The sequence below is a fragment of the Paramormyrops kingsleyae genome, chromosome 18 (assembly GCF_048594095.1).
Source record: "Paramormyrops kingsleyae isolate MSU_618 chromosome 18, PKINGS_0.4, whole genome shotgun sequence".
In the NCBI taxonomy this organism is placed as follows: domain Eukaryota; kingdom Metazoa; phylum Chordata; class Actinopteri; order Osteoglossiformes; family Mormyridae; genus Paramormyrops; species Paramormyrops kingsleyae.
The window spans coordinates 18898708-18970796 of record NC_132814.1 but is presented as its reverse complement, the minus strand read 5'-3'; the positions used below and the strand labels follow the sequence as shown (position 1 = coordinate 18970796).

The 72089-nt window shown below is 51.3% G+C and overlaps 1 long non-coding RNA gene across 2 annotated transcripts; it reads right to left on the bottom strand.

Annotated features, from left to right (window-relative positions):
* Nucleotides 1-41607: 41607 nt before the first annotated feature.
* Nucleotides 41608-70429, bottom strand: LOC111837031 (uncharacterized). 2 transcript variants are annotated; one of them, XR_002836552.1, is made up of 4 exons: nucleotides 70405-70429; nucleotides 69948-70021; nucleotides 65032-65105; nucleotides 41608-41919 (listed from the first exon to the last, which is right to left on the bottom strand). It is a non-coding gene; the product is annotated as an uncharacterized lncRNA (long non-coding RNA). The 2 variants fall into 2 exon arrangements; XR_002836551.1 differs by having other exon boundaries at nucleotides 70214-70411.
* Nucleotides 70430-72089: the final 1660 nt, after the last annotated feature.

Genomic DNA, 72089 nt, shown 5'->3' with positions numbered 1-72089 from the left:
ACCTGGGGGTGGGGGGGACGAGGTGCGTGGAAAGATGAGATAAACCCTTATTAGATCACGGGCTCCCCCCATCCCCCCTGCGCTCTGAATCGGCCCAAATGAGCCCCACAGTCACTTAAAGAAGATGGGGGGGGGCCCTTCACGTCGTTCCTAATTTGGTTTCACGGTCGTAAATCGCGTCAATGTCACTTTCAATCCAGGGGGTGTGACAAGGAGTAAATAACTGCGAGGATGATTGGAGAGGCAGTGGGGCGGGGGCACACCAGCCGCCCCCCCTGGATGGCTGCCTCCCTCTCTTAAGCTTATATATATATATATATATATATATATATATATATAGTGGCTATCGATTCCGCTCTTTGCAATCATATTCTAAGAGCACAGCCAGGAAAAACAAATATAATGTATAAAACGAGGGACAGGGGACTAGCCAGTCAAGTACGATCAGTACCATCTGTCCTGGGGGGGAAAACTCAGCCCCGTTCCAATGTCGATTCTGATGAAGTTCACTGTAGTGGGAACCAGAGACAATTGTAGGATTTTCTGAGGTAGACAGAGTCATAAGGGGCCATAATTCATGCAGAGAGGTCATGTTATCGTTACCCAATGATATGTTTTGAGTGGGTGAGTGACAGGCAAGGGAGCACTCCAAAAGCCAATCAGCATTCAGCTTGGGGTTAGTGTTCCTGTGGCCCCGCCCCCCTATATACATGCCCCCCACCCCATTGGGTAATGGGGAAAAAATTTGGCAAAAAGTGCGATTATAAGCTCTACTTGGAATTTCACGCAGCATATTGTGAAAATGAGGTTTTTCAAGACAACAGGGGTTAGTCACCATTTAAGATACGAGCGATTGGGGCTTTTGTTACAGAGCCAAGTGGGTCACCTGCTAACCTGCTAACCCTCAGTGTCAGCAGAGGCTTATACGAGGCACGAGGGCCTCGCTGCTCGTAAATATGGCAGGCGAGTCCCCCAGACCTCGGCATCGGACGCGGCGTCTGTCCCAGACCGAAAGCATCATGGCTTCACCGAGCGATGGTCCGTGTGACGTTTTCCAAACTTGCGCAATGTCGCACCCAGGCCTTCTCGAAGACACACAAACTCCTGTTTAGGATTTTTTGGTTTCGTTTTCTTCCGTTTCCCACCAGGTTGTGGCGGGGGGGGGGCACAGGGTGCTGACCACAGGTCTTGCAGGCCAGCCCGTCCCTGGGAGCCTGTCTGCTCCCCCCCCCCCCAAAGGGGCGGGCTGGCGGGCTAGCCTGCAAGACCTGTGGTCAGCACCCTGTGCCCCCCCCCCCGCCACAACCTGGTGGGAAACGGAAGAAACAGCAGCTTTTCTCACCACAGCAATCTGGTAAACATCGCTGTCTTCCACCACCCTGCTGGGATCGGCAAGATTCAGTTCCGACTTTTTGGCCTACATTCTGGTGCGGTGGTGGGGGGAGGGTGGTGCTGGGGGGGGTGAGCAGTATGACCAGAATGTTTTCCTCACCATCCCAACACAGGAGCATCGACCTCACGACTCATGCAGTTATTTGCAGGGTGTGAAACGTGCAAATTTTGCAGGAGGGACATGCAAATTACCGAAACGTTAATGTCTGACCACAAAACGGCTCCAGGTCACTCGACCACATGCCTGCCTTCTCACCACCTTGAATTATATACTTGCAAGTGTTTTGAGGTGCAAATTTTTTGCAAAGGTGTCATACTTGGGCCACTAGGGGGCTTCCTACTTAAGGCGCTGCACCGATCTAGGTATTAATCAGCAAAATCCACCAGACGAGCTTCCTCTGTACCCCTGAGTGAAGAAAACAAAAGAAAGCATTAGAATTAAACACCCTGATCTACAAACAGATGGTGAGTAAAGCCTGATCTCTATACCCGACCCCTCCACAGCCCCCACCCCCCCAAGCCAGGTGAAGGTGCCCAAAAAGGACAGAAATAAGAATACAAGACTGCAGCAAGCCTGTACGCTTTCATTACAGAGGCTTCCGCTCCTGACACGCGTAACAGGAAACTGAGAAAATGCAACTGGATAAAAGCCAACAGGCTTTTCGAACCCACAACCGGTGAAAAAAGGACGCACAGAAATCCCCAGCACCCCTCCCCCCCCCCCCCCAAGACAGGAAGACATGCATCTCTGGGTAAACTTTAGCCAGGAAACCAGGGGTGTTTATCAGTACCAAGAACATTCTTGGCAAGAACGTTCTTGCTAATATTCCTCCCCAAGAACAAACTTGGGACGCAATGAGCCATGGGATTGTTCTCGCTGGCAAGGATGCAACCTGTGCATCCTTGATATTTGGAGCTGAGCAAGAAAGACATCTGGTGACTTGTACCGTCTTCCGCGCTTCTGTTCTTGAGTATTGGAGCTGTACTTCAGTAATGTCAAAATGGTACACAAGAACACAAGAACGGCCAAGTAAACATATTGATAAACCCCCCAGGCCCTTTTAAGGAAGTGACCTCCAAGAATCAGCCAATCAGGGAACAGAGGTTCACGGTGGCCTTACAAATGGTGGAATGCTTTAAACAGGTTAACACTTACAGAGTGTAACTCCCATCCTGCATTTATTCAGCGGGCTCTTTTATCCAAAGCAACATAAAATTGAGAGAGTTGGGTCAGCAGTCCCAGGGGTGACTGGGGGTTAAAGGCCGTGCTCAAGGAGCCAAAGGCAAAGTGACTTTGACGACCCTGGGATTTAAACCAGTGAAGCATCCTGACCCACAGAGCCATAGAGCAGCCAGGTTGAATTCCTCGCTGTGGAGCACAGGCCCCTCCCTTCCATCCGCCACTATGCCACTGACTAGGGTTAGGGTTAGGGTTAGGGTTAGGGTTAGGGACCCTCCAGTGGCCTTTTTGGCCTCCAGTGTAACAGTCCATCCTTCCGTTTTATCAAGACTTCAAGACTTTTTATTGTCATTGTACAGTTGTCTGGACAACGAAATTAGCTTTTTTAGAAATTAATTTCTCCTTCTCTATATTTAAATCCATACACTTTTACACTTTTACAATCCATTACACATATAGACGTGACAGTCCACTGGCAGGCCGACTCGCCCCGACCCCCAGACCTGGTCTCCTGTCATCCTGCAGAGGGATGGACTTGTGGGTGTTGGGGGGGGGGGGGGGGCGTCATTGGGATGCTATTTCTGTCCTTCATGGCGGGAATCTGCCAGCTGGGCCAAAAGCAGATCAGGTCAGTTGATGTCCAGTTCGGGAGCCACGCCCACCAAGATTTAAGAAAGTGTCTAGAAAGTTCCAGAAGGAGTCTGCGGGCCGTACTGGGTTTGTGTAGGAGCTGCGATGCTCCAGTGAGCCAGGACATCATGGCTGGATCTGGCCCAGTTTGCTGGCCCGTTTCCTTATGGTTGTTCTAAGGGAATTGCCTTCCCTTCATTACGGCTGGATCTGGGTCCTGGGGGGGGCACCCAGCAATTTTACTTTCTACCTCTTTCCTTTTTTTCCCTTTTCGGACCATTTCATCCCCCCGCAACCCCCCCACCTCCCCATTCCACTCTAAATCAAACGCTGTCCGGCCTAATGCATGGATCCATACCGGCCTGAGTGAATTAGCATCAGTAATAAGATATCTGGCTGCTGATTGATCTCCACCATCCGCACTATAAACCGTCTCATTCCCGGGATGGACAAGGCCATTATTTTCAAACATTGATTCTAGTCCGGACCATCGGACGAGACTGAGGGATGCTGCGTGGTTAAACCCTCCCCCACCCCAGCGGCAGTGGGACCTGACCTGGTATCTGACCACCAGTGGTGGTGGGGACAAGCACTGATATCCGCAAGGGTGTCGGACCCCCTCCGATCACCATGATCGCTGGAAAACGAAATCGGAATCGGCGACAGCGGCTTTGCGGCAACCCACAAAATCTGTGGCAGGTGGAACATGCAGACGGTCAGTGGGGTTCCCATACCATGAAAGGCGCTATATAAAAATAAAAAATAAACACTGGGGCAAGATGCTGATGAAAAACAAGCTTGTCAGTCACAGACACGGTCAGACGGATTCAGAAGTTTCCGGCTCTGGTCAGCTGCGTTGTGCATTATGGGTCTCTGGTTAATGACCATTAACAGTCAAACTCACGGTAACGTGGGGCACACACAGAGACCAACAGGCACTCGGATGTCACCACACACAATGCACACAACCCCTTGGTTGTGATTGGTCAGAATACTCTAGTGTTTTGTGTGGCTCAGTGGGTTAGGACCCTGTGGTTCTGATCAGAAGGTCATTGGTGTAAATCCCAATGCCAGAAAGCCCTTAGCCTCAGAGTACTCTAGTGACTGACTGACCCCAGTCAAAAATTAGTTGCTTTAAATTAGAGATGCTCCGATCAGCATTTTTGGGGCCGATCACCGATTACCGATCACCAAGATCATGATCTGCCGATTGCCGATCACTGCCGATCACAGAATGGCAGGGGAATGGGAATCTTTTATCTATAATCTAGCAGAGTTTGCACCATTTGTAGAAATGAAACTAACTCTAAATTAACTATATTGAAAAAAAAAAAACTGTAGAAATAGGCTACAGTCAAAATCTTCAAGAATCAAGCGCTTGACACTTGGCGCCCCACACTGAAGGAGGGGCAGTGACACTTTGGTCAGCACTGTTGCCTGACATCTCCAGGGTCAACACATGAAATGTTCCCCGAGAGTAGAGTGGTTTAGTTTCTCATACTCGGCATATTCAGTTGTATGGCGTGTTCTAAGATGCCTAATCATGTTAGTGGTGTTAAAATGCCGTTGCTTGCTTCCACCTCGAGGGATTTCATCACGACATACATTCCAAACGGCTAACTTTACGTCTTTATCGGACACTTTGAAAAACTTCCAGACGGGAGAACTCATGTTGCCACTAGTAAGCTCCGCTCCGCTGTTGTTTACCTGTGTGCCGTGCATGCCCGTGTGAAAGAGACGCGCGAGTAATTTACGTCATGTGATCGGCTTTTTTGATCGGTGCTTTTGGGGTTCACCGATCAAGCTATTTTTAGCCAATATCGGCCGATCATGATCGGTGGCCGATCAATCGGAGCATCACTACTTTAAATATAAGTTTCTGCTACATAAGTGATATGTAGCATAATGTAATATAGTGGAGTTTTTGAGGCAATGCCGGCTAGTATACACACACACACACAAAATATTCATGTATAATAACTGCCCTTTGGTGGTACACAATTGGGGGGGGCGCCATTGAGCTGGTAAAAGGGTACAAGGGCTGTCTGGGAACCAGTCGACCTTCTCCGATGAAATACAAGCAAATTCGTCTTTCAATAATACCTCACTTCAAATAAATGCCTAAATCCATGCCATTGGCTCATCCACTCACACTGTACTGCTTTAACCCCCCCCCCTCTTGAAGATGAGAAATCCCTGGGGGAGCACGGTGGGGGGGGGGCTTTATTTTTGCGCATGCCATTGATCTCCCCCCTAATTGATATCCAGAATGCTAATCTCCGCTTATAAATCTCGCACACTATTGATCGGGGGGGGGAGCATAATAAACCTCTTTTTTTTCCACCACACCCCCCCCCCCACCCAAAGTACAAAATAAGCGTTATTGCAATGTTAGGAAAACATAATTTAATACCAATATTGTAGTGGTAATTATATTAACGGCATCGAGCGAGAGGAGCTGGGAGGCTTAATCAGAGTTATAAGTACGGCTGATGGTATTACGGAGGCCCCAGGGGGTGCTGGGGGGGCGGGGGGGGGACGGTGGCACACTGCCCAGAAAGGACAGCCGCAGATTCAGGCCAGGGAGCGGGGGGGGGGGGGGGGGGGGGTTTGGCTAAAACACCATTTCCATACATTCCCTGCTGGTCAGTTTCCTTCTGGGGGAGGAGGACTGTGATGTCAGCAGCTAAAGTTTAATCCCGTGTATGTAGTGTGTGAGAGTGAGCCACCCCTCTAGGGGTGAGAGGGGACGTGTGAGCAAGTGGGCGAGTGGGAGAAAGGCCCGTGGGGGTGGGTGGGCACAGCTGTGATGTGGGTTAATGTGACTAATAGAGGAGGCAGAATTAAACGAGCCCAGAGCCATCAGCCACTTAACGAGAAACAGACGAGGGTCAGGCGGGCTTGTAAAACACCCCACATCCTGCCTGTCTCGCAGGTCTCAGGCGAGCAGGCGAGCCCAGAGCCACGCTCAGTTCCGCCTCCACCTTGTTGATTTTCACCCCTTTTCGCCCCGCACGTTTACTCAGGTGATTACAGCTTCTGGTGCTTTCCATGGCAGCTAAACGCGGCTCCATGTGCGCGGTGTGAACTCTCAATCCCTGGTCACCGGTCCAGGTCCCAGAGCACCGCCTTCCCCACCCACCTCGGCAGCCACTCGCCTGCTTCCCTGTGGCCTCCGCACCACAGCCCCAGTTCCTGCCAGAGCCCCCTGGTACTGCTGCCCCCCCTTTGAGGTGAGTGCCTCTGTAGGAGGTCTGCCCGTGTTACGGTAAGTGCACAGTCATAGATCCACACCCCCATCCGAATCCCACACCCAACCCCCAGGACCTAGAAGGACTAAGAACTTCCACATGCGTGCACATATACACGGGAATACATGTGTTTTAACACGGGTTGCTCTGTGTGAAAATGTCGAGCTGAATGCCTCATGCTTGGATAAGAACATCAGTCAGGACAGGAGCGAGAAATCCGGTCAGGTGAGACAGGCAGGTACCGCCCTGTCCCTAGTTTAGCTTTACTGTCTTATTTCCCACAATGCACTGCCCTCTCAACAAGCCCCAGTCCTTTCCTCTGAATTACTCCTGTCCAATTTAGCATTTAGCGGGCTGTTCTGTACAGCTTAAGGTGGCCCCAAGTTCTTTGCCACATGCCAGCCATGAACACCAATGTGTCCTTTTAACTTGTCACTTTGTCCTTGACCCCCCCCCCATGGCCTTAAACTCTGCCAGCCTGATCACAAGCAAGCCCCACACAGGGCTGGGGAGGGACACAGCATGCGTGGGAACCCCCCCACCGAGAGCAGGCCAGCAAGACCCGTGCAGGGGTCTATCCTTGAATGCCCAATTAAGCCCGGACCCAGCACCCTCTCCAGGCAGGGGGGGGGGGGCAATGAAGGGACTCTGAGGGCAACAGCTGCTGGACTGTGGGACACCGAGCCGCCCGCCTAGAAAAGGTGCGGGGGTCTGTGGCGGAGGGTCGGGGGCCAAGGTTGGGTCCTAGCAAGAATAACATCGGAGCAAAGCTATTCCCGTTCTGCCTGCGTCTCCACAGCATCTATTCCAGAAAATACTCCCCTGACAATTCACCTTCAATTTACCACATTATTAACACTATTCTTCCACTCAGTGGACCGGCGTATCCAAGGCAACAGCCACAGCTTTACAAATTGAATTAAATTCACCGGCGTTTGAACCCACAACCTTCAGGGCTGCTGTTTAGATCCTCAATTGCAAAGCCTTTTTTTTATCGTTACACTTGCGGCATCTCTTCTAAGAATATATTTTAATATTTCCTTTTTCAGTCCTGTTAATGCTTCGCACACGTCTCTTCCTCAAGAATGTGCCGGAAGGTGACGGGGTAAAGGAAGCTGAGGAATTTTAAAGGGAAAAAGGGATGTATGCAAGGCTGAAGGGGTAAAGAAAGACGGAAAGTCAGAGATTCGGGGGGGGGGGGGGGGGGGCTGTGGTACGGAGGAGGACAGGCCCTGGGAGGAGGTGCAGCTGAGGCTCTTGGCCTCGATTCCCGACATTTCTGGGAAAACAACAAAAATAAAAACACGGAGGGTTCGCGTCCCCGAGCGTTGGAGTCAGTCTGCGTGCCTGGCACCCCCCCATCCCCCCTCCCCCCAGAATTCGGTCACTCACTCCCCATGCAATCTAACATCTGGCCCACTCTGCTCCTGTGAGGTGGAGGCGGGGGGGGGGTCAGAAATGGCTAAAAATAGCCGCTGTGTTTTTGCAGATGGCTGAGGTAACGGGGCCCCGTGCATGCGTGTGATGTGGTGATGTGGAGATGTGGAGATGAACCATCCACTTTGACATATCGCGCCGCACTCCTACCTCCCACCCCCACCCCCCACCCCCCTGCACTCCAGCACCCTCTGACATGAGGACAAGGGCACCATAAATACCATTTCTCTCTAGATCATCACTTTCTGTCCCTCCTGACCTGAGTGAGACCTCCACTTGTAATCGCTGAACTGTTCCTGCCCCCCCCCACCCCCTCCATCCCAAATAAAAAATACTAGCCAGTTTCAAGCAGAGCGGCATAGAGAGGGATTTTATATTCATTCCCATTTTGGGACTTTCCAGGCTGGGATCGCTTCCAGCAGGAGTCAGCTGATGTGGGGTTACGTTACGTTGTTTATATGTGGTGGTGGGGGTGGGTCAAGGGAGCGATCGCACGCGGGCGCCAGGAAGCCAACGGTCAGCCAACAAGACCACAACCGTATCCAACATCAAACGGCGGTGCAGACGGACCGGGTCGCCTCGAGAGAGACGCGTGAAATTACTCATTTCAGTCAGAAAAGAGAAAGAGGGAAGACAAGCAATCAGAGGCATCCGAGCGTCAGACATGACCTCGGAGACGGAGCGAGGGATTAGCGGGGAAATAACATGCCAATGACTCGGCGCGAGAGCAAAACATGGGCGACTCATGCTTACTGTGCAATTACACTGCCATGTTGCTGTTTTTTAATCACCCCCCCCCCCCCCCAGAAAAACAAAACAGATTAATGTGTCCCTAAATAGCCAGTTTGCTACAAACAAAGAGCCACAAACCACGCTTTTCCCGCTCAGGGGAGATGATTCCGTGAAGCCCAGGGAGAGGGGATTCACCGTGGGGGCCGAGCCCCCCCCCCCCCACACACACACAACTCCCAATTAACTACCAATGGGTCAGGGGCAGTGAGTAGCGTCCAGACCCCAGAGCTGGGGGCCACACTTTCTCATTTTTACCGTCAGCTTGGACATTGATGATTCCTCCTCCTGAGGAGAAAATTACCCACCAGACAAAGACCAAACAAACAAACAAACAAACAAACAATGCAGCAATATTTATTCAACATACACCACATACAAACATCATCATGCCAACTGATGCACCAATATTTCGGTTTTAAATGTTATCCAGACATCAAGGACAACAGAGAAGGTCCTCAACTGCCTGACCTCTTGTCCAAATATAACTATTAACCCACAAGTTAATAATCTGGCTCTAATATAAGCTGCTACTGGAGCACTGTAGTGAGAACACAAGCTAAAGCCCTAAACAGACGCATAATATATATATTTATATATATGAGGAAGTTCATAACTGCATACCCTCGGGGAGAGAGAGCGGTACAGCGACTGCCAGGCGAAAAACAAAAACAAAGCTGAGAGATGCAGGGAAGGAGGCCAGCTGGATGGTAATTAGAATAAGATGGGGAGACTGAGGGCACCCCCTTTAATATAGGGAGTCGCCCCCCGCCCCCCCCCCAGCTGGGAGATGTCGGCTCCCCTTCATTTTCCAATAAATCTTTGGCCCCGAGTTATTTTCCCCATGCCGACCGGCCACATGGACGGATGGAGGGAATGTGGTTTAGGGTTATCAACGGCGGATTCCGCCGCTGCCACGGCAACAAGGCGGCGGTGCATCCCTGCCAATCTCACTGCATAAGTGAGCCCGGGGGAGGGGGGGGGGGCACTGGACAGGACAGGTGGGGTGTGGAGGGGCTACACAGGGGTGCAGAAAATCAGGGGGAGCTTAAACTGTTACATTTATAAACTGATTGTACATCAGGTGACAACTATGTGTGGGTGGACGATGGATGGATGGATGGATGGATGGATGGATGGATGGCATCAGTTTAAGTTTGTTACCCAACCCTCACAGCAAAGACCTGTGTCCTTAACCTCTGCAGAATGTTCCAGGCCTCTTCTGGCGATCCAGCCTGATAGCTGTGTGCATTTACAGGTGTAACTCTAGTTATATACCCGCTGCTCCTGCCTGAACCCTTTAGAATTGGTTTTCAATCAATCAATCAGTGAATCAATCAATTAATAAATAATTAATAAATCAATTAGAACCTGAGAAACAAGTATTCTTAGTCATCAGTTCCTAAACACAATGTTGAGGTAAGATATATGCACATTTGTATGTTTTCAGTGTCCTGCATGCCCTGCTTTTCTCTGGGGTGTGCATAAAGAAGGAGGAGGGTGTGGTTGTCCTGGGGGCGGGGGGGGGCGAGGCCATAGGATAAGCCCCTTCATCCGCCTGTACTGGCTTTAACGTCTCTAAGCCCTGACAGACCAGAGCACACAGCCAGACCTAGTGGCCCCTTTGTTGATTCTGTCTGCTTTTCCCGGCCTCTTGCCATCCACCCCCTCCCAGATTGTTCTGTTTCTTCTTATCTGTCTCCTAATCCTTAAAATCCCAGAAGGCCCCCATTTCGTACCCCACATTCCCATGGCACGCGCCGAGCGATGCTGTGTGATCCTGAACACGGGCCCGGTATTTATCGACACTTTAGTGTGTAGCAAGACACACACGCAGCGAGTGATCTGTGAATGAGCCGCTGGGAGCTGTTTGAGAGAGAAAAACAACAAGTTTGTTTGTGGGGGACAGGAGGCTTGTTTATGCGTGGGCTAACTACAGAGGGCGCCGTCCCAGTAAAGAGTCATGACAGGGTTTTTAATTAACAACAATACCAATCTCACACTCAGAAAACAGTGTATGTACTCCAGTACCAATCCTACACCCATCCAGATAGTGTGTGTGCTTCTATACCAATCCTACACTGATACAGACACTGTATGTACTCCTATACTGATCATACACCCATACAGACAGTGTATGTACTCCTATACTGATCCCACACAGACAGTGTATGTACTCCAGTACCAATCCTACACCCATCCAGATAGTGTGTGTGCTTCTATACCAGTCCTACAGTGATACACAAACTCTGTATGTACTCTTATACTGATCATACACCCATACAGACAGTGTATGTACTCCTATACTGATCCCACACAGACAGTGTATGTGCTTCTATACCAATCCTACACCCATACAGGCACTGAATGTACTCCTATACCAATCCCACACGCATACAGACAGTATATGTGCTTCTATACCAATCCTACACACATATAGACAGTGTATGTGCTTCTATACCAATCCTACACCCACATGGTGGGTTCATCAAGGCAGAAAAGGAAAGAACATGTGGAGGGGAAGGAAGAAAAAAAGAAGGAAACACGAGGAGGAGAAGAAAAGAGCAGGTGTTCCAAATAGGACATGAAACGCAGTGAGTCTGTAAAGAGGCCCTTCCAAAGATGACCAAGTGGATGAGAGGGTGACGTGGTGTTTTCACTGCAGAACATGCTGATGCTGCTGGTGATGTGTCTCTGTTCCTCAGCTGAGCATCCTGTACTGTCACGCACACACACTCCTACGCACACACACACACACACGTGCTCAGCCTGTTTTTTCTTCCCCTATCGTAAACGGGAATGCTGAGATGTAACCCGGCACATTTTCTCGACTCCAGGAACTCACACCTCATTCCGATTTCCCTGGATCTGGCCGCCATCCCATCGACGTCCACGCCTCGTTCCCGTGTACAAGGGCCCTCCCCACTCGGCGACTGGCCTGGGGGGCGCGAAGTACAAAAACAGGCCAGGCTCACAAACTGAAAACTTCCATGAGAAAACCAAAAAATGCAAAATAAGTGTGTCTCAGGGCGGTGAAGCAGCATAAGACAGACACATGTAGTGCATTTTTGTGACGCATCACAGTTCCGTAACGGCGCTGTTGGTCCCGGAAGTCCGGCGCACTGACACAGAACGGCATATTCTCTCATTTACGGAGGGAAAACACAATAATAGCCAGAATATCTCCATGTGCTTCTAATCAAGTCACAACAACAAGCAGGATGACTCCCAGCCTCCCAGCCTCACTGGCGTTGAGCTCCGTTAAGTCCCCCCAGAAACATGTCTGCTTGGCAGACGCCAGTCTGACCTCAGTGAGACCCCACCCCCAGCCCCACACCCGCGCCAAACCACGGAGCAAACGCTCCCTTCTAACCTCTGTAAGGCCTCCCTCTGTGCTCCAAAACCCGCCCGGTGACCCGTGTTACTTCCTGCGGGAGTTTAGGCCTCAGACTTACCTGTGAAGACCAAGGTCATAACGTAGGATAACTTCGAGTTACCATGGAGAGACTTACGCTTTTACAATATTTATACAGCTGAATATCATCATAAAATAGGCTCAGGTTCAGTATCACACCAGCCCACTTTTCATCAGGAAGTCCTTGGCTGAGAAGTCCTTAACCACAATGCCACCTGCTGGCCTGCAGCAGTCCCACATCATCACATTTTTAGGATGTAGATATTAAAACAGATACAGGCCTGTAAAACCCCCTGAAGTCATGTAGATGTCATCATAAGTGACATTGGGGGCAGGTTTATTGTTTTAGGGGGGTCAGCTAGCAGGTTAGCTAAGAGATGCCTTTGGGGTCAGCCGGGGCCTCAGGGGCCACACGCCTGCGCGTGGTTTGCGTGGCGCTAAACACGATCAGCCCCCATCGTGGTGCAAGGTGCGTGTTTGTGACCGATTCTCTGTCCAAACAAACAAAACTGTCGCAGTTCTGTGTTCATGGCGGCACTCAGACAATTAAAGGCAGATTAAATCTCACGATCCGCCTCCCATTCGCTCTGTACCCATTAACAATGGTCACAGGCACCCTGCAACATCAAATCGACACTAATTCAAAAGGGCCGGTCCTGACTATGCCCCTCCCCCGACTCCTCCATCAGCACACGTGCCCCCCTGTTCACCTCCTTACAGAGGTTCCAGCAAGTGTGACCTGAACTGTCTGTAAAATCCCCCATCCTGCCCTTCCATCGCACGCGTCCGAGGTAAAGGCCGCATTGGTCTCCGCGCAATGCCCAAGAGGATCATGGGATTCCTGCATGACTGACAACATGTCATGCGTTTGATTAGATGTCACTGTTCTGTTTTTAAACAGTTACTGTGTGTACAGCCCACATCTGCAAACATGCAACTTTATCTGAGGAGACAGGGGCAATAATCCGGAAAGACCGAGTCTCTTTGCTTACTGGATGAAATGTTTTGAACATGACTTCATTAAGCACTGCCCCCCCCCCCCCCCCCCCATCCATCCATCCATGCTACAGACACCTGCACCCTCTTCTGCGAGGCAGTCTTTCAGTTTTTCCTGCCTTCATAAAACAGATGGAAAAACAGAGTGAATGCGGAGACCTTCAAACACGGGGGAAAATTGTAAGAAACGGCGAAGTGAGGTGGCCCCCCGGGCAGAAATACAGGGGAGGAGGGGGAGACACAAGAGAGAAACATGCCACGGGCAAAGGGGGGGGGCAGAAGAGGTAGAAGTGGGGAGAGAGGGAGACGCGTGTGAAGTGTTTCTGATGTGAGTGGCTGGTGTCTTCATTGCAGACAGTTCCGGGCCCCCATGCCTGTTACCGCGCTTCTCTTTACACGCCCTCACTGAACAGCGCTGCAGGTCTTTGCTGCCCATTTGATCTCACTCTCTCCCTCCGGATCAGGTCTTTATCTCGCCTGCCATTCACATCAGGTGGTTCCTTCCCGTCTTACACCAATGGTGTAAAGGCACTGGACCAAGCCTGTAGCCCTGATTATAGATCAGCCTCGACACAGGATCGAACTGGGCCATGGTCCCGTAAAACTGTAGCCAAATGTAGCTAGTAAAGACACGATTCTGTTGCCATGGAAACACAATTACCACCACCCCCCCCCCCCATTGTCATCATCATCAGACCTTTATCTGGCTGTATAAGCAGTGATTATGGCAGTTGAGGTTCCCCTGCACATTAAGCACAACCTGAAAGTAAGGTGATTGCACGTTAAGAAGGGGGGTACTTAGGGGACACAGACCACCCCCCCCCCATTCACTGCATTCTCCCTTGTGCCCCCCTGCACATCCCCACACCTTTCATGTGCAAAGCAGATGTAGCCAATCGACATGCTAATGGAACACGGCCTGGTTATGAGGTGGCCAGTAACCAGAAACCCCCCACCCACCTCCTCAACTCATCCCACACACACCCCCCCCCCCCCCCATGCTCTTTAAGTGGAAACGATTGGAATTGAGTTGAGCCCACTCCCCAGGGACCCGTCGAACCTGGCTGCCTGCCGGCCGCTCACACGGAGGAATGTGGAGACCTCCTTTCTGTCTGCACACACAGATCACATGATGGGGGGTGGGGGGGTGAGGACCGTGCGTGCCGGAGTGTGAGTCATGTGACTGTCTCTGTTTTTGATTGTGTTTTAATAAGTAAAACCAGCATTACCATATCATTCCCTAAATATTCAGAAAACACCATGGTTCTTACATATCAAAGTATCACCAGAATTTACCCTTTTAGTTTGTTATACTTGTTTCATTTGGTAACTTTTGATCAGTTTGTATCATTCAAGTATGCTTCCCTTGCTGGTATTTGCTTCTGTTAAGAAAAGAAAAGAATGGACCAGTCTATGTCTTTGTTAAGTAAATCAGAGACCAGTCTATGTCTCCGTTATGCACTGCAGGGATCAGTCAATGTCTGTTACGCTCTGCAGGGATCAGTCAATGTCTCTGTTACGCTCTGCAGAGATCAGTCTATGTCTCTGTTACACTCTACAGGGATCAGTCAATGTCTGTGTTACATTGTGCAGGGATCAGTCTACGTCTCCGTCAGGCACTGCAGGGATCAGTTTATGTCACTGTTACACTCTGCAGGGTTCAGTCTATGTCTCTGTCTGGCACTGCAGGGATCAGTATATGTCTCTGTCAGGTACTGCAGGGATCAGCTTATGGCACTGTCACGCTGTACAGGGATCAGTGTATGTCTCTGTCTGGCACTGCAGGGACCAGTCTATACCTCTGTCAGGCATGGCAGGGATCAGTTTATGCCACTATAACGCTCTGTAGGATCAGGGTATGTTTCTGTTGCACATTGTAGAGATCAGTCTATGTCTCCATTATCCACTGTACACACTAGTCTACACCATCGTTAGCTGTCAGACGGAGCGGTCCAAGACCCGTCAGTCTGCAGAGGAGACCAGATGGTCCCGTCCTCCGGTGGCTGCGCGTAATTCAAACAGCAGCTGAGAGCTTAAACACACAGCGTTAAGGAGCGTGCCTGACAGCAGCCCGAGTGCAGAGTCCCGCACGTGGCAGATAAGGGAAGTTTGGGTCAAGTTGACGAGGGCGCCTGCCGCATTCAGCTCCCGCCACACTAACAATCTCCCCAAACCCCATCCAACTTTTTACAGCGCTCTGCCAGTGACAAAGGATTCCTAAGAATCCATCTTTTATTTTTAATTACCTCTCCGTATCTCCAGTGAGGATCATGATTATTTTCCGGAAGCTTCTTTTTCCGGAGGAGCAGATGAAGATGAAGACAAAGGGAAGTAACACCGGCGCACCTCCACTAATCTGCCGAGCAGCACGGCCCTATCTCTCCATCCGGGCGCGGTGGTAATTATGGCCGTTTTAATAATGGGACCCGAGGAGCTGAGAGCCGCACTTGGAGGGAGGATAATTAAACGTGTCGTGCTCTTATCTCTGATGTATCTCCCTGTCGCGCCCCCCCCCCCACCCTGTACCTCCCCCCGCTTATCACCTCCCGATGCGGCCCGACTGACAGTGCGTTTTTTGCAGTTTCTGAGGAGCCCCCACCCACCCATCCCGCTCAGCTGCTGACTTTTAACCGGAGAATTACTGAAGGCTGCATTCATCTGGCGTCAGATGGATGGGGAGGCCGCGCGAGGGCATAGGGCAAAGGTCAAAGAGAATGCCACGTTAAACGGTAATTCGGACACTTTGAGTCTGAACCAAGCGGGAGAATTCGGATGGGTGCAAAAGTTCCAGATCTATATACAGAATTCCGCTGCAGTCCATCCACCACTAGAGGGTGCCGTACAGGAACATCTATCTGTGCGCGTGTCTGCAGTATGGGAGCCCAGCACCAGGCTGACTGGCTTTCCGCCGGTGCTTCTGCGGCTGCGTGCCGATGGTAGGCGAAGCCGTAACTCCATCACAGCCCCGGCATCGACTGGCGCGGCGAGATCGATACAGGAATGATGGGCCCCCTGCATCTTCAACCTCCCCCCTCCCCCTCACCGCTAGGGCCAGCGAGCACACGTTAATATTATGAATTATTGAGAGAACAGTTTCTATTGATTGGCTGGGAGATTATTGGCATGGTGAATTGCAAAGGGGGGGGGGGGTGATAGGAAGGCTATGTAGAAAGACAGCTTATAATCCTCAAGCAAGGTGTAAGTATCTAGTAAGACACCTGCCCTCTTAAACAGCTGGGGTCAGAGGTCACACGGAGGTCACAGGCAGGTTGGCCTTTACAGGACCTTATTTCTGCCCTTTCTGTGTGGAGTTCTTTCCATTTTCAGCCATCGAACTGGCTTTATGTTTCCATTTATTCATTCGATAATGGCTTACGTATGTTGGCCGAGACGGGGGCCTGGTGTTGGGGGTGGCAGAGGGGTTCTGTGGTCTGGCATGTTTTTCTGACCCACGAGTGACCACGGCGGCCATCTTGGTGCCGCGTACACCTGACACCACTCAGACAGCCGCTGTTTTGTCTGAATGGCCCCTCGCAGCCAAAACAAGCCCCATTCCTCACGCCGGGCTTTCAGGCGGCCGCCGCGTTCTCATGGATAAACTGGGGGGAGGGGTTTTCCCAGGATTTTCAGTTTTTCCAGCTGGGAAGGGACGAGAAGTCAGAGAGGGTGTGTCCTTGAGGGATGGACGGAAAAGTCCTCAGCCGGGCTCATCGCCTCCACAATCCCCCAACTTTAGGGCCCAACAGCGATATTGCTGTCCTGCCGAGCACGGGATTCAAACTGGCACCCTTCTGATCACAAGCACTGAGGTCTAACCCACTCAGCTACACATACAGCATGCAACTCTCTTCACCAGGGTTTATGGTGTGCCTCGACTTCAGTAAAACTCCGAGGGTCAGGGGTCAGGTGGCCAGGTGCTTCTGGAACCTTCTACCTCAGGGTGGGGCTTCTCTGTGCTGCATGTGAATATCCTCGCTGATGGCTTGATCACGGAGGAGGGGAGTCAATAAATAAATAAACCAGTAAATAAATAAACAGTCCTCCCTTGTGGTAATGGGTCTGAGAATAACGCACAGAGCTACGAGGGCGTCCGCAGCCACAGCGATTAGCTTAGCAATTACCTCATCCTCAACCCGCACTGCAGTCAGAGTGCGTAAGCGAGGGTCGGGACCCTATTAACCCACCGATTCCCAGAAAGGGCTTAAAGGGCGAGCCAGGGCTCTTTAATATTTCAGGGCCCCTCACTTCCTCGACCCCTCAGCACAGGAAGAGGTCAGATACCACCCCCCCCCCCAGCAATCACTTGGAGTGACAAAGAGAGTAGCCATGAGCAAAACTGAGGTGCTGCAGAAACATTCAGGATTAATGCCTTTTACATGATGACCGTGATTACCGCCGCCCTGCTGGTGGAGTATGGCAGGGGCAATAAAATGTACCTAAGCATCAAATAGTAGACAGCTATTATGTACACACAACTCTTTTGTGTCACTGAGTGGGATCAGTTGACTCCTGTCCCAGTGATGTTCGGCAAGGCCCCCCCCCCCCCCATGCCACTCGGGAGTTTCATCTGTGCACGTTCATAAATGTCAGGGTTAAATCTCCAACATAGTACCTTTGGCTGTCCTCCTTCTCTGCGACAGGGAGGGATCTGACCCTACACACCTATGAAGCCCACTGATGAGGTGGAAAGCAAAATATCATGGACCCCAGATGGCAGAGGTCAAACCCATTACCACGCCGGTGTGATTCTTTCAGAAGAATTTGTGCCATTGAAGCACTTTAACAAATAAAAGTTAACCCTTTCATTACTTGGGGCACATCGGTCCTAATTACACACCTCCTGAATACCGCAGGTCGTCCTGACAACGGTTTGTCTGGTTGCAAACACAACAAATAAACGAGTCCCACATTTCTCGCCCTGGACATCCTCAGCCTGTGTCACAAAATTCCCCTCCCGTCCTCTTCTGGGGTCTGCGTCCCTGGCTCCGAACTGGCAGGAATGAGGGGGGGGGGATTGAAATGTGGACTTGCGTAATGGACCTCTAAATTAACTCCTCGTAAACCCAGCTTAAAAAATCGCCATAATTAGCATATAATAGGGTGGCGTGGGTAGGGGGGTGCAGGAAGGGCCAGGCCCCGGGGCAGCGGCGTACATCAACTGTCTGCCGTCTAATAGCGCAGCAAAGTTCAGCCTTATAAACATGTCAGCCGGCGTGTAATTAAGCGGGGCGGCCGCGGCGTGGCAGATATGGCGGATACGGATACGGATACGGCGGGCTCTGACGGATGCCCTTCCCATAATGACTGGTCGCCCCCATCCCCCCCGTAAATTCCTTTTACTTATTTAAACTGTTTGCTTTAAGCGGCAGAGAGGCCAATTAGAAGGCACATAATTCAAAAGGTGGGGGGTGGGGGGGGTTGGGAAGGTTGTGAGGGGACCATTTCCATACCAACCTCAGCATCCCGCCCCCCCTTAGCATTTCTGACCAGCCACCACCGATATCCCTCCCCCCATTCCCCCACCCCTAGGGATTCATCCATCTTACTGGGATCTGATTCCTGGGTCTGTTGCCCCAGTGTGACTGGGTAGTGTCCGCTGGGAACATTGTGACCATCGCCCACATCCCTTGTGGCAAAGAAGGCTCCCCCTTCCTCATGATTACGTGACCTTTACCTTGAAACCCCCCTCACCCCCCGTGACGATGGCCTTTCTTTTCCACTAGTATTAATAAAAACCGGATGGAGAGCGGAGCCGATCCCAGTCAACTTAACAGCCTGTAATAAATGCGATCACAAATGGGACATGTCAGTCGCGCTATGAGGCGTTGGTCGGTCAATATTTCAGCTGCCAGGTGCCGGGGGGGGGGCGTAAGCCAGCCAGTGATGGATACGTATCCAATAATTGATGTAGGGAGGCTGTTCTCCACAGCTCCTCTGCCGCCTCTATTGCTTATTAAAAGCTGCTTGCCTTAAGTACCATGCAGCCAATTAGATTCAGTGAGGTGGGAGGGGCTCCTTGAGCAGGAAATCCATTCTCAGGAAGGTTTTTGTGGCACTTTTCCTTGATGACAAGTAGTTTGGGTCATCGAAAGGTGCCGGAATTAAGACGACGAGATGTCGAGAGCTCCTCCTGGCTGTTAGTAGCCAGGTTTGGACCCCCGAAGGGCAGTGCAGCCCAGTTCACGTTCCCAGACACACTGCAAATTGTTAGAACCGCAGCGTGTACTACAGAACCCAACCATGTCGCCATGGATCAGAGCACAGTTAATTCCCATCCTCAGCCTTGTGTGTCGAGTTTGACTGTTCTTCCCATGTTATGTTTGGTTCCTCCGAGCTCACTGGGTTCCTCCAACAGTCCAAGGACATGTTGTTGGGTGAATTAGTCTCTGTAAACTATCAATAGTGTGTCTGTGATGGACTGGCTTCCTGTCCAGGGTGTCCCCAGCCTCGTGCCCTTCGCTACTGGAGAAAGACTCCAGTGACCCTGCACTGGATAAGCAGTTATGCAAGATGGATGGATGGATGGATGGATGATATAATAACGAGAATCACAAGCCTATCTGAAAGAACAAACACATCAGAAGACATCATAGGGCAAAGCAGAGGAGGAGTGCGTTATTACACAGAAACACAAGCCATCGTCTTCCTCAGTAGTGTCTAGAGGACGAGGAGGCGGGTGTTGATGACGGCGGAGGTATATCACCCCTGAGGGAGTCCGTTTGGAGCATCTGCCAACAACCCCCCCCCGCCACCACCTATGAGGCTCACCCAGCAGCATGGGCTCGGCCCACCACCCTGGGAAAAGCGGCCGCCGTTTACTTCTGACATGTGCGGAGGCCGCTCTCCCCAGATCAAAGGCCCCCTGCCGTGCAGGCCCCCCCATAACCAAGTCGATTCGGAGCCCCTTTGTATTCCGCTGAATGACGTGCACTTGGCGGTAACCTTTGGGCGGGGGGAGATGGAGAAAAGGAGAAATAAAGGGAGGATGAACAGGGCAGCCCACCCCAGGTTCGAGGGAAACATCGAGATTCAATAACCCTAGCAGAATTTTTTTTTGTGTGTGCGTTATAGGTTTCCTGCAATGAGGATCCATTAACTTAGAGGGGGAAATGGGGGGGTGAGAAGAGTGTGAAACATTTCGGCAAAAGATGGGGGGAAGAGGAGAGAGATGGCAAGAAGATTAAAAGATTACCTGTCATCCCTCCTTGTCCTTCACTCACCCGCTCCTCTGTCACTTGGAAGAGGAGTCCAGGCTGCGCTGAAATGCTCGATGGCTGACACACCGCTGAAAATAAAACAATCGTTACGATAATCACCACATTCCCACCGGCACGTCGGCCTTCACTAATACACACGCTCACACAGAGACGCTCACGGCCATTGTCACAATAATGGTCCGAAAAGCGTGAACGCGCTAACGTTTTATTCATTAATCTTCCGGATTATGCGGAGTGGAGTATTCATCGAGCATTAAATGAGCGAGTAATTAATTTCTTTTTCCAGAAGTAATTTAATCGAGTGTGCGGAAGATGTACATAGTGTCACTATATATCTCCAATCGGCGGAATCTCTGGCGAAATTGACGTCGCATTTAGGGCGAAAAGGACACAAAATGTGCCCCCCCCCCCCACACACACACGTTTGCTGAAGGGATTCGAGGTTTTATGTGGAACTGGGACACATTTAGCGTGATGGCACCGATTGGTGGTGCAGCCCCCCTCCCTGTAGAACCAGTATTCAGACAATGGCAGACAATGGCTGTACCCAGCAAGGTGACAGATTAGTTAGCTTTGGGGAGCGGCCGGCTTTCTTTAAAGGGCTTTTGGAGATAAGTACCTAAACCGGACACTGCGCAGATAATGGGCAGCGTACCTGAGTTCCTGAAGAGGATCCCAAGGTTTCAATCCACCCTCAGCAGCGGGTGTTCCTCCATACAACAAAAAAAATATCACCAACCCGAGGACAGCGGGGGACAGCAAGGAGGTTAAGGAGGTGAAGATGAGGAGAGAGACCAGGGAGGTGCGTGTGCGGGGGGTGGGGTGGGGTGGGGTGGGGTGGGGGGGGGGGGGGGCAGGTGCTGGGGCAGGCTGGGGGTCCATGTATTATTAATAGGTGGCGCTGGGCAGCCCTGACGGATGTGGATTAAAAGACAGTAATGCAGAAAGCCGGCCTGTGACCTTCCAGAGAGATTGACTTTACTAGAATGGAAATGATATCCAGTAAATCAGGGCTGGCGGGGGGGGGCCACCCAGCCAGATCATTTTCTCTGATCCTGTCAGGCTGGTCCGGCTCTTATAAATCAGACGCCTTCTGGGCTGATAGCTGCCTGTCGCGTCTGCTTTACCGTGTAACATTAAAGGCCGGCGACCCCCCCCCGGAACTGTGGGGCAGCACCGACAGCATAAAGGGGGGTCAGGACATGGGCCACTTGGCCCCCCGGATTTACGGCGTATCCATGGTGATGCTTCACACGCTGTATATTTACAAACACTTTTTCGGCCCCTTTAAAGCTGAAACGCGCGCCGGTGTTTATGCCGGGGCACCACCGGGGGCACCCACGCTCCCTCCCCTGAGGTCTGGCACCCCCCTCCCATGTGCTTCGGTTTGGTGGGGGGGGGAGGGGGCAAAATCGCATATGTCTCCCCACTGTCGCACCACTCGGCACCAGGAGAAGTGGACATGCCTGCGTTTGCATGTCGGGGGAGGGGGTGAGACTGACACCCCCGGCTGGGATGGAGCCCAATCCCACCCCCCTCCCCGGTCCGGGAAGCAACAGGACAGGGACCCTCCCCTCATAAAGCCCAGCTGCACTCAAGAACACATCTGACCCCCCGCCCCCCCCCCCATCCATGTGGGCATTCTGAGTGTTTGAAGTCATGGCTGGGGGGGGGGGGCTGTCCCCCTCTGTCCCCTCAGGGCCCAGGTGCATCTGCCCATGGGGGTGGGGGGTGCCGGATGTGGGCCAGCAGGAATGGGGGGGTTTTTGCTCCGAGTTCCTGGCAGTTGGGTCTGGCCCCCTTTTTTTTCTTCTTTCTCTCTCTTTCCGACCAAAACAGAACATCTGTAACAAGTTTAACATTCGACCAAATGTGTTTTGGCAACGACGGGATCCTGGAGAAGAGGAGAAGGCCACTCTGCATGCGTTAGCAGACGGACGCGTCACCCCCGCCGTCAGGGGGGGGCCGGGCCACAGCGTGGTAACACACTAAAAGATGATTAAACCTTTTTATTAAACAGATCCAGACTCTAACTACATACTGCTAACTCCAAAGCCGAAATGGGGGATCCGTAATTTAAAACAAATAATCTTTTTTATTCTACTCATATTACAATAATAAAAAGGATAAACACCATAATTATTCTGCAGCACAAAGTCTGTGTCATGTTGCAGGGGGGGGGGGCATAAATCACGGATAATTTGCGGGTAACGAGAGCGGCACACGCGTATGTGAATTACATGGTGTCTGTTTAAGGCGGCACGGGGTGACCTTTGACCCCCAGGCTTGTCTCCTCAGCCTGAAGTTCACTCCATAATCTTTTTAATGCATGGCAATGATTTGCCCCCTTATTGATTAAATGGCATTTATGTTACCCCGTCTGATATTTTCACGTGGCATCGCCATTTATTTAGCTATCACCCAACACCCACCTGCCCAAAACATTGCCCATCAATCTTACCCTATCTATCCGCCGAGAGCCATTTATGGGGAAAGAAGAGGTAATTATCAGCATCCCATAATGATTCACACCTTTCTTTAATCTCCTCTCATATTTTTCCTTTTTGTTAGAAAAAAAACTTAATGGGAAAATGTATCACAGTGAGCAGAATGGAATCTGTAGCGCAGGGGGGCTGAAATGACTGTCTGCGGCCTAAATGGTTTTAATTAAACAAGTGTTTCCAGCTAATCAATGGCGAATTAACGCATTATAAACCTCCATCAGCCTCGTTTCAAATTTTAAAATGATAACTTCCCCCCCACCCGCCACCACCGCCACCCCCACCCCCACCAGGAAAGGCCCCGGTCTGAAAGCAGGCGTAATTATGTTAGCACCAACAGAAACGGAACTCCCGTTTCTCTACCTCGGAATTAATTCATCCCGCACGCCACGGGGGGAGAGGACAGAGGTGGGTGGGGCCGGCCAGCCCCTCCAAAGGGGGGAGGTGGTGATTTTGGCGACATGCAGAGAGACAGAGCTCATCTCCACTGACTCACACCAAGTTTTTAGGTCCCAGCCACGGTGTTTACTTTGGGGCGATAATAATGAGAGTGAATAAGGCTCTCTCTCTCTCTCTCTCTCTCTCTCTCGGGGCTCAGGGGAGAGCATCTGAACCCCAAGAAGTCAGCTCCTCCAGACCTGGAGGCTATCCATCCTCCAGGAAAACCTCAGACTGGGAGACCGTGGGATTCGCGCATGGATGGATGGATGGAAAACATTCTCAGTTTTTGGCAGGAATATTTAATTTCCGTTTTTCCCCAGCTTCCTCACTGCGAGGGAGGTGGGCGGAGGAGGCGGGCCTCTTCCCAGAATTCTGCCAATCCGCAGAGGAGGCGATGGCCACCTGTCGGCAAATCAGCCAATGAATTCCACCCACTGGGCCGATGCCCCGAGGGGGGGGGGGGGGGCAGGGGGAGCGGGGATATGCTGACAGCCAGCACAATATTCCCCGTGCCCTCCACCTCCTACCCCCACCTCATAATTACACCCTGTTTTAATATAAAAAAAATGAGCCTGCAAATGTTTGTTTTCATTGGTGCGTGTCAGCACAGCAGCCAGCAGCCAGCAGCCAGCAGGTGGCCTAGCAGTTAAGGATCACTTTCAGGTCCACAGAGGGCCTCAGCATGGGACGGGGCCTGCGTTTAACCTGCATGGGTAAACGTACCCAGCTGTGCAAACGGGCCGAGTTATTTAGGTCTGCGTGTGCGACTGAAATATGTGTTAAAATGCGGATTTTTCCAGGAGTTACAGGGCACCGGCACCGCAGCCCACAAGACAAACTAACACGTTCCAGCACAGCAAAAAAAAACCCCAAAGTGATATTTAACACAGACCAGCGGGGCGGCGCTTCATAGGATCATTCAGGAAGGCACACCTGACCCCGCAAAGCCAGGAGTCTGTTTGACTTTGGAGTGTCTGCCCTGGCCCCCCCCCATCTGCTACCCCAAATCGCTCAGCCAGACCCCCAGACCTGAGCGCTCCACCCCCTGGTGACCCACAGACCCGCAGCAGGTTGTAGTCTGTAGACCTTCACTGTTGAAGGGAGAGGGGTCCGCTTACAGCAGAGAAATGAATAAATAGGAGGAAGAGTAAATAAATAAATACGTGAGTAACTGGGGTAGAATGCCCCCCCCCCCCCCCCACAAACACACACACACACTCATAGGGGCTTTCCATCACCACGGTAATGCTAAACGCATCCAAATGTCAGGCAGTAATTGGGGACACTCTCTCATGGTAGATGGGTAAGAGTCTGGGCCCTAATTATATAATTAGGGCCCTGCTGGGAAAGGCTGTGGACTGATACAGGAGCACGGGAGGGGGGGCAGAGACAGGAGAGTGTGAAGGTGTGTAAGTGGGGAGGGTGCCCCCCCCCCACCCTGCTCCTGGCTCCCTCCTCTGGTTTGTCACCATAAGTGGCAGTTCACTGCGGAGAGCAATCGCATGAATTCCAGGTTCAAGTCAAATCACAATAAGCAGGGGTGACACGGCACAAATAATCCATCCATCCACACACGCATCCATCTTTTGATCGCTTACCCTGGTCAGGCTCACAGTGGGGGGCGGGGGGGGGTGTATGACAACATAGAGCATAGGGCTGGGGTACAAATGGATGACATGTGGATTTTATCACAAACTAAGTGAAGTATGAAAACGAGTGAGACAGATTGATAACTCCGGCCTACGTTATTTATTTATTTTTTTCTAAACTTTATTCTAAACACCTGCTTGCTAATGCTAACAGCCCGCTCGCCCAAACAGCCAATCACGTGGATGAAACGGAACACACACACAGCACACAGACGGGGTCAGGAGGTTCAGTTACTGTGTGGCTGAGAATCAGACGGGCTGAGACATGGATTCCAAGCGCTTTTAAGCGCGGCGTGATCGGTGCTGACAGACACGGCGGGTCCAGTGTCTCAGAGAGAGTCGCCCCCCCCGGGATTCACACACACTGCAGTGAGTTTATAGCCAGCGGTGGGATGAACAAAACTATGCACTCAGAGCCAATTCTGTGGCTGAGGACGCCGTGTCACAGAGAGCGGTCAGAGGAGGACGGCCAGACTCGTTAAAACTAACAGGAAAGACACAAGTGCAGAAAGGCTTCTCTGAACTTATCCTCTTTTGAAATGGTTCCTGAGACAACTGTATATGGAGAAGTATCCCTCATCCAGGGGAACGCAGCACGCTTCAGGATTCAGCAGGAGAGAGCAGCGTCATCTGGAAAAAAGCACCGACGCACAGTCACTCCTAAGTTAACAGCAGGGGCTGTTAGGCACCTGTTTATGTGTGTGTGGGGAGGAGGGGATGGGAAAATTAAAGGGGCAGCACAGAGGCTGTAAAGTCCCTGGCCAATTATATTTTTTCTGCCTCCTGAAGGGCGGCGCTAGAGAGGCCAAAACATAGTGACCCACCTGCTTCACTGGAGTGTAAGTGCTGTTTATACACATGACATGGGGCGAATTTGTTAACTTCACAAATGCATAGAGAGTCTTGACGAATGAAATGTACAAGAGAGGCGATGTGACACCACAGTACTGCTGCACCAAGATACACTAGAGTTACTGGACACTTTTATGCAAAGTGACATACGTGTTTTCAAGCAGGGCCAAACAATCCCTGGAATGACTGGGGCTAAGGGAGGTGTAACTGAACTAAGGCTCAGGGGCCCAGGATTTGAACCAGCAACCTTCTGATGACAGGCACACTGTCGTAACACACTAAGCCACCCACCATTTCGCGAATATTGGGGCATATTTTAAAAGTACATCTCAGAAACATTCTGACCACCCACCCCCGGGAGGATGGTTGTTTCCAAACAGGTTTACATATCTTGACTGGCCCGGGGGCAGGGGGAGGGTTGATAGGATGGACCCGACCTGGGTAAACACACGTGGGTTCTGAAGCCAAGAATTTCCAGGCACTCCGCTCCCAAGCCGACAAACCCACCTCCCGCCTTCCCCGCTACCCGGCGACGACTCACGATAATCCTGCCTAATTTGCCGTTGACAACGACCCAATTACCGGGGTCTCCCGCCGTGAGAGCATGGCGGGCAAGCTGCGGGGAGGCGCAAACGAGAGCCAGCTGAGGGGGAGGCGACAGCCAGCCACGGGGGTCCTCATTAGGCCCAGCAGGGGCGCGTCTGATCTCCATCCGCTGCGCTGGCAGACGCCTGCCTGCAGTGACACCTCCCGCCTGCAGGGGGGCGCTGTCTGCATGTCACCCCCCCCCACTGCAGAGGATGTATTCAGAAGCAGAAAGGCTTCGAAATGTGATGTGGCACGATTGTTGGGGCAAAGAGAAAACAGTAAGAATCTTCTGTAATCTTCTATTCCAGAATCTTCTATTTCACTTTGCATTGACTGGCTTTATTTACATGTTGGTCAGTCAACGTATGTAAACTTTTTTTGACTCAAAGCAGCACAAGCAGGTGGGGTTAGACCCAATGCAATAAAGAAACTGAGACATATGAATGTGTGTGAGATGGGAACACCCCCCCCCCCCCCCCAGAACATCACACCCCATTACTGTCAGTGTCACGCTCCCAATGCCTGCCTGATCCCATCAGCCCAATGCTGAGCTGCCTGCATATAATCAGGGCTCTATCGTCCAATCACAGCGAGTCACTCGGCGTGCTGCCCAATTAGATCCGCTAATTAGTAAACGGGAAATGCTGGGCATGCAGACATGGGCCAGAAGAAAGCTAATGTGTCGGGGAGTGTCGAGACAGGATGGGAAGTGCATGAGGAAAGAAGCAGGAAGCGGTGAAGGGAAAGGAGGGATGGAGGGGAGGAGAAACGGAATGTGGGACGAGGGAAAGAATGAAATAAAAATGCAATAAAGCAGACCCTGTAAAATCAATCTGCTTATAGTTTTGTTTAATAAAAATTCATGAAGGGCTGGTGGCCAAGAGCTCATAAGGAATATTGGTGAGGGGATAGTGGGGGGGGGGCATGGGCAGGCTGAAAGAGCGAGAGAAAGTGAGAGAGAGCGAGAGAGATGAGCGTGATTGAGCGGCGTACAGGTGACTGCCCACACACAGCCCATAACTTCACTTGTCACTGCCAGACCCCCTCAGGGGCCATCTGTCACTTTAAAGAGGTGACAAGCCAGTGGCTTCCGGAGGAGCGCAGAACGGGTCCATCTCAGTTCAAACGGTCATAGGTCAGCTGGCATCGCTGCGCCTCACCTGGGTGAATAGCGATTTCCTGGGTCACCCGGGCAATACGGCATGATGTGAGAGCTCATCTACCACATCAGGGGGCTCCTTTCCCCGCATGACTTAGCCGGTTAGGCCTCAGTGCTTTTGATCAGGAGGTTGTTGGTTTGAATCCCATCCTTGGCAAAACAGTCACATTGCAGTTGTGCCCTTGAGCGGAATGAATGGCTGACCCTGTGTTCAAACCCTAAGCTTCACTCTCATCTCTATATATGTGTGTTTAAATAAAGCAGAGCATGATGGGATATGTGAGAGCTAACATTCCAACGTGCATCAGCTTCTGATTGATAATCTTCAGGTTTTCTAGATGCATCTCTTACATCCCTCATAAATATGGCTGTATTTACAGAGTTTGATTAGATGCCTGACAAAATATGAGCATTTTGTCTCTTCTTCCAAAGTCTTGACATATGGGCACTGGCGGAGGCTTGCAGCGCTGTGAAGCCGAGAGGCTGTCGCGGGGGGGGGGGGGGGTGGGGGGATTGTGCTGGAGAAAAATTACCCCATCCGTGTCTTCTTTGTGAGTATGAGCACTGAAACCAAACAGCAGCACAGAGAGAGGGAGGGACAGGGAGCAGTGCCAGGAGCGAGCGACTTCAGATGGAAGGAGCCTTTCTTCCGATCCGGGAGGTATCCTGTAATGGCAGTGCCGTGATCGGTGTTCCGTGGCCCGGACACAGATACGTATAATATAAAGGAAAACACAATCATTGGAAAGAGCCCGGCAAAAAGAAGCAGGCGTATTGAACACAAGGGGGGGCCGTCTTCAGTTCCAGGCCATTTATTCGGAGGACAATAACCCCTATCTTGTTTAACAACACGCACAGCAGGGACAATTACACACACTTTAATTGGCTTTGGCTTTAATTGCCCAGTGGGACTCCAGCTCAGCCTGCTGCCTCTTTAACCCCCACACTGCCAGAACCCGGCACGGTGTGTGGGGGGGGGGGGTGTCCGGCTCCCCACCGTGCCCACCACCCTCCCATCCCACCCCCTCTCCTTCCCATAGCTCCGACCTGGCAGGAAACATACGGACAGCTGTTGCTGTAGCGATTAAAGAAATGAAATGTTCCTCGAACGGTAGAGCGAGCCAGCCTGGGATCCCATCTGGGATTTGATCTGTGAAAAAAATGCCCTGGAATTAACCCCCCCCCCCTCCAACAACGAAAACTGCCTCTCGGTCTTTCTGCTGATGCAGGACGGTGTTACAACTGCAGGGCATAAACATGGACGTGCATATCCATGGCTCCTGCCCGTTGCCGTTCATCCACGCCCACCCAGTCCGGATGGAAAAGTGCAGCATCTGCATCTCATTACGCTCAGTGATTAAACAAAAAAAAATTAAATGCCCACGTGTGTTTTTAGGCGCTTACCCCCCTCCCAGGTGTAAGATGACAGCTCTACCCACTACCCACCAAACTCTCCTATAGATGTTCTACCTTCATCCACCAGGATTTCATTCCAGTACAGGTGTGTGGCTCAGCAATGCATTAGGGCTCTGTGTCCCTAACGAGAAGGTGGCTGGTTTGAATACCAGAGTCGCCAGAGTGATTTCAGCATAGTCCTTGAACATGGTCCTTAACCCCAAATTGCTCCATGAACCGTCTGACCCAGCTTTCTCAATAAAACATGTCACTTTAGATAAAAGCATCTGATTCTTGGATAAGCTCCGGACCCCCATGTCCCTGTATAGGACAAGCAGTTATGGAAAGTGGATGTATAAACAAAATGTAAATATAGCCACAATACAGTAACTCTCACTGTAGGATACATCTCTGTAATTCTTCACGAGTACATTTTCCATGTTGTGCAGAACAACATCAAGAGGACCTGCCCCCCCTTTCACAGATCACCCCGCACCCTGTGTGTTGTCCCTGATGGAGGCAGGTTGTGGAGTTTAATCTCTTGTTGTCTGGTCTGTGATGCCTTAACTAACATCATGGCTGCCACTACTCTTACCATGGCGTTAGTTATATGCCAGGAGTATAGAAACTGTCGGGAAAGCAGGACAGCACTGGAGGGGTGGGAGACAGGGGACAGAGGGGAGGGGCAGCACAGGAGGGGTGGGACAGAGGGGAGGGGCAGCACAGCAGGGCTGGAACACAGGGGACAGACAGCACAGGAGGGGTGGAACACAGGGGACAGACAGCACAGGAGGGGTGGAACACAGGGGACAGACAGCACAGGAGGGGTGGAACACAGGGGAGGGGCAGCACAGGAGGGGTGGAACACAGGGGACAGACAGCACAGGAGGGGTGGAACACAGGGGAGGGGCAGCACAGGAGGGGTGGGACAGAGGGGAGGGGCAGCACAGCAGGGCTGGAACACAGGGGACAGACAGCACAGGAGGGGTGGAACACAGGGGACAGACAGCACAGGAGGGGTGGAACACAGGGGACAGACAGCACAGGAGGGGTGGAACACAGGGGACAGACAGCACAGGAGGGGTGGAACAGAGGGGAGGGGCAGCACAGCAGGGCTGGAACACAGGGGACAGACAGCACAGGAGGGGTGGAACACAGGGGACAGACAGCAAAGGAGGGGTGGAACACAGGGGACAGACAGCACAGGAGGGGTGGAACAGAGGGGAGGGGCAGCACAGGAGGGGTGGGACAGAGGGGAGGGGCAGTACAGCAGGGCTGGAACACAGGGGACAGACAGCACAGGAGGGGTGGAACACAGGGGACATACAGCACAGGAGGGGTGGAACACAGGGGAGGGGCAGCACAGGAGGGGTGGAACACAGGGGACAGACAGCACAGGAGGGGTGGGAGACAGGGGACAGGCAGCACAGGAGGGGTGGAACACAGGGGACAGACAGCACAGGAGGGGTGGAACACAGGGGACAGACAGTACAGGAGGGGTGGAACACAGGGGACAGATAGCACAGGAGGGGTGGAACAGAGGGGAGGGGCAGCACAGCAGGGCTGGAACACAGGGGACAGACAGCACAGGAGGGGTGGAACACAGGGGACAGACAGCACAGGAGGGGTGGAACAGAGGGGAGGGGCAGCACAGGAGGGGTGGGACAGAGGGGAGGGGCAGTACAGCAGGGCTGGAACACAGGGGACAGACAGCACAGGAGGGGTGGGACACAGGGGACAGACAGCACAGGAGGGGTGAGACACAGGAGACAGACAGCACAGGAGGGGTGGAACGCAGGGGAGGGGCAGCACAGGAGGGGTGGAACAGAGGGGAGGAGCAGCACAGGAGGGGTGGAACACAGGGGACAGACAGCACAGGAGGGGTGGAACACAGGGGACAGACAGTACAGGAGGGGTGGAACACAGGGGACAGACTGCACAGGAGGGGTGGAACACAGGGGAGGGGCAGCACAGGAGGGGTGGAACACAGGGGACAGACAGCACAGGAGGGGTGGGAGACAGGGGACAGACAGCACAGGAGGGGTGGGACACAGGGGACAGACAGCACAGAGCGGCAGGGCAGCACAGGTGGGGTAGAGCATCATGGGGTGGGACAGAGGGGCAGGGCAGCACAGGAGGGGTGGAACAGTGAGGCAGGGCAGGACAGGAGGGGTGGAACAGAGAGGCAGGGCAGCACAGGTGGGGTGGAGCATCATGGGGTGGGACACAGGGGCAGGGCAGCACAGGAGGGGTGGAACAGTGAGGCAGGGCAGCACAGAAGGGGTGGAACAGTGAGGCAGGGCAGCACAGGAGGGGTGGAACAGTGAGGCAGGGCAGCACAGGAGGGGTAGAACAGAGAGGCAGGGCAGCACAGGAGGGGTGGAACAGAGAGGCAGGGCAGCACAGGAGGGGTGGAGCAGAGAGGCAGGGCAGCACAGGAGGGGTGGAGCAGAGAGGCAGGGTAGCACAGGAGGGGTGGAGCAGAGAGGCAGGGCAGCACAGGAGGGGTGGAACAGAGGGGCATGGCAGCACAGGAGGGGAGCGTGGCTTGGCAGAGGAATGAGCCCCGCAATTCACAAGCACCTGCAGATTCCTTGGCACCATTAATGTGATCCACTCAGGCATCAAAACAGGGCAACAGGTTTGAAAGGCAGGGTTACCCCCCACCTCCCCACACGCCAGCTTCCCACTCCCCCCATTCCCCCTGTCCACAAAGCACTCAGCCCGACTTCCATCTCTGCCTTATCGCAGCTAGAATGTTTCAATGGCAATCAGCCAAGTGCTGACTAACCCCCCCTCCCCTCAAACACCTTCCGAAAACTCCAAACTCACCAGGAGTCCATGCCCAGATAGCCCCCCCCCCCACAAAAATCTGCAGCAAGATGGAACCAAATATTGAGGAATGTTACAGAACAGGGCATTCCAAGTCCCCCCGTGGGGGAAGGGGGGGTCCCACACAAACAGAGGGAGGGGAGCCTTGCACCTGCTGGCTCTGCGCCAGGAGGAGGCGCTGTCCTGCCTTCAGGTCACACAGGAAGTTTGTCACGAACCTTCAACTTCAAATTAATCGCTGTGGAGTGAATCCAAAACATCACCTACACAGTAACCCTGCAATCCTCACCCCAAAGGCGCCGCCTGTTTATTCCACCACCTACACACCTGATTTCACTCGCCAGCTAATCATAAATTATGAAGGCCATGAATATCTAGAGCAGTGTTTCCCAACCCGGTCCTCGGGGCCCCCAGAGTTCACGTTGCTGCTCCCTCTCAGGTCCCAGCCAATCAGGAACACTGAATACCTGATATGGGCGCGTCGGGAGCTAAAATGTGGAGTGGATTTGGAAACACTGATCTAGAATTGCACTGTGGACTGGCTTAGATTGGGGGGGGGGGGGGTCAGACAGGACTGGGCCACAAACCACCGCAATACCCTATTGCTGATAGGATTTAATTATGCTAATTATATACAGCAAGAGCAGGCAGGTTTAATGATGATGACATACTTTGTTCAGCCTAGAATCACTTCCTCTGTGGTATGTATGTTTTCATGTGAATTTCTGTCGGCCCTGGGCAAAATATGCCGTCTTCCCATAAAAGGTAGGAAAGGGGGTTTCCCTGTTCGCATTTCTGGGGTGAGGTAAGCTGGTATAAACAGGGCACAGGGTGTGACATTCTGGAGCGCGGTGCCTGGGCGCCGTGGAGACCGCAGCAGCTTCCTGTATGGTAATTTGCCATGGGACTGCCAGTCTGGGAGGGAGGCAGGCTGGTCCCTCCGTCTGGCTGGGGCTGAGGAACCCCAAAGGAGCCATTCGGGTTCTCTCGCGCTCCAGGTATGTCTAGATAACAAAACAAAACTAAAACTTGTGATTTATTTCCTTTACTGTTATCTGAAATATGAAAACGATGAAATATGGATCTAAGGAAAAAGCTAGATGATGTTTCATCAGAAATAACGACGTTTGGCCAAATGGGTTTCTAGAACGCAGAGTTTGTGCAGTTTAGAAAGCATTATGGTTGGTAAGCGGCAAGGCCTTTATGAGAAGGTGCACCGAAAACATCAACAAAACGATTAAGAATTAAAAATCTAAGTGCAGACAGAGCCAGAAGATAATGGGAGAGTGGAAATATGAAATCCTAAGGTGAGGGGCGGGGGAGGGGGCTCAAATACACTTTGTCTGAGGGCTTCCTGGCAGCCCACCCTCCAGTACTCTAACGAGAGGGAGCAGGATTAGCCTATCTGCCGCAGGGCTTCCCAGCCGCCTGCCGCAGGGGTGCGTCAGCTGACTGGGTCAAGGGTGAAACACTGATAGAGACAGTTAACCTCCTGGTGCACGGGGAAGAAAGTGAAGCCCAGGAAATAAGATGCAAAAATGAGAACCATCTGTGTAGCCTGTATGGATGGTGGTGACCCTGGAGCCAGTCCTGGGAGGCACAGGGTGTGAGAAAGGGGGGCACAGCCTTAGACACACACTGACACAGTCAGGGACATTCAAACACACTGACACAGTCAGGGACATTCAAACACACTCGGAAACACACTGACACACAGTGACACACTCAGATACACAGTGTCACACTCAGATACACAGTGTCACACTCAGATACACAGTGACACTCTCAGGCACACACTGACACTCTCAGACGCACACTGACACTCTCAGACGCACACTGACACACTGAGATGCACATTGACACTCTACGAGCAGTATAGAGAGATTCCAGCTGCCCATTTAGCTGCAAAGTGATGAAGCACACCCAAGATGGGGGGGGGGGGGGGTGGGGCACCCATAAAAGAGAGGGCGGGGGCCAGGGGAGGGAGGTGGAGATGCTGAACAGCAGGGGCGCTGGGGAGGTGTGCCTGGCCTGAATTTCCGCCTCAAATTTCACTTAGCAGTTCTAGTGATTTCATTAAATGAGCACCGATTGTTCCAATTAATAGTATTGAGTGTTATTCATCACAGCTGTCCTCCCCCCACCCTCCGCCTGCTGGAGTGTTGGGATCCATTCCTCTGTCCCCCTCCTCTCCCTCCCTCGCTCCCCTCCCCTGTCACTCTTAAAGGCACAGAGGCTGTGTTTGGCAGCACCTCCCTATAATCGGTTCCGGGCCCCTCAGGCTTCACTTCGTGAGGACGGCATCCCCAATGGGGAGGGGGGGTCATAGAAGAGGTGCAAGGTGGGAGCAGGACAGAAGATGCTAATTGACACTAATGACAGTATGGGAGGATGAGAGGACAGTCCCGCCCTCTTGGCCCCAGTCAAAAGCTGATTGGCCCCCAGAGTGCCCCTTCCACTGTCACTCAAAGATTCAAAACACATCATTGGCTAATGTTCGAGGTTGGTCCCTCTATGAATTATGGTCTGTCTTGTGCCTCACAGTGACCGAGCTGATATCTGTTTTTGTGGTTGCCTAGCGACCCAGACGTTGGAGCTTTTATCAGAGGGATTTCAACTGTCAGCTTTTTGTTCTCCTGAGGCCCCCGGCGAGCCGGACAACACTGACATCGTGCTGTGACATCGAACAGGAGCCGCGGCTCTGCCAAGATGACAGGATGGGTGCAAAAGGAGCACTGTGTTTTCATTAGGAGCCGACTTAAGGCCAAACAAATAACCAGCTGAGATCAGCAGTTCTTGGACCACACCGCTGGACTGTTCAGGATGAGCCGACCCCAGGCTTGACACGAGGCAAGCAGTGTGTGTGTGTGGGGGGGGGGGGGGGGGGGGTGGGGGTCCAGAGAGCTCTCAGTTCTGTGAAGCAGGACACCAGGCCCTTTCGATATGTTTCGAGGCCACTAATGGCTAAGACCCAGGTGGTTATGGGCTCAGATCCTGGACGGTGTGTTCCTAATGTGCCGCAGACCATGACCTCTCAGCAGACTGTACAGGACCTGGGATCCTCGGGGTGGGGGGCAAGTGACCCTCATCCACCGAGTAGGCGGAGGGGGGCCCAAGGTACAGAACATCTTGTGGCCCCCCAGAATGTCCTGTTCTCTAGGCAGGAAGGGCACCGGGGCCCGCATGCACGGCTGGGTCAGGATCCTCACGGCACTGAACGCGGGAGAAGTTAAGCGAGAGCAGCGGGGGCTTTGTGAGAAGGACTGGGACAGGATGGGGGGGCAGAGGAGGCCTTAGCGCAGCTGGATCCTGTGGGGCAGCGGATCTGCAGGGTGTGGGTTCAACGAAAATAGAAGTATGTGTGTGTGTGTGTGTGTGTGTGGGGGGGGGGGGATAATTTTCAGATGGCCTCCCCCTGACCCGTTGACAGTAAGCCCACGGAGGTCACATAAAGCCACACACATTAAGGAGGGGCAGTTCTGAGATGGTCCCAGCACCCAGACTGTGGACTCCCCACCCCACCCACACGGCCCCGGTGACAGGCCGGCTCAGGAAGCCACAGCCCAGCCGGACCGGAGCGACAGCCAATACACCAAACAGAACCGTGGGAACAACCCGGCTTCAGCGTTCCGGCGATTTCCGGGTCATCCTGGTGCCCAAGAGGAACAGGGGCCCCTCCATTGTGAGAGGGAACTCTGTGCTAAGACCACCTTTGTCTCAAGTGAGGGGACACACCCCCCCCCCCCAACTATCTTGGAGCGTCTAAAAAATAACAGATAAAAATGTCTTTGTGAGCTTTCAGCAGCCTGTGATCTTCACCGGGTGCTAAACACGAATAACAAGACAACGTGGGTATGAGGTGAGAATGAGAGAGGGGCCACTGAGGGCCCTCGCAGCCAGGGGGGGGGGGTAATCTGGTTAGCGGCACATTACCACATGCCGCTGAGCGTCTCAATCCAGCGAGATTAAGCATCTAATGAAAACCTCGTCTCTCCTAATGGGATAAATTGAAAGATGGATATTACACGCTGCGTGGCTGATTAAGCTGCGGGTCGGCGTGAGGATCTCTCACTCTCCTCGTTACACTAACCGGGTTTGCCTCCTGATAATGACCCTCCGCTGTGGGGGGGGACGGATATCATCCATGGCGGGGGGGGGGTGATTCTTGGATGTTTAATTTTCATCTGTCCATCCATCCATCTTAACAAGTTCTGTGTGTTATCCTGGTCAGGGTCATGGGGGGGTGGGGGTGCCTATTGCAGGCAGCGGGGGGCACTATGATGGGGGTGATCCTGGATGGAATGCCAGTGTGATTTTTTAAAAACTTATTCCTCTGTCCCCCCCCCTCCCTCCCCCCCTCTCCCTCCCTCCCCCCTCTCCCTCCCCTCCCCTGTCACCCTTAAAGGTACAGAGGCTGTGTTTGGCAGCACCTTCCCATAATCGGTCCGGGGGGATCTACAGCTGACCCACCATCAGCAGCCGACAGAAAGGGCCACCAGAGCCGAAAGAACTAGAGGAGAGAAGGAAAAAAGAAGCTTTTCTCCTTCTCTCTCCATCCATAACCAACCCCCCCCCCACCCCACCCCCACCCCACCACCAGTCCCAGGGGCTGAAGACACAAAACGGACGCCGGCGGCCCACGCAAAGCAAGGGGGGGGCACGTGAAACAAGGCGGTGAGGGGGAAGCAGGAGCCGACTCACTGTGCCGGAACTTTCCGCATCTCAGCGCATTTCAGCCTGACACCTCCTTCATTAACTTCATTAACAGACGAGCAGAGGCGATTAAGCGCGGCTTCCGCTGATTCAGCGCCGCCGAGCTCACGCTGGGGGGGCTGTGGCAGACCACCCACCAGCTGACGCCCTCCCCTGGAGGGTGGTGGTGGTGGTGGGGGGGGGCGAGGTCCGCCAGGGGCCGGCCTACCCTGCTTCTCCCGCAGTCCTGTTTTTCGGACCCATGCCACCGCGGTTCTGGGCTGACTTCCCCGCCGCTGCGGGATCTCACTTTCACTTACACGAACCCCCCCCCCCCCCACTTCTGGCACAGATATTGAAGACTGCTCTGGGGTGGGGGGGGGGCTTTTCTCCAGTCACTCTACTAATTGGGGCCACGCAGCCGAGGTCTGGGGCAGGGCACAGCCCAGCTTAAATAAAAACGCCACCATTTATTTTTCTAACAAAAACATAAATACCGCTAAATACCGCATTGTGCCGGAGCAGGGGAACGGCGGGTCCGAAGATACATCCAATGATGTATTTTGAAGTTTCGTCAAACTCAATGATTCTGATCCCTGTCCCACCTGGACTCTTACACCATGCCACTACACTAAGGGGTCGAGAGGAGCAGGTGGGGCCCCCTAATCACAGCCATCGTCATCACCTCCTTGGCCCTTGATCTCAGCACTTCTCACTTTCGCTCCAAGTCACTCCTTGGCAGGGAGCCAATTTAAAGAATATCAGAGAGATTAATGACTGTCCAAACCCATGGCTGACTCCACTTAGGAGGAGGGAGGGCGGTGTGAGGCCCAGCAGGTTAGGACACAGTGATCGGTAGGTCGCTGGTTCAAATCCCAGGGTTGGCAGAGTGGCTTCACCATTAGGCCCCTGATCAAGGCCCTTAACCCCCAATTGCTCCTGGAACTGTCTGACCCTGCCTTCTCAAAACTGTGTGTCACTTTGAACAAAAGCATCTGCTACATAAATAAGATGTAACTTACACCACGCTCCCCCCGGTCCTTACAGACAGACAGAAAAAGAACAACCCGTTTTATATATATATAATGTAAATTAATCATTCATTCCACCTGATGATGACAGAATAAGGATGGAGAAGCAGGAAAGTTTTCCGACGTCTGAGTGAAATTCGGGACGGTTTCAGGACCACTTGAGGGACAGGGTTTCGGCTGGGGGGGGGGGGGGGACGACAGCTGGCTAAACTGATCCATGTTTCTCCTCAGCAACATCTGAAAAAGGTCCTCTTCCTTCCACATCTCCCAGCGGCGACGTCTCTGGACACGGCGAAGCTTAATGCGGCTCTAATCTCTCCGAGGTGGTGGCTTCACCTCCCCGTTCCCTGAATTTGCTATCAGCCCCCAGCAGACAGGAAGCAGGAATTCATATTTTTACTCCAAAACTGGACATGAGCTGCAGTGAAACAAAATTTTACTGGTGTCCAATCTGTGGAACAGAAAACCAACAGGACACCAGACAAACCAGGCAGAAGATTCTGAAACCTGGGGGGGGGGCACTCTAGGGGGACGTGGCAGGAGTGGTAGACATCCCAGGGCCACCCCCCACCTCAACCCCCCATCCGCCAGGTCTCCACCAGTCAAAAATGAGAGTCAGACATGCGATCTTGTTCTCCCAAGAAAAGGGGGTGCTTAGAAGTCACAAAGCTCCCACCCCCCCGCCCGGCCCAGTCCGGCCCGTTCCGGCAGCGGGCCCAGCGCTGTTCTCCGCTGGCGTGCTGTGATGGATCTCTCCCTTTAGAGGTTTCTGCTGGAGTCATTAAGGGTCTGTGAGATGGAGAGCAGGGGGGCAGTGTAAATCGATGGCCGATGGAACGTACCCAGTGCCAAAGCCACCCCCCCACGCCAAGGAGAATGTTTTCCTCGTATACAGCAAAATAATGGACTATTTGTAATCAGTCCAACGCAGTGCCTGCATACATGATGGCAAATAAGTGGAATAAAATGCAATAAGCTACTTATTTCCCTCAAATAAATTTGTTTGCCATTCTTTTAAATGGGAGTTTCATAAAGAGCCACCCCCAGCAGGGGGCGCCGCTGTAATTAAAGCCCCAAGATGCCAGGAGTCATGCGTGACTGCTATCCCAGAAGAGAGGCACAAGCACACCCCAAACGTGCCACCGTACACTTTACAGCCTTGGCAAGTTCAGCCCCAATTAAACAACTGACCCGTCCCTGATCTGAGATTGAATGGTGCCCCAGCTTAGCGGCAAACAAATCTGAAAGGTTTTCGTCATGTGGCCAGAGGAGGGGCGGAGTTTGTGATGGAGGCGCTTTCCTTAAAAATCACAGATTATGCTCTTTTTGCTCGTTCCCGTCCCACATGGGGCACGACCCGAGCCAACAGACCGGCATGCTGCTCCGCCCCCCCCCTCCGCGCTCACACACATCTCCCCCCTGACATATGCATGTTTCTCACCATCCCTTCAAATTAATTTTTACCTCCTGCTCCCCCCCCCCCACCCACCAAGTGCCACCCCACTCCTTCTTCATCGCCCTCCCCCCCCCGCCCCAGAATCGCTTTTCACGCTGAAGACAAGCAAAGTCTTGCCATCTGGCTCCATGTCAAAATAAGACGATTTGATTTGCTGCGTGATTAAATGCCAGCTTCTTTGCTGTGGAAACAGTAGCGCCTGGAAGCCCCCCCCCCCCACTGTACATTTGGGCCTCTTTCATTAGCGGCTCCCTGGGCTCCACTCAGCCCCGGCCATTGGCTGGCCCAAGGAGAGCAGGACCCCCCACCCTTAGCTAATCACACTTTCCGCTTTCAATTCAATTCAATTAATTTTTATATAGCGCCTTTCACAATGGAGTCACTCCTTGGTGTTTGTGTTGTCGTACATTACAACGTCATTAAGATAGAATAATAAAGAAACAGGGAGAAGGGAAGACAAAGAAATGAAAGAAAGAAAGCCAGATGGCAAAGGAGGAGAGGAACCAAACACTCCTGAGTAGAAAAAAAAACCTTTGGGGGCCCGAGATCCCCTGGCCAGCCCACCCCCTCACCCCCTCACCCCCTCACCCCCTCACCCCCAACTGCCAGCTATGTTAACATCATAGAACAGAAGAAAGTAGCTTCACCTTTGCCCTTAAGAAGCTCAGCCCCTATTGTGAGGGGATGCGTTTGACACCCCAGTGCTGGACTCCAGAAAGATGACTATGGGGGGGGTCGCGGGGGGGGGCAGGATCAGGTGATGATTCATCCACCTGTAGCCAGTTTCTAATGACACAAAACGAGCTGCTGTCTGTGTGCGAGATGGACAATGTGACCTCCTTTTGGCAACCTAATGTCCATCCGGATCTCACCACCTTCACCCCCCCCAAGGCAGTGAAAGAGCAGTCCAAGGCCCCCGCTCTCTCACCTGACATGAGTAAGAACATAACATAATTTGTGCTTCTAATGGCACCGACTCCTATTTCTCTGACACGGTTTTATCAATAATCCCGGGGGTGGGGGTTGGGGGGGGGGGGGGACAGCCCGGTGGCATTTATTCACTCCCGGACGAGCACGCTAACTAGCCGGCCGCTACCGAGACACGCTGCGTGCCAGATAATAGGCGGGGGGGTTGATAGGTTCATTCGTAAGACACTCAAGCAACGTCGCCTCACCCCCCCCCCCCCATGTTTTTCCTCATCCCTTTTTCTCTCTCGCTCCCTCTCTCCATCTGCCAGGAAATTATTTAAATGGGAGTGTGGGGCATAGGAGTCACTCACGCTGGAGCAGGGTTCACAGATAACGGGACAGGAGAGCCCCACCCCCCTCCCTCGCTCACTCCCTCCCCGATCCCACTGATGCCAGTCTTCCTTCAAAAACCCTGATCTTTTCAATAGCTAGAAACTCCCCAGGACTAACCTGAAAATACCATCCATGCATCCATGCAAGGACATCTGCCGTGCCTTATGACCACCTTTCTGTCGTACCAATGACATAAGGAATGAAGATTTGCGAAGGGCAGCTCTCACAGTCACTCAAAGCACAGAGCTCATGTCCTCACAGTCATTCAAAGCACAGAGCTCATGTCCTCACGGTCACTCAAAGCACAGAGCTCATGTCCTCACGGTCACTCAAAGCACAGAGCTCATGTCCTCACGGTCACTCAAAGCACAGAGCTCATGTCCTCACGGTCACTCAAAGCACAGAACTCATGTCCTCACGGTCACTCAAAGCACAGAACTCATGTCCTCACGGTCACTCAAAGCACAGATCTCATGTCCTCATGGTTACTCAAAGCACAGGTCTCATGTCCTCATGGTTACTCAAAGCACAGATCACAGAGCTCATGTCCTCACAGTCACTCAAAGCACAGAACTCATGTCCTCACAGTCACTCAAAGCACAGACCTCATGTCCTCACGGTCACTCAAAGCACAGAGCTCATGTCCTCACGGTCACTCAAAGCACAGAGCTCATGTCCTCACGGTCACTCAAAGCACAGAGCTCATGTCCTCATGGTTACTCAAAGCACAGAGCTCATGTCCTCACGGTCACTCAAAGCACAGAACTCATGTCCTCACGGTCACTCAAAGCACAGAACTCATGTCCTCACGGTCACTCAAAGCACAGATCTCATGTCCTCATGGTTACTCAAAGCACAGGTCTCATGTCCTCATGGTTACTCAAAGCACAGATCACAGAGCTCATGTCCTCACAGTCACTCAAAGCACAGAACTCATGTCCTCACAGTCACTCAAAGCACAGACCTCATGTCCTCATGGTCACTCAAAGCACAAACCTCATGTCTTCATGGTCACTCAAAGCACAGACCTCATGTCCTCATGGTCACTCAAAGCAGAGTCCTGTTTCTCTTCCATTCTTGAACTGATGTTCTTCCTTTTACTGTTTTATCTCTGTTCACCACCTTTCTTGTTAAAAAAGGCACTTAAATAATTCACCATAGTGTAGTATACAGTATATCTGCATCACTCACATCATTAGCACCTGGTTACATTTGCATATGGCAGCTTAACCAAATGCTTTATGAGAAATCCTTGACTGCTACACCCCTGGTGGCAGAGCAATACATACTCATGCTCGTACTGAATTACATTTATCAGATGCTTTTATTCAAAACAACATACATTTTTTTTTGAGAAAGCAGGGTCAGCCAGTCTCTGGAACAATTGGGGGTTAGGGGTCCTGCTCAAGGGCCCAACAGGAAAATCTGCCAGAACAGGCACTTGAACTGGTGACCTTGTTATCACAGACACAGTGTCCTAACCACCTCCAAACAAACTTCATATATAAAGGCATTTTGGATTTTGTGGGACATCGCGGGATGGGACCACAGCCCATACAGGATTCGGATCGGCTCGGAAAACAGGAGGGGGCTCCTCTGACTGGCCTGAAGGAGACGGGCCTCGGATTAGCCGAAGCTCCCTCTTGGACTCGCGCCGGGGCGGACCACTCCGGGGGCGGGGGGGAGTCTGACAGTGCCGACGAAGCATCTGAGGCTGCAGGAAGTTTAAACAAAAAACACAAAACAGAATGACACATCAGCCCCCTGGACTGTCTTTCCGTTCCTCTTGGGCATGTTATCAGTAACCCCCCCCCCTCCCCCGCAGGCCACCGTAACCTCCAGCATGGCTTCCGCACTAACTGTCTGATAAGCAGAAAACACGGCTGCAATCAATGAGGGTCCGCCCTGTTTCTCCCCGTGACTAACCGTCCGTCAGGCTGCATCACCGCCAGATAAAATAGCGGACGGTCACGCAGGTGAGACTGCAGGACTCAGACCCAGAGTCATGGGTCGGGTCAGGGGCCGGAAGAGAGGCATTATTCCTGTAGGGGGCACTGGCGAGCTGTTCAGGAGGGCGTCCGCTAACTGTCACAACATACACCGATTAGCGGAGACATTTGCCTTTGTCTCTTGGATGCCTCTCGCCAGCCACACATCGATCTCTGCCTCCTTGAAAACGGACGGTGGAAGGTTCCAGAATGCACGGGGGGGGGGGGGGTAACGTGTCACCCCAGCAAGTCTTTTAACTAACAATTACATCACGATTACATCAGCGGGCCTTAATTTGATCAGAGCCTGGCGCTGAGGTGTCGAAGCGAGCGACGTCGATAGCGGGACGCGCAGATACGACCTGTCAACAGCGGCCGCGGGAAAATGGATGCCTGAGGAAGCATAACTATGATAAATTTACTCCCCACATCCACACTACCCCCTCCAGCCCCCCCTCCCCCTCCCCGCCACCCCCAGCCGTCTCCCTTTGACTAATGGACATGGTAAAACTCCTCGCCAGTACCCCCCGTTCACCCGCGTGCCACCATCCCTGATCGGTGAATCAATCTCCGCGTCGACGCCAACGCTACATTAAAATAAATTTGTCACTGTAAGTTTATGAAATATTGATGACGGAGGGGGAAAAAAAATAAAAACAGAGCTAGGTGTATGTGTGTTGGGGGGAGGGTGTCTGTCGCTGTCATGTGACCGCAGCATGAGGCGGGTGGGACAGTGAGCCGCTCACCACATCACCCTGGTATCCCGGGAATACCGGTGTCTGTATGATCCGTCTGGATCGGCGCACGGGCCGGAATGCCACTCCCCTCGCCAAAGAGCCCGGGCTCCGCTCTCCCCAGTCTGATAATAAATCCTTCATTTTGCCACTTGTACCAGTACAGGTACATTGGAATTCTTATCTTTGCCGACCCCATCTTGCCCTTAATAGCTTGGGGGTCACACACCGCAGGGTCAGTTAACATGCAGTTCCCCTGGAGCTGTGGGAAGGGGGGGTTAAGGGACTTGCTCAAGGGCCCACGAACATGTGACTGTTCTGCTGAGGCTGGGGCTTGAACTGACAGCCTTCTGGTAATAGGCACAGAGGCTTAGCCCACCGAGCCACACACCACAACCAGACAGAGAGAGCTATATTAAACCAGGAGACAGTCTATCGGCAGTGGAAAGACGCCTTCCTGTTACGCGTTCATATTTATTAAAGCATCGATTCTCCTTACGCCGATTAAAACAGCCACCCCCTCCTTACACACAGGGCCTTGATTGAGCTTGAGCCCATCGCAGGAAGCATAGGACCCCCCAGACAGGACACCAGCACCTCGCTGGACACACACAGGAGAAAATCTGAGGCACCATCTCACCAAGCCCAGAAGACTGGGGGAGGAAACCCACAAGAATATACAATTATTTTTAACAGATTCTTTATTCCAAAGCAGCATAAATTTTGAGACATGCAGGATCAGGGTTCCTGGAACACCTAGAGGAAAGGGCTTTGCTCAAGGGCCCGGCTGAGAAATCACTCTGCCAACTCTGAGATTTGAACTAAAAACCTTCTGTTCACAGGCACAGCGTCTGGAATTGAACCCAGGACCCTGGAAGAGTGAAGGCCAGGTACCGCTTGCTCCATGTTTAATATAACACTTTATTATGCTTAACGTGATTAGCACTGGGGGGGGGGGGTGATATCAGCAGCACTTTTCCTGATCGCAGGATGCACTTCTTCCTTCCTGTATGAATCAGGCTCTGATTGCCAGTCTCCCAGCTTCATCAGCTAAGCCCCCACACTCGCTTTCCGCCCAATAATCCACTTTTGCAAACACTTTCAAAACAATGTGTGTTCTCGTCCAGTAGCTGGGTGCTTGGCAGTGTGACACAGGCCTGTGCAAGCCATCCGCCCCCATTTCTTGGCAGATTTACCGTGAAGGATTGCTGTCTCTCAGGGGTGAGGCCCAAAGACTGTAAGGACGATGCGCGAGACTGTCGCTCGTTTGGCTGGGGTTGGCATTGGAGATGGCCAGACTCGCAGGCTTTCCTCGCTACGCATCTATCCGCTTCACCGCTCGCTCAACCCTGTCCCCTACCTGCGCTAATCTGGGACGCCGCTGAAAATCCCTTCCGTCCCGCATCCGCTGATCCCCCCCCCCCCCCCCCCACCCAGCGTCCTCACCCGATTCAGGCGCAGCATGTGATCAACTTCGACCGGGAAGCTTCGTCGACATAAGGACCACCATTTCACACCTTACAAGATTGTTTTGTTTTTTTCAAAGTGTTTATCCAAAGCAACAAATAGCTGATGAGTCAGGGTCAGCCAGTCAAGAGCCTTGCTCAAGAGCCCAACAGTGAATTCGGGATGTGAACCAGCAATCTTCCTGATTACAGGCACAGCATCCTAATCTGCAGAGGCACACGCCATTACCGCACACCGACCAAGCCATCCTGCATTCCATTTGCTTCTAAATGGGGATCTTGTCTATTAGTCAAAGCTGAGTGGACACCAGCTGTCCTCTTTAAAAGCGGCACACTTCCTGTCTTCCAGCTGCCCTGGGTCTTCTCCTCTACCCCTGGGACTCAGCTCATCTGAGTCTTGCTCCTGGCAAGGCCCTGATCTGATCCAAAGTCCCCCAGTGACACCACATCAGTCCCACTGTTCCCATTTGCTCATGGTAGGCCGGAGCAAGACATCTGATTGGTTGGTCCCGTCTCGTCTAGTTGCTTGGACCCACCCCTTCTACAATCTGATTGGGAATATCCATCCATCCATCCATTATCTATTCTGCTTTATCCATCAGGGTCGCGGGGTGATTGGGAATATGTCAGAACCAATCTTCTTTTTTTTTCTGCCATCAGAACATTTGTGTGCAAGTAAAACTTCCATGAGCATCTCATTCACTGCGTTACTGCTCCCCCCCCCCCACACACACACACACACAAACACACACATAATCCTGCCCACTAATTTCTGGATCTCTGACTTCATTACCTCCCACAGTGAAGTACCACGATCGGCTGCCGGATGCGAGGTTGTCAATAAAGGGGCATTACCGCCTTCGGAATCCCCTAATTCGACTTTATTGGAATTTTTAATTTATGTGCCCATATTTCGAAGCGAAGGAGCAGAGATGAAATCCCGCTGACATTATACAGATGTTAGCAGGGCGTCTCGCGTGTGGCAGAGAGCTGAGGAATCGGCCCGTTAAACTGGACCATTATTCCCGTTATTGTAGTGACGAGGGAGAATCCCGACCCCTCGCTATACCATGAATAGCAGCTGCTAACCTCGTTTTAGGTCGCTGATGGTAATCAGTCTGCAAACAACAGACACGTTGCACTGTAGTCAGCTGTGATCCTATAAGTCTCCCTACTGGTTACTTACATTTATTTGTTTGCTCGCTCGTTTGTTCGTTCAATCATCGATTCATTTCACCCATGTTTGCACCCCATGCTGCTTCTAACTGTAGGTACACAGTCTAGTGTAAAATTTCATGTGTGTACTTATTCGTCATGCAAAATATTAATCCTGGGCACACCCACCAAGACTCGTGCTTTGTTTGATACACTTGGCCAATAACAATCTTTCTGATTCTCTGAGGGTCCTTGCTGTGTGGTAATCCCGTCCCCGGTCATTCGCCCCATCGCTATCAGTCAAGGCCATTTAACAAAAGACCTGCCGTCGCCACGATCCGGTTACCGCGCTGACGGTGCAGCCTTCGGCTGGCGCGGACCAGGGGCGCGTCTTCCACTTTTAGCCGCGACGGGACGCGATTCGCACGGACAGCCCAAGGTGAATCGTAGGTCAGCCTCTGCCTGCTCCAGATGGCTTTTTCAGACGTGCTCCATCCAGAACGTTCTGGTGACCTTATAGCTATGTTTTTCAGTCCATGCCACCTCCATCCCTCTAAGAACCACCATGGAGAATGGACCACTATTTACCCCCAGGATCAGACCCGTGAAAAGCCACCTGCAACGAGCAGTTAGAAAAACCACATCGCAAACAGATTTTTCTTCTAATCACTGTAAGACAAACAATAGACATCTGATACCGCGGCCGATAGGGATCGGGGGTAGGGATTTTCTCACATTTTCCATATCATGACCTCTTTGTTCTGTGGTCAAAAAAAACTGTGTGCCGTGGGAGCAGCGTGATGAGACCCGAACGTCTGACGTTATCCCGATAAACAGGACACCAAATAAAGAAAACCGCATCTCGTAGGTTTTAAGTAGATTTGCATAAAAAGGCCCGGCATTTTCCTGACGTGATATTAACACAAAGCCATTAATCCTCATTCCTTACATCCCGCTGCTAAAACTCAGCAAAACGAGCGGGTGCCCTGAGAGACGCAGAATTCCCCCCACGGCATCCGCTCAGTTAATTCACGTCTCTCTTTTTTCCAAGGGACTTTCATTCTTTTTTCCTACTTAAAAAACTATTTTCCCCTCCGTCCCAATTGGGAGTCCGAAGCTGCTACTGTGCATATTGCTCCTGGGGGGCTTCATATTCATCTTAAGGCTGATTATGCTTTCTGCAGACACCCTAACGGAGTTTTACAGATCCGAGTTTAACGCCGGACCAAGCTGCTCTGATGAAATGCTAATTGCGATGGGGGGGAGGGGGGTAGGAGGCATAACTGAGAATTTTACCAGGTGATTCTGAAGTGGATGTTACGGATTATCACCACGAAAAAGGGTTCACCTGGGAAATGCACACTGTGCCAAGGTATGTTGGAGAACATGCAACATGTATCCTGCATTTCCTCAGCCGCAGGCTCCTCTTCCGGAAGGTTCTGGGGTTGGCCTCTCTGGGTGTCGCATCCCATGACCGGATCGATCGCCAGCATTGACAGATTCTCCGACGGGAAGCGTGGCACGAGTGCGCATACACTCTTGCGCTGGAGGCCGAGGACACACACTGACATTGATTTCCTTTATTCCTAGTATTCTCCTCCGCGTGCGCGCGCACACACACACATATATGCGCTCACAGAGACACACAGAATTGATTTCCTTTATTACATAACGCAGACCCGCGCACACACCCAGACCCGCGCACACAGCCAGACCCGCGCACACACCCAGACCCGCTCACTGGCTCATCACGCTGCCACCGCCCGCGTCCTAAACACCCAGTTAACGGCGCTGATCAATTCCTCATGCAAATTGCAGTGAGCAGCGGAGGGGGGAGGGGGGGGGCGAGGAGTTTAATTAGAGCACAAGACAACAGCCGCCACAGTGGGAGAATTAGCTAAACAAACATGCAAACAAGCATGCTCAGCTGGGATGGCGGTGCCCTCTACTGGCCAAAGGAGACAAGACGGCCAGCTTAAGAATTCACACACTCAGTGCAGGTGTTATATATACATGGAGTGTATGAGTAACTTTATAGGTGCGGAATAATAGGGCAAAGTAAGACACCCCTATGAGAGGGGAACGCAGAGGGGAGTCTACCTTCTGGTATTAAATCTCTGCCAGAAGATTAACTTTGACAACGTTAATCTTTGAACAGACCGGCCTTGTTCCTGCATTTGCTGCCTCGGAGGCCAAGCACGAGGTCACCCTGGTAATGTGGTGGGATGGTGCCCCTGACCCCCCAATCACCAAATTGTCACCCCCCTCCCCCAATCCTCACACCCCCCCCCCCCCCCCCCAGCAGCACTCCAACGATGTGATGATGGCACCTCTGCTGTCAGGACGCTGGAAAAGGCATGCATGTGCGGGGGGCCACACAGACCCCTCCTCACCCGTCGGCAGCACAGACTGGAGGTGGGAGTGGGGGGGCGCAGTCTCACGTCGGCACCTCGAGAAATCGCACCTAACACCGCCCCCCCCCCACCCCCCCAATGAGACAAGGCCCCGGCTGAGGACGGCACCCGTTGACAGCGTGGCATTGTCGTACCACTTGTCAGACATCCCCCCCCCCCCCCACTTGGCGCCCCCCCCCGCCCTCATCCCACCCACCTCAGACACGACGACACCGGCGAGTTAGCTAGCATATGTTTACCGTTACCCCCCCCCCCACCCATCAAGTGTAAGGGCAAATCTCCCATATCTGAAGGCCTCCAGGTGGCGCTGGCAAGTTCCTCTGTGGGGGGGGGGTAACGGGGGGGGTCACAGTCTCCGCCTGGAGGCTATGCACACGTCTTTGAGTGAGTCTCCGGACTGCCGACCGACCATGACCAGGGTGTTAGCCACAGCTCGCTAACGAAGGTCTACAAAATAACTACAAACAAATAACTGCAAAATCATCATAATTCACAGAATCTTTTTCCATTTCCTTCCTGAAAGCAGGATAATTAATTCCACTTCCTGCTCATAACGTATCGCGCCATTTCATAAAAGGTGAGGTTGTGAGTGACTTGAGCGACTTCATTTATTTGTGTGCGTGTGAATGTGTCAGTGTGTGCGTGGGCTTGTATTTACCACATTGTGGGGACCAAATGTAACAGCACACCTGCTACTTCTTAGCTTGTGGGTACATTTTTCAAGTCCCCACAATATAAACCGCAATTTTTACGTCACTGCAATCGAAAAACTAAAAATGCCAAGTCTCGTATTTAGTTTGGTTACTTATGGTTAAGGTTAGGACTGGGTAGGGGTTGTCGTTGTGTGTTTTAGGGTTTTGCCCATATGAATGAACGGAAGGTCCCCACATAGACAGGAGTACAGGTCTGTTTCTGTGTGTGTGTGTGTGTGTGTGTGCGTGCGTGTGTGTGTGCGTGTGTGTGTGCGTGTGTGTGTGCGTGTGTGTGTGTGTGCGTGTGTGTTGGTGCAGCCCGTTCACGTCTGCGAAGGGCCCCTTTTCCACCGGCATTAGACGCTCCCGTCGAGGCAAACAGAGCGGTGCGTGGTCCTCCGTCTCCCCCGGCAACGCGGCCTTTTCCGGCTCAGCAGCCGAGAAAGTGCCAGTCCCACAGTTTAACGGCCCCACTGGCGCGGACATGATAGATAGTTTAAAAATGAGGACGTGTGTTTAAAAAAAGGAGGGAGAAGAGGAGGAAAAAACGTGCAGAAGCAGCTGTCAGGCTGGGGGGGGCGGCACAGCATGCATGACGGAGCCTCCAGGAGTGGGGGCACACAGCTAGGGCTGCGGGGAGAGCACCCCCTGGTGGTGATGGTGAAGACAGAGCCCAGGGACAGCTGCTACTGTCTGCAGAAAAACTGAGAAAAAAAGAGAAAGAACAAGGCCGAGTCACACAGGGGTCGGGGCGGATTGTCACTGCCAGCGTCAGAGCAAACGACTGAATGTTCCAGAAAGAGAAGCGTCTATCCTCTGCGTCCTGGGCAGTCCGTCCCACCGTGGCCTCGCCGCAGTCTCCCGGGACAAGCCGGACGGAACGAGGACATCGACGTCACCAGGTGAGGACGTAGCACGGCTCAGTGGCCATGATGTAAGCACATCGCAGCCCAGCATGAGAGGGGCTGGGGGGACAGGGGGAGGGGGGCCGAAGAGCAGGAGCACGATCCTGTCCGGTCCAGGCAGCCGTGTTCCGCCACCCCCCCCCCCCCCACCCAAAAGATGGAAGGGAAGAGCAGGGGAGGCGAAAACAAAGTGAACAGCAGGATGTGAAGAAGGCTGAGGAGGGAGGTGAACCGCACCCCCTACTGGACAGCCGGCGTCGCCGGCGACTGGGTGGCGGGCCGTGTGACACGGGCTGATCGGACGTGTAATGAGCGGGCCCTCCTCGATGGCACTCTGCAGAGGAGGCGCGTATTAATCTTCTGGCAGTCACTCCCACGCGGCAAAGGCTCCGGCAGGCGGCCCCCAGGGGCCCGAGGGGGACTGATGCGTGAGCCTCGTGTCAGTGATGAATGGAGTCGTCGTTAAGATCTTTTTAATAACCTTTAGAGGGAGCCCTCCTGAGCCGAGGCACATATACATACCTGCAAACGGGCCGTCTCGCAGGAGGGGGACTAGCTCCTCCAGAGGCCCCCCTTCCCCACTCCGGTCTGGGGGCCGACCACCTGTCGCCAGAGCCACGAGGGAGGCCGGGGGGTGAGGTTCAGGGTGGGGGGACTTCACGTCTGACAGGCCCGTTAAGCACGTCCGTGTCAGTGAGACGGAAACACCTGTCAGCCGCCGAGATCCGTGTCCCCGGGCCGGCACCCCCCCCACCCCCCAAAGGCACGCTTGCACTCAGGGTGGGGGGGAGCCCCAGCACCCAATAAGAGTTTATTCAGGTTACAGCTATTTCCTGCAACCTCCACAAGCCGAACAAGGAAGATCCTTCCAAGAGGAGAACACAGCGGAAGGGAGATGCACATCGATCCCGGCGGATGGCGGTTCCCGCCACAGGGTGGGGGCCCGACCAAGTGCCCGGCCGCCAAGGCCCCCAGTAAAACACAGATGACGTTTACTGCCGGCTCGGGCTGCTGCCATTCGTATTTTACACACGGTTGGGGGAAATATATATGTCCAATTTGATTGGGCCACTGCCAGCTGCGTTGAATTATGGGTAACCAGGACCGCCAGGTCAATGACGGGAGCCCATGGATGCACCGCCCACACCTGTCGGGTGGGGCAGGCCCAGGTGGCCGTCGCACCCCCCACCCAGTTCGAGGACCACTGCAGGTGGGGGGCGGCAGGACAGCGGCCAGGCACCCAGTGCCCCCCTGCCCTGGATGTCTGCGTCGTGGAAAGTGCTGTGGCCATTAATAAGCCCCCTCCCACCCCGCAGCTGTGGTTATCACAGGGCGCAAGAAAAAAGAAAGAGGGAGGAGGAGGAGGAGAATGGAAACAGACGCAGAGGAATGTATGAGCGGGACCGTAAATGAAGTGCTGTGGGCCACAAAGGAGGAGCAGGAGCAGGAGCAGGAGCAGGAGCAGGAGCAGGAACATGCCGGAACATCGGCGGAACATACAAATCTGATGCACTGAGCATTGCATCAGGGTTTAAAAGCGCGTAACATCACACACAGCCACATAAAGCCAAATAGAACCACACAAAGATCAAGCCATGGTCTCCTAGGAGAGAATGATCTAAGGATTAATGCAGGAAGAGAGCTGAGAGGGCAGGTTACTAGTGTGGGGGGGTGGGGGTTGTTATGCAAGAGTCCATTTCATCAGTGTCCCATCCTGCTCAGAGTGGCAGCTAAACACGGGATCATAACCCAGTGGTTGTGGGTTCAAGTCCCTAGTAAGACGATGCTGTTGTACCATTGAGTAACATGGACAGCTCACCCCTTGCGTTTGCTGCTGGGCCAAAAAACTGCAAGCGTGTGAAAGTCACGCGTGAGACACCCACGTGAGGCACAACTGATCTGACGTTAAAACGACCCACAACAAACAAGATAACAGCACAAAAACAGCACATGCCCTGGGGCTTGATAAATATCACGGGAAGAACACTCACGTCACAGGTGGTACGGTTCAGCTCTCCTCGGAGAATGTCACATGATCAAGCTATAATCACACAGATCGGTATGCATTTGGTCACTATCAGGAGTGTGATTGTCAATTGCTAGCAAATTCGTGACTAAACATAGATGCCGTCTGCAAGGGCAATTAAAACCCGTGACAGCTGGGGCTTCCTTCTTTATGGTTTCAGGACATCAACACATGGGGGTGTATATATTGAAATTTAAAATTTTTATCCAAAGTGACATATATTTTTGAGAGGAAGCAGGGTCAAACAATCCCTGGAGCAATTCAGGTTAAGGGTCTTGTTCAGGGGCCTAAAAGTAAAAGCTGGGATTAGAACCAGCAACCTTTCGATCATAGTCACAGCCACACATCAGCCCCATACGTATGTGTGTGTGTGTGTGTGTGTGTTTAAGCAGTAGGATACTCTAGTGTTCTTCTAGCAACTTTACAGTATAGATGGGATTTAATTTCAAAATAAGAGCTCTCCACCGATTAGATCCTCTAGAAAAAAATGTCATATAAAAATCTCATTAAATAATATTACAGCTGCTGGAACAGTTTGGAACTCCAAAGACCATCCGAATCAAAGGCTGGCTGCCCTGAGTCAGATCCAAAAAAAGAGCCGATGCAGTCCATCATGTTTTATGGGCACGCGAGAGGTCAAAGGTCACACAGTGACCACCAGCGACCGAGGTTTCTAAAGTGGTGCCAATCACAATAAATCCATGGAAAAGTTCAGTCCGTACGGAAATCATATTAGGGCAAGGAAGAGAATTGATGGCTCTGTTTGATTAAAACAATAAAACAACAAAAAAACCTTCTTAAAAACAAAATAGGGATAAAACTGCCCCCCCCCCCTCCCAAACCTTACAAATAAAAACAGTCCAATTAAGAAGACCGGGCCTTGTCCGGCAATTAAAAAAGCACGTAGCTTTGCAGATTTTCCCCTTCCGTTCCTCTCATCAAATTACGGTAGGTGCCGGGAGTCTCTTTCACGTCGCTCTCTCTCTCTCTCCTTCGCTCATTTCCAGGAGGGAAAACCGTGTTTTCCGAAGCCTCTTTTTTCCGTAAAGGTTAGAAAAAGAGGGGGGTGGGGTTCGGGGGCTGATTGCGTAGTTTGGCAGGTAGGAGGCTGTGAGTGCGAGCTGTCAGAGCGCGGGCCTGATTACCCGGCGTCATTCATCAAAGTGTCACCGCGGTGACAGCCGTTAATAAATATAGCGCCGCGGACGCGGCGCACCTGCCAGGCTCGGCGGCGACGCCGCGGCGCGAGCTAAACCTCATTTGCTAATTGCCGCGTTTCCCATCAATTCTGCGCCTGTCTTGTTCGGCATCGACGAGAGCCGGCGAAGAAGAGGGGGGAGGAAAAGGAAAAACGTGAGAGAGGAAGCATGGGGAGCGAGTCAGGATCCGGGCAGACCGCCGTTACTGCGGCCGGACCCTGCTGATGGGTTTGCCTGTTTTGTAAAAGCCCCCCACCCCTGGTTCGATCGCCGTGTTTAGGTTCTCATTGGTGTCACATGGGGTACCATCGGCTAGCCCGCAACCCCATGTACTACCCTAGAGAGAAGGTGTAGGAACCCATCACGCACCGACGCCAAACTCAGGGGTTAAACTGCAAGGTTGCAGACCTAAAGGGGTCAGCGGGAGCTGGTCTGCTGGCCAGTAGATACACGGAGATAGTCTGCAGTGGCTCCCGCATGCGGTCATGTGCATGCAGCTATTCTGAGCCTGGGGGGGTCAGCTGTGCCCTCTCTGCACCTGGTCGCCAAACCAGTTTCTGCTTTCAATCTTCAATAAGGAGTGAAACCTGCAGAAAGGGCCCAGACCGGGTACAGTGAGCCGTGAAAGAGGCCTTCCCGCAGTTCTGCCGTGTTACGATGCTGCAGGTTTATGCTTTCGTGGACCCGGCAGCAGAATTCCTTATCGTAAACGTACTGGGAATGTTTTGGGAACATACTGCTGTAACCGAAATGCAGTTTTGCAAACAACCTTCGAGTGAAATATTCCCCCGGCCTGTAGCGTACACACCGACATGTGTACACGGCACTCCCGCCCTGCCGAGCCCCTGCCACGCCTCATTTATCTGGCTCCTCCGCCGCGTACCGGCTCCCCCTGCTGGGAGACAGATGAAGCGCGCGATGCACGGCGGGTCCGGCGGCGGAAGCGCGTGCCCGGCGTCCCGCGGTGGCCTGTGTGTGGCACCGCCGGGCTGGGGGCCGTGCTGCGCCGGCAGATGGTACAGCGGCCGCGTTCCCTCGGGCGGGGGGGGGGTGGCATCGGCAGCCAGCATCTGCTCTCACAGCCGGCCTCGGTGCCACACTCCGCCCGCCCACATCACCGCGCCTGGGAAGCAGTACGGCGTGCACAAGCACACACACAGACCTGGATGGACCGCCATCACCGCCGCAAGTCAGCACCGCGGCTCAGCAAAACCCAGCGAGAATCTGCAGCTCAACTCCCTCACCAGCCGTGATGACACACAACCCAAGACACCTGTGGGTCACTGGATCGTTGATCTTCTAGCTTATAAGAAAAATTAACTTTCCATATTCCATCTTCACGATTTATTTGTTGAGCAGCAAAGCCCACCCAAGGCGGCACAAGTATGGTATAGGTACTCATCCCATATCCTGTAAACCGTCCACTCCATTTGTCCTATGTGCCAGGGGTCCTCCGTTGGGGTCGATGGGGTCCCCAAGACTCAGCTCCATTCGGGGGGGAGGGGGAGTATCTCAAAGCCGGTGTTGTTTTTGTCTGACCTCCTGTCTTTGCCCCCAGGCTCATGGATCCGAACCTCCAACGCACATGGCAAGTGCAGATTGGCGCCGGGACAGGGCGGGCCACCGGCGGCCCGAGCAGCTGTGGCCGCCCCGAGTGAGGCAGACACTGGGCCGTTAATTAGGCCGAGGTGATTAATGGTGGGCGAGACAGAAGGTTTGGGCGGGGGCCGGCATGGGGGGTGGGGGAGTGGGCCGCTCCCCTGCCCACTCCTCACGCTGGCGCTCAGTCAAGCCCGACCCAGACGATGGGAGTTTGAAATATTGCATCGAGGCGGGACGTGGCAGCCTCTCCGGTGCGCAGCTCTCGCAGGGTGTCAAGCGGAAGAGGGGGTACGTTATAAATCATCCCGCAACGCCCCGGCCATCACTCTCCCGTCCCGCACGCCGCCAGGCACCCTCGGCACGATATAATTAAGAGATTAGCATCCACCTCCACGCGGCGGTGGAGCCCCCTAGTGGGATGGAGGTGTTGTTGACTCCGTCATCCCCCTCGCTGAAACACCTCCCTGACCCTTTTAGTTTAGGGTCCCCTAATTCTCACCCTGGTCAACTGTCATGGCTTCTGGATGTCACAGCAAGGCGACATCACCAGGTAATCGCATGAAGTCTCTGACAATTGATCATACGGCCCAGTGACCTTTGACCTCTGCAAATGATAACTGACATCTGTGAAAATGTAATTTCACCCAATGCCTGTTCTGCAAATAATATCATGCGGCAGGAAATGTTTCTTTCACAAAATGTAATGTAGCGTATTCCGTACCCGATGAGCTGGTGGTCGTGTCTGATTCACACGTGGCGTTTTTGGCAAGCGGGTGTCCCTCCTCCCGCGGCCCGGAAGCGGTGGAGACCCAGCCCACATGGGAGGGGGGGTACGGGGGGGGGGAGGACGTGGAGCGGTGCTGCGTCCTGGAAGCCGGCGCGTTATTGAAATGTAAGAAGTCGCGTTGTGACAAATGCCCCTCCGGGGATGCGGCGTGTAAACACGAATCATTTGGCAGATGCACGCGGGGTAAATTGGCAGTGCGTCCCCCCCCAGCGACGCCATACACGCCATTATCAGGATTGAGACTAATCGCATGTCTCGTCCCATATGATGAGCAATTCATTTACACAGAATCAAAACGGTGCGGGGTGGGCAGGGAGGTGGGGGAGGGGGGGGCACAGAGCGTGACGCCAGCCAGCCAGCTCCGGGGGTTAATTATTTAATTCTCTCATCGCGGGGCCGTTACCTTTTGTTTAACCTTGTTTACCGGAGACTTTCACCTTTGCAGGCTCGGGCCTGTCGGGAGAAACAGCTGAGGAGGGACAATTTGAAACCATCGGCGGGGGAAAGGGGGGGCAGGCGATGGACAGACAAGGTGGGAGATGGGGGTGGGGGGCGGGGGGGGGCTCAGGTGTTCAGGTGCCTCAGCACAGCCCGGGGGCCCGGCCAGCCGTCCATGTCGGCAAAGGTAATGCTGCTCCTGGGGGGGGGGGGGGCTGGCAAAGTCTCACAAAGAAAGTGGCCCGTACCATTATGGGACTGTTTGGGGGGGGGGGGGGGGGATACTGAAATAAAGCCCCTTTAATGTCTCAGGAACTGCCGTTTCAATGCATATAAACAGGGAGGTTGAAAAAGTAAAAATTCACAAAGATAAAATTGTAATTCCTGGGCAACAGATGTCTGCTTCAAAGGTTCTGACTGCGACAGAGGCGGGAGATCAACAATAAAAAGGCAGCTCCAGTGAGTAAAACAGGGGGTCAAAGCCCCCAATCAAGACACAGCAACTCTCTCCGAAACCAGCCGTAAACTAGCTGCGATAAAAATGCTATGTTCAGAAATCGGCGTGAGCTCCGAGATTCGGAAAAATGCAACGGGGGACGAGGCGGAAAACGTGAGGGATGAAGGGAAAAACAGATCAAGCTACAATCAATCATCTTGTCAGAAGACAATAAAACAGGGAGAGAGATAACAGATAATCAGGCAGATCTATCACACAGACGAAAACAGGCAATGGGGGGGGGGGCATCACAGCGACACTAAGTGAAAGTGACACTAACGGTACAGCTTCCTGGGGTGGGGGGGGGTCTTGGCCTGGCCCTGGGAGATCAGTGTACCTCAACTTTCATAACTCAACATTAGCCAGTTCAGGACTAGTCTAGGTCTCAAACTAGAGACTAAATTAGTGCTCAGGTTAGGCCTCAGCGGCCGGGCCAGGAGTCAATGCAGACTCAAGGCTGATAAAGGCTGTACCGGCACACCTGGATGGGGGAATGGGGGGGAAGACAGAGGAGAGCAAGTCAGAGAGGCAACTCCAGCCAGAAGTGCGCACAGACACACAGCAGCGTTTCAGATGCAAGTAAACAAAGGAGGGCAAAAGTTCCAACACAGGCCGTGGCGCTCTGCGACTGGCAGCTCGCTGCAATAAATGCGTCAGCATCATTTACAAGTCAAAGTAAGGGAAGCGGTGCTTTTTCATAAAGCGGCATGCAGCAGGCAGCCGGGCCACGCCGCCCATCAGCCCGCGTGCATTAGGAATACATGAGCTCACCGCTCAACGGCAAAAACGCCCCGAGAAGTTTACCCTTTCAGGAGCGGCGGCGGCCTGGAAGGGCGCAGAAACGCAGCAGAACCTAACAGGCATGAGGCAGCAGGAAATCTTTGGGATGCAGTATTAGATAGATAGATAGATAGATAGATAGATAGATAGATAGATAGATGAAACTGAAACTCCCTGCGAGTGCCATGTGATCTCCATCCATCCAATCACTCGTCTACAATTAACGGGAATAACGGGCGCCGTGGGCCGAGCTGCTGTGTCACCGCGGCGATTCCCGCCGTCCTTTTTTCAAGAGCGCCGCACGTGTTTAACCCGGACGGCGGCGTGCAGCTTGGCATCGGGAGGCAGGCTGGCCAGGGGGGGTGACCCAGCTGACCTCCCCCCACGGGGGGGGGCGGGGGGAGGGCAAAGCGCAGCACCGCGGCCAAGCAGAAAAACTCCCGCTAATTGCTACAACTGGGCTTTGCTCACGAGCTTCCTGGGTAATATCATTAGCTAATCTGCTGCGTGGTGTCCCTCCTGCCCTCTCCGCCGGCGCTCCGCCGCTCCCAGCTCACGTTCCCCCCCCCACCCCCCGCCGCCTCTCTGCCAGAGTGCTGAGTCCAGGTTTGCTGTTGTAAGGACTCTACATCTGGGCTCCTCTGACAAGGAAGATTAATACCACAGCCCCACCGCCATCCACGCCTGTGCTACTCGGCCAAACCAAAAAACAAGAGGCAATCCATGCCCACCCCCCACCCTCATTCCCGCTCGCTCCTCTCCCGTACCCACCCTGCCTCCTCTATGTGTCCCTCCCCCCACTTTAAATAGAATCTCCGGGCCACAGAAAAACAACTTTCTGCTGATGCTGGTTTTTTCACCCCCCCCCCCCTCCCCTCCCCCAAGTTGATCACACACCTTTGGTTACGGAAGCCTTGGCTGAATTTGAAACCGGTTCGTTCTGCATTTATACATGTAGATGCGTGTTACGTGATTACCGCTGCAAAGGGGGAAAAAACCCTCCCGTAATTACGGTGGGCTTTTACTTGGGGAGGCAGGTGTGCATCGACGGGTAAGGGGGGGGCACGTTTGGATAACTGTTACGAATACACCCCCGGTACCAACATTTCCAAACACATTTTTGAAAGTCAAAAATTGTTCTTTACTTTCAAACTTTCATAGTCTCTGAAGACGCATAAATAAGGAAACATCGACGTCACAACTAGCTGGTAAAAACACTTCAATTTGAAAAATTGTAATATTTTAATCTGTGGTTGACAAACGGGAAAGCAAAGAATTGTGGGAACCTGAACACAAGTTGGGCTCTTACGGGACATTCTAATCAGCAAATGGCAGCCTGCCTGAGGGCCTGCAGCTAATTCTGATTGGACAAGGCAGGTGTCAGTCACTCTCCCCCATAGCTGTCACTTAGAGCCTTGACAGTGTCAGCGGGGGCGGCATTTACTGGGAAGCAGCTGGCAGCACATATGGCCCCTGCCACACGGCCCCCACGGCTGTATTCACAGGCACCCCAAATATTTTGTTTTTGGGGGGTGGGGGTGAGGGGTCGATTCTTTCTCCAATACCAGGACACTAGCTCATGTATGACCATCCCAGTGTATGTCTGTGTATGCCTTTATATATTTTATATGGAAAGTGAATCCATTAATAAAATGCTTGCAGCATATCAAAGTGAGGAAAATGACAGAATTTAAAATACTTTAATTATTCATAATTTTAATTATTTTAATAATGACCAATGGTGAAAATGTTTCATGCCTGCTCTTGGGATAGTTCGAGTGAGTTTTATCTCTCGTTGTCCTCTCACACCACCCTACATGGGCGTTCAGAGTGGGGGCCCCTCGAAAAAAAATGCAGTGAAGCCAGAACACTTGACTAAAGGCTCCCCCAGTGGGTAAGGAGACAGGCGGCAATGGAGGGACACCAGCAGGTGAACGGTTACGCTATGCAAGGAGAACCTCGCTGTCACCCCCCCCTCGTCGGAGGTAGGCCTTCACGGGTCACAGCAGTGTTGAAGCAACCCCCCCCCCCAAGATGTCACATGATGTCTCCGGAAAATGGGCCCTGGCCTTCCCCACCCCCATGGTCAAGCTTCACCTGAGTCAGCCATGGGAAAGAGACTTCCTGCCGGGCTCAGTGTTCCCGGAAGGCTCCGGAAGGAATCCGTCCAGCTTTGTAGGGCCCGATAAATAAATAATAATTAAAAAGACAGATAAATAAATAAACACTCTGGAAATAAATTACCTCCCAGTCTGATCATTAATTCCTCTTCAGCTTCCTATCCTAGAAGCACATCCTAAACCCCCCCCCCCCTCCTCATCTCCACACACCTATTCAACCAGTGCATGTCTTACACGCTGCACTCCCACCCCGGGGGCTTGGGCACACACCCGCATTTACCCGTGTTCCCTCTAGGGACGACCTGCCTCCGAGAACCTGAGGACTCTCACGCCCCCCATCCCGGCTTTTCTCCATCAGACCTTTAAACAACGTGTGAGTGATTTGCCCCCCCCCCCCCCCCCCTTCATATCCCTACAACCATGGATATACGTCACTATATTTTACCTCAGAAACAGGCAGGACGCGATCAAAGGCTTTTTGAAAGATGGAGAACTAAACACCATGAAAGGATGTGGGCCAGTGGAGCTGGGGGTGGGGGTGGGTGGGGGGGTCTGTCAGCCGAGCCAGTCCACCCATTTGGTGGGGGTGTACTTCCAAACGGCCCTCTCCGAACGGGTCTTCTGCAGGCAGCAGATAGGAGATTCAGTACAATTAGGAAGGCAGGAGCTCACCTCAAACGCTGTCACTTCCTGAAGGCCCCCCTCCCCCCCGCTTCAGACACACCACCTTTTTAACTATGATTATTTACTCAGGGGTTCGAGGCAGGTGGAGATAATAAGTAGGGAAAACTGCTGCTCAAAGAAAGTCCGCACAGACCTGACGCCTCCTAAGAGGACAGCGAGACCCACAGCAGAGGTGAAGAAATGGTTCTGTAACCAGAAGGTCATAGGGTCAAACCCTAAAATGGACCTGCTACTGGATCCATAACAACAGTCATTCAGCAAACACAAAAAACTTACAGAATAAGTCACTTTGCATAAAATGATTTGTTAAATAAAGAATAATATTAAACATGTGTGTGGCTCTCTGCCCATTATCGGAAGGTCACTGGTTCAAATCCCTTGGGCTCTTGGGGCCTTAATTGCTCCAGGAAAACTGGTTGACCCTGTCGTTAATGAAATTATTAGGTAGGATGTCAGTATGAAAACATGTGACTTACATCCCCAGCCCTGTGCCATGCGATGGACTGGCATCCCATCCAGGGTGTCCCCTGCCCTGTGCCATGCGATGGACTGGCATCCCATCCAGGGTGTCCCCAGCCCTGTGCCATGCGATGGACTGGCATCCCGTCCAGGGTGTCCCTTGCCCTGTGCCATGCGATGGACTGGCATCCCGTCCAGGGTGTCCCCTGCCCTGTGCCATGCGATGGACTGGCATCCCGTCCAGGGTGTCCCCAGCCCTGTGCCATGCGATGGACTGGCATCCCGTCCAGGGTGTCCCCAGCCCTGTGCCATGCGATGGACTGGCATCCCGTCCAGGGTGTCCCCAGCCCTGTGCCATGCGATGGACTGGCATCCCGTCCAGGGTGTCCCCAGCCCTGTGCCATGCGATGGACTGGCATCCCGTCCAGGGTGTCCCCAGCCCTGTGCCATGCGATGGACTGGCATCCCGTCCAGGGTGTCCCCAGCCCTGTGCCATGCGATGGACTGGCATCCCGTCCAGGGTGTCCCCTGCCCTGTGCCATGCGATGGACTGGCATCCCATCCAGGGTGTCCCCAGCCCTGTGCCATGCGATGGACTGGCATCCCGTCCAGGGTGTCCCCAGCCCTGTGCCATGCGATGGACTGGCATCCCATCCAGGGTGTCCCCAGCCCTGTGCCCTGTGATGGGCTGGCATCCCGTCCAGGATGCAGAAGATGGTTGGAAGGATGGATGGATAGATGGATGGATGGATAACAATAACAATACCTGCACCATCCAACCCTTCCAGAATGTTCTAATTCAGTGTACAATAACAGAGCTTTCTCTAATTAGCCAAAGAGCTCATGACAAAGTACGGCTACCACAGAAGACAGAGGCCCAAGCTCCAATCCGGACTCGGCGTTCCCGATGCCACCACAGAAGACAGAGGCCCAAGCTCCAATCCGGACTCGGCGTTCCCGATGCCACCACAGAAGACAGAGGCCCAAGCTCCAATCCGGACTCGGCGTTCCCGATGCCACCACAGAAGACAGAGGCCCAAGCTCCAATCCGGACTCGGCGTTCCCGATGCCACCACAGAAGACAGAGGCCCAAGCTCCAATCCGGACTCGGCGTTCCCGATGCCACCACAGAAGACAGAGGCCCAAGCTCCAATCCGGACTCGGCGTTCCCGATGCCACTATAGAGGCAGGGTGGCATTGGGTAAAAACGGGAGCAGATGAGTATTTTTGGCCCACTGGTGTAAACCCTGAAGCTGGGCCGTGTGATTAATGAGCTCTGCTTTTGGTGGGGGGGGTGGGTGGCGGGTACGGGGGTGGGGGGCGGTTTGTGGAAGGGTGCGGCTAGAGAAAGGGGGGTGGGGGGGGTTAACTCCCATAATGTATCTTATAAATAGAGTACATTAGCTTTGAAATCCATAAGTATTTTTTATGTATTATTCAGTAAATTATAAAAATATTAACCACGACTGCAGCACTTTAAATTTGAATTTATCAGGCTAACACCCCATATTTATTACTGTGTGAATCACGTACATCCTTTTACAGCAGCATGTGGAGTCACTATGAAGTCGCTGAGTGTCCGTTTAACACTGTTAAAAATATACCCACTGAAAATTAAAACCAATAACTGACACTGCGGAAATATTCATAAAAATAAAAACGATACTTGGGTATTTAAAACACACCGTGTGTCATGTGTGGATGCTTTGCAGCAAGAAATTTAAAGAGAGACTCAGAAAGGCAGCCAGATGAAAAAACACACACACACGGCGTAATGGCTAACACCAGGCCCATACTCCTGGGGGGTTGGGGGGGGGAGGTCACACGGTGAGGTCACCTGATCTGTGCTCGCACCTGAAATTCACAACACATCTGCTGGCCCAAGGAAGCTCAATAATGCCACAGGGCACCAAAGCGCAGCTCCTGCCTGCAGAACTGGGCAAGAACGGGAGACCAACCACACTGACACTGAGACACAGCAGATCAGGGGGATTCTGGGGGGGTTAGACAGAAAGGTAATTAACCTCATAGACCCCAATGTGAAACAAATCGGCAAAGGGGGGACAGTCACCGTGGATTAGGGTATTTAAACCCACAGAGGCTAATCTAAGACAGATTAGATAAAAGGATGATCGGCCCCACAGAAAGTGAGGTGCACTGATGTCATGAACTTCACAGTCTGTTGCACAGCGAATCAGGCGATAGGTGATCAACCCTACAGCTACTATAAAGCAAATACAATTAATTGATGATCAACCCCAGTAACTATACTGCACAGCTGATCAGATAAAAGGCTGATCACTTAGGCTCCCCTCTGCTGTACAGTAATTCTTCCTGCCTCAGGAGTTCCTGGTGTCAGCACATTGCCAGGCAGGCAAGGAGCGTCTGGGAGACAGAGCTATAAAACCATCCGGCAGAATAAAAGCATCGACATTTCTCCAGCATCCAGCGTCCTGCTGGTATTGGAGCGGGGAACAGCCGGCTGGGAGAGCGGGGGCTCTCGTGCTGCGGCTCTGGGACTTCGCTGCGTCGTTGCTCATAATATCCGGCAAGTTACGGTTCAGGTAATCCTGCATCGCAGGGCACTGCGCAGCAGCGTAAACACTGACCCGATCTCAGCAAACCTGCAAAGGGCACCGACGCGCATACTGAGAGGCGCGCCCGCGCGCTCCCTCCGCCCCTCTCTCGCGAGCGAGTGCGCGCGGTGGCGCGCGCGGACGTAAATCGACTCGAGCTTGTTTTAATTCAGTAATCATTCTGTATGCTGATTAATTTAATTGTGCATCTGTCGACCTGTCTTCATGTGCACGCCTCGTTTTACGCCGAAGAGCAGATGCCGTGCTGGTGGTTTTGGAGGGGAATAGAAAACAGCTTTTAGGGATTCTGTGAAATAACCGTGTGACAGGAGAGCAGGGAATGTGACTGGCACGGTGACAGTCCTAATGACACTGAACGCTGAAGTCTGAAAATGATCACGCGGTAAAAGAATGAATGACAGTATACCCGCATTGTACACACGTTGTGCTGAATGCGTAATCTAGCGGTGCAACAGCCTATTTCAGATGCGCATTTTCTTTGGGGAACGTTACCAAGGGAAAAAATGCTTGTTTTAGTTCTCAGCAATACACTTTAAATCATGAAGGCAGGTTTACGTAGGACATGTCCAAAGTGCAACTTAATTTACCAATGTATTTAAAGCATCTTCAGAAACAATTCAAATGACAAGCTGTTACATGTTTTTACAAAATTCAAAACGTTTTTTTCTGCTTAATTTTAATACAAATTTTGAGCAAAAGCCTCAATACTTAAGCGTGCTTAAATAAGAATATATTCTGGCGCATAGAAGTGTGCCTCATCGGCCGTCTTAACTTGAGACAAAGTCCCACGGCCTACGACGGTCTGCAAATTTGAGAGGCGCAACATTTAAGCGCGATTACGAGCCAAAAAATCTTATCATTAGTAGAAAACGTGCATCAAAAGTTCACCGGCTTCGCCATCTCAAAGGACGGAATTTCCAGGCTAAACCCCGACGCCATCCTGCTCACAGAGGACATGAAGACACCATGCAGGCACAGTGAAAGGCAGTTTATATCCGTGCAGGTTAGTGAGAAAAGCTGAACTGCAAAAACGCAGCAGCCGCTTCCAGTCGCACCATAAACGCGTGAGTTAGTCTTCATGTCGAGGATAACGTCCACAATGCATCAACACCCCCGTTACAAATGCTGGGAAGACTGCTACTACATTCAGGGCCGTAGGGAAAGTGAATCCCACCTGAATCATAAAACAGCAACGACCACGATACTAAATTATTTTATTATTATTATTATTATTATTATTATTATTATTATTATTATTATTATTATTGATGATGATGATGAGAATAATAATAATATAGCAAAATTATATTTTTAATAATACATGGGCATTATTCAACCTGTTAAGTCCTTTTTGCATTAATATAAATTGTGTCTTCATTTTATATTAAAGATATTTTATATTAAAAGCATATCAATGCATGCATGGTTTCCAAATTATAGATTATATATAAATGCAAACAATTATTCATTAAATAAACAGCAGTGACATGCAACTTGCACATTTCTCAAAAACATCTTAATCATTCATTGTATCTATGCAAATATTTATCAAACAATGAAAACAACTTATTTAACATTATCAGATTATTATAAATTATTGAAGAATATATATACATATGCACATACATATGTATACAGCCACACAGCCGGTGTGGAGAAAAAAAATATACCTTTATTCAACTAACACTGTATCTCAGATGTATATAAATTATTCATTTGAGAATCTCCCTTTTAATCTAATTTCAACAATTTACAAATCAGGTTCCATTGTATTATTCAAATATTTGATAAGGAGGTATGAAAGGTGATATTGTTTCCTGTGTTTATCATTCATTCCATAAGCTTTGCTGTGAAAAAATATAAACATATTCAGCTGAATATTATATGAAGTGAATATCTACTCTTCATTCACTCGGGCTGTAAATGCCTAAACAGGCTAGGAAATATATATATATATATATATATATATATATATATATTATAATATAAATAATATAATCGTATATATGTAATCAAAAAATAATATAAAATTATATTAAATCATTTCTATGATAAAACACTAATGGGTAAGTTTTGCTTCAGAATGTTACAATTGTCAGAATGACAAGGTTTGTTATTCCTGCTGTTAAGTATGAAGAATTCAGTGTTAAAGCTGTATAATTTTAGGAGCTAAAGAATGGGCAATTCTTGGTTCTGACGTGGCGGTGGGTGGGGGGGACGTTTTGTGTCAGTTGAGCTACAGGCCTTTCGCCTGCGGTCAGAGATCTGTAGCAGGGACACTCACCGGCTCATACGCCAGACCTCGAACGGGATTAGCCCCGATGACGTAACCTCCACCCCCAGAGCACGGGGACCCCCCTGCAGAACCAAAATGATACATTAACGAAACAAAAAAAAAAAAACAAGAAAGTCATAAAACCAGAAAACAATAAAAACATACCCCCGTCAAATGGCAGAAACTATCACTTTTGGTTTTTATTGTTTCTGCATATATGTCCAATTCATCCCAAACAAAATTTTATATTAATATGTTTCCCAACCTCAAAAAAACTTAAAAATCCTTTATGATTACATTTTTCCTTTCCCAAAAAAATGCTGAACGTCAAGCTGTAATAATTTCAGTCCCAGTTTACTGCCATGCAAATAAAATCCGTCCCAAAGACACAACGGGAGATGCAAACTTTTTTGCTGTGTGTATTTGGCAGAGTTTTAAACATGTGGTCACTCCCCCCAGAAGAAATTGTTTAGGGTGAAAGAGCTGGATGCCCTCAGATGACCACAGCACCATGTGTCCAGCCTTATAACTTTTGTTTTGCATTGTTTCTTCATACATCAATGGCTCTGGGTTTAATTTCATTTCTTCGAGGACAAATCACATTTGTTATACTGCATTTCTTTCCGTTCAGTCGGGCCCGGAACCCGCACGGGGCATTTAAGCGCTTCTCCTCTACGTCTCCAACAGTGTGCGTGCACAGAGCAGCGTTATGTGGGGACGGTGCCCATAATTGAATGATGATGGGTAACATGACCTATATGTTCAGACCGCCACTATTGACACAGAGGCATGTCCCGTCTACGTGCAGGGAAAACTTTCTCTCCACTGTCCCCGCTGCAGAGAGCCAAGGTATCTCAGTTCTTCTCATTTCTGTTGACTGCATGAATGTAAATATTCAGATTTTCCTAATAAAATATATTTTTTTCCCCCTGGATTACCATGCAACTGCCTTTATACAAAATGTACAGAGAAAATAAAGTGATTAAATATTTGTATAAAGCACACATAAAATTATTAATATTCTATTTAAATCAAATTATTTATTTTATTTTAAAGGATTTCCCAAAAGCCTCTGCTTTCTTTGCAAAAAAAATAAATAAATACTTTTTTAAAAACAGATGTTAAGTTTCTCATCACTCTGTTCTTTTTTCCACTTCATGGCAAATAAATTGGAAAAAAAATCCAGAGTAAACACATATGAGCTGAGTAATGTAATCATTTAAAGACAGCCTGGATGAGTGGCTCAGTTTTAATCAGTTATTGATGGAACGTGGACAGCCGGTCAAGATGCAAAGGGACGAGACTCGGAACGGCAAAGAGGGACGGAAGAGTGTTCACCTACGCAGCCAAAAACATTCAGATGACTCATGAACACTGTTTTCCCATGCTTTTCCAACTTTCCATGGTCTCTATAACAAGAATGCACCATATATTTAAAAAAAACTGTTTTGTAAATAACAGACAAGAACATTTAGGTGGGTTTTTTAGTTAATCATGAAAAATATGTCAAGTGACATAATGAAATTGAATTTCTACATATCAACTAATAAAAATTACAGTTAATAAAATTCAACTAAATTACCAATCGTTTTCATGACTTTCTTTTTAAATTTTGTCCTTTAAAGAAAACAAAAAGAGTTTTTTTTAAGGATTAAGGGATTTTGCAACTATGTATTAATCATCACGTGGAAATGCATTGGTGCTGTATTTCAGAGGGGAAGAACATAGACATTAACGAGAAAGATAATACTCCCTAACAATGGCTTACTGGAAGTAATACAAATAAAGCTGTGATCAGGATGCACTCAGTGCTGAAAGCCAAATTCAAAGCAGAACGAAGAGATGGATCGGAACTGACGGTCAAATCAAGCTCCGCAGAGTTCTGGCGCCCCCTGGCGCCTGCCAATTGTAGCTTCAAATGTACGAGTCAGGAATACGGCGTCATATTAGAAGGCTTGAAAATGGAAGAAGTATTAAATTTAAAATATGACATAAAATTTTACATGAATTTAACACAAATAGCGTAAAGTTTATCGCTGAAAGAAATGCAAAAAATATATAATACGTTTAACAACACCTCTGGTCTAAAATACAAGTTTTAAGTTGACATATTTGCGCTAGGTTTAAATGGAAAATAAATATTAATCTAGTAAAACTTTACGGAGAAGGCAGCAGAAAATGAAAAAATTAACTGTGGAAATAGACTATTTTCATTATCAAGACTGGGGATGAAACATAGCGAAAATGCCACTGTATCCCATTAAAGTTAAAAACTGTAAAACTGATGGGGAGTGTGATGTGATTTAAATATTTAATAAATATACGCTTCTTTTTCAATTATTAAAACAAAATGCGGTAAATACTTTCTGCAATCTTGCACAACCTAATTTGGTACTTTGGGACGTAACACACCTGTCAGGTTCCTGCTGACGAGTCGGATTTTTTTCTGTTGTTGTTGTGGATGTTTGTTGTGTTTGTTGAAGGAGAGCGAGAAACTCAGACCTGAAGGGAAACGCACTCCGGAGATCCCAGGCTGCTGCCAATAACGGGCGAGGGCTAACATGTGAAAATGTTGACTGCAGCATGATTGATGGTAGTTATTTGTGGCTTTCTAACCCCCCCCCCCTCCCCCTCCCATCTCTACTCCATCTCTGTAGGTTTTTTTGTCCCTGCACTTCAGACATTTCCAACTTCAGATGGTGCACGGGATGATTAATATTGTGTGATGTCGAGCAAGCCGCTTTGCGTCTCTCACACACTCTCGCGCTGACGTGGAGGCTGGAAACGGCGTCACTTCAGCCAAAAAAGCTCTCGACTCCTTTTCTAACGAGACACCTGGGTGGGCTGCCGCAGCTTCCTCTGCCTAATCACAAGGTGCATGCTGACCTCTGTCCAGTACCCTATCCTCATCACTTTTGTGGTCTTCAATTAGTGCAAGGTTTATTCCTACGTGCAAGATCTCTCCTCCCCCCCCCACACACACACACACTGACACACACATACCCCTCGCACTGGCAGCATGAAGCGACCGTCCCCCCCCCCCCCCCAGCACACCTCATTTCATCAAGATGGACTGAAGGCTTTCGTGCCTGGGTGGGGGGCGGGTCCATGGTATTGTACTCTTGTACAAACGCTACTGAGCTTCCTTCTCTCTATCTGCACCTAAATACTAGTCGCTTCTCACGTATATTAACTGATAGAAAAACTGCCTTCATATACCCCTACTCAGCATTCTCTGTAACAAAGATGGAAAAGATATATAAGCAAATAAAACTGGATAAAGAGCATACACAATTACATGTTTTAAACCTATTGCAATTTAAATAAATAAATACATCTATACGAACTATACAAAGCAGCTGTCCATAATGCTAAAATGTGGATTTAATGAAAGCAACAAAGATGGGCAGAAATAAATACTATCGTGCACGAGCATCGCAGTTATTAATATTATGCAATATTCAACAGCAATGTGGGGACATCTAATAAAAAATAGATATCTGTATAAATATTAATGCATACATGAATTCATAGAAATTTATATGCTCACACACATATGCAGACAAACATATATAAATACAGGCAGTCGCGGGCGCGCACACGCAGCCGGTCGAAGAGGTGGGAGCGCGCTTCTAGTTGCCAGCTATTATCGTCACCTTGCCAGCCTGCCATCCATCACAGTGTCACCGCGTGTCTGCGGGCCCGGAGGACAGGGACGGCACCGTGTCTGCACCTTCAATCTCAGCTCGGCTCCGAAACACGCATATCCCGCAAACTTATTCATTACAACGTTTTTTAAAGGAAACACGCCACTATGTGTCTAAAACCGTATATATCGTACGCAAATTAATTTAAGTTTGCATAATGAATAACTGGCGATGTTTTGACTGATAATACATCTTTGTAAACTACTCTGAAGGAATAGGTTGACGGTAATATGCCCAGAAAGACGTGTTTCCCACGGCCGTATACGACGGTCCGAGACCGCGCTGGAGGCTCATTGTGACTCCGGGACAAGCGGTGGGACAATCTCCGGGTTCCTCTCGGTCCCCCGGGGCCCACGGCAGTGTCCCTCTGACCAGGACTCCATGAGGGGTTATAGGATTTCACGGCGGTATACACGGGTGGTTCAGGTGGCAATTGAGTTCGGGTCTTTAAAATAGAGATCATTCCTTTTAAATAATTTATCGTGAAACCACAGAGGACATTAACAGCTAAGGGTGATTTTTTTTCGCCTCTGATCGGACGCCTGTCCTAGCAGGACCTGCAGAAGAGAGAGTGGAAAGGAGGGCGTCGTTTTGTTCTGCTCACTAGAGAAAAATGAGCGTGAACTTCGGCTGTTTTTTTACATTATTATTAAAAAGCAATACAATAAAATCTAGTTATTAGTTCCTTGTGGAAAGTGAGACGCATGAAAAGGACAAAGCCATAGAAGTTGCATTTCTTGAACTTCATGGGAGAATTAGGACTGTGGCACATCTTTCATTAAATGGTCAATATATCTTGCGTTTTCTGGATCATTTAAGCCACATTTACAGCAAACGGTACCGTTTTAATTTCTAAAGTGCCTTTCAGCGGCCGCACCTCCGGGCACCGTGCGAGCAGCTGGAGTCAGGGGCCGGAACCGTCCGCGAGATCGCCAGCTCGCGTGACTGGGCGACGGACTCCGCGCGGACCAACAGCGCGCGGCGCGTCACGATCACACGTACAGAGCCGACGCTGTCACCAAATCACGGCCACAGAGCCAAAACTGTCACTGAGTCACGGTCAGTCCACCACAATCCAAACATTTCATCACTCCGCAACACTAACAATGCTCCTAATGCACAATTATCAGTACTTCCTGCCATAACCGCCATCACGCCTCACTCATATACAGCTTTCATGTAGAAATTACAAACCAATCTGACTTAGCATGGACTGACCCCAAAAGAAAGAGAGCCGACATCTGCAGTGATTGCTCAGGGCCGCCACAAGCCACGTCTGGTTTTCATCTTCCCTGAATTAAGAATAAAAACAGCACAAGCAATCTATAATGAAAGGCTTGTTTTAGATTATTAGCTGGCAGAAAAATAAGACTCAAGAATAGTTTAAGCAGAACGTATAAAAGGGACAGAGGGAATCAAAGCGACGAAATTTAAAATTACTGACTGTAGTCTTCCGAATAAAATACTAGTAAAATATGACTCACAAGCCGTGTACGTTTAACTCCCCCGAAAGTTAGGGCAGTTACATTAGGAAAATTCTTATATCAAAGAATACTTAACCAAGAATTATATTTTAGTTAACGTCAGACACTGAGATATGATTACGAGGTTATGTAGTACAGTTTCGTGTTAAACCCCGGGTGTTTCTCAATACCAAGAACGCAAAAGATCGTACGCGTGGTCTTGGCAAGAGCGGTCTCAGCGGGCGCAATGAATCATGGGATTCGTCTCGTTCGGCGAGGATGCAACGACGTATCCTTGATATTTGGGGCGGGGCAGGAACGACATCCGGGGATTTGTAACCGTCCTCGTGTACTTATGTTCTTAATATTGGAACGGGTTTTCGGCAATGGAAGATGATGTAAAACAGGTACACCAGAACACAAGTACGGTCAAGTAGGCATATTGAGAAACACCCTTTGAGTGGGGGAGGGGGAGGTACCCAAAAAGGGGCACTCTTCGCAAAGAGCTGTAGGAGTAGTATGTCTACTTCATGTATACTTATTTTGCAGTGGAGGGGGAAATTCAGGCTGTTTGTGGTGAATAAAAACTGGTTTGTTGTGTAGCACAGTCTACCTTAGAGGTGACGAATGGTCCTCCACCAGAGGACAGAGACTTACCTTAGACCGAAATGCGTCCCTTTGTTTTATTCGATGTGATACGCATGATCTTGCACCTGTGCGCCGTTACGTAACCCGGGCAGAGCGTGTAGTCGCCCCACCTCCTGGCTGCTTGCTTACTTCGTGGCGCGTCTCTTTAATTAATGAAGGAGTCGCTGGACCCATGTGAGTCGGGAACATGGCCGCTACGTGAACCCTGAGCGCGGTGGGGGAGCCAAGGTCAGCCAGGGTGGGGGTGGGGGGGGGCAACGTAGGGCGAAGCGGGGAGCAATTACACCAGGGCTGGATTACACAGTCATGCGGGCAGGCCGCAGGGCTTGGGGGGGGGGGGGGGATGGACATACGTCAGGGCCCAGGAGGTGTCAGCATAGCGCTGAGCGAGCGGGGTGATACGACACCGAATTCACTCCTCCTCCTCCGTCTATGTGCTTCCTGTCCCATCCGCCGGCGGCTGCAGAGAAACGGGATCCGCTGGCACTTCCTCTACTGTCCACGGAGACAGAGGCTCCATCCAGGGATACAGGGACGACTTTCGCAGGAAGCAATGAATGACAAACAGTGCTGACTCCTACCCCTAACCTTGACTATCAACATCTGTCTTTACACACCCTGAGAGACAACGTTATGTACTGAAATACACTGGCATTTGTTTGGCGGACACTTCTATCCAAAGCGAAAAATAAGTGAGGAAAAATTGGGGCCAGAGAGCAGGATCAGCCAGCATCCCTGGGGCAGGTGAGGCTAAGGGTCACAGACAAGGGCCCAACAATGTGGGTTTGACTCAGCTGGCCAAGGGACTTGAACCAACAACCTTCCAGACACATCCTCAGATCCCTAATCCATGGAGTTACAAAAGTAAATTTACCAAACTCCAAATAAACCAGGACTGTGTACATTTTTTGTATTACTAGTATCACTTATAAATCCTTGGAAATCCTTGTAAGGTGAGCGAGGTTTACCGGCATTAATCTCCGTATACCAACAAGAAAAATTAGATGAGAAAACCTGACCAGACATAAGCAGGACCTTTTGTGTCAGGACAAGAAAAAAAAAAACATACTCCTGTTTTCACCAGGAGGGAACTATTTGAAAGTTACACTATCACTAGTCAAGGATAAAAAAAAACAACCGGAAAGATCTACATTACAATGCAGACAGCCCCGAGCGTTGTGATCACGGGACAGACGTATTTGCATTGGCCCACTGGGTCTCTTGATATGTAAAAGAAAATACATAAATG